Source organism: Artemia sp. Qi Xiang Cuo, chromosome 3 (genome assembly GCF_049724085.1).
Source record: "Artemia sp. Qi Xiang Cuo chromosome 3, ASM4972408v1, whole genome shotgun sequence".
Classification (NCBI taxonomy): Eukaryota; Metazoa; Arthropoda; class Branchiopoda; order Anostraca; family Artemiidae; genus Artemia; species Artemia sp. Qi Xiang Cuo.
In genome coordinates, this window is record NC_142796.1 from 81,114,725 (window position 1) to 81,186,813 (window position 72,089).

Below are 72,089 nucleotides of genomic sequence, written 5' to 3' on the forward strand. Positions count from 1 at the left end.
ATGTTAGAGTTTGACTTTTCATTACCAATTAAATTAAAAAATAAGCATTTTCAACAAGAAATAAGGAGCATCGTTAAAAACTAAGATGAATGGAAATTATCTTCGATTCTGAGCATTTTTGTTTCCCCGCCAAAATTGACCCCCCCCCTCCCCTGACCTCAGAAATTGGGGAAGGAGGGGCCTCTGAGCCATCACATGCAGCCAAATCCCATTTATTTTCGACTCTGAGTATTTTTGGTTTTCCATCCAAAATTGACCCCCCCCCCTCCCCTGCCGTCAAAAATGGGGGAACGAAGGGCCTCTGAGCCTTCCCCTTGAGGCAGATCCCATTTATCTTCGATTCTGATTATTTTTGGTTTTCCCTCCAAAATTCGAATAAACTATTCTCTTTGAATTCAATTCTCTTACTAATATGAATTGTAATGAAAATCATTCCTTTTATTCAAATCCCAACCACAAATCAAGTTATCGTATATGGAGTAATTTCCGCTCTCTGATTGGCTGCCTAAAAAACAGGTGTCAGCTCGAAAAAAAACCACTCTGGTTGAAAAACTTAGAGTTGAAACAAATTTGTGCGGGGAATCCCCCCGTTCATACTGTTATCTTTTTTGCAATGTTTAGGAACAGGCGGGGAATCCCCACTCGTTTGCAATGGTACCAACGGGACATAAGCAAATAGCACATAGTTTCATAACGTGTTTAATCACGTGTAGAGGTCCCATTGAATAACAATGGAAGGGACATAGCGCTTAAAATAGCATGGGAGGGAATTCTTATAGGGGCATGCAAATAACATGGAGATTGCTATTGGGGCATCAGAAGTATAACATTGATTACTACTTCTATACTCTCTGGAGAAAGGGCTGCACACTGTATCGGTATCGGACGTAATTATATCACGCGTATCGGCGTAAGCGTATTGGTATCGCATGTGTCTAGACAGATGTTTAATAGCTCAATAAAATATATTGCTCATATCTACGTGAGTGGCGTAATTTCGTCAAAATCCTGAGGTGGGGAAGAGGAAGTTGGATCCAATCTTTCCAAATCAAGTGAAAATGATAGTGAAAATTGAAAAATGAGCCATACATTACCATAGAGGCAAAGATATACTAAAGAAAACTGAACTGTTTCTCTGAATGCCTGAATTATGAAGCCTTATCTTAGTTTTGACAAGATTTTTTTTTTTGCAGAAACGAAATTTCAGCCGGGGGGCAAAAGGAGGTCTGGTGCCGCAAACTTGGGTCTGAAGGAAGCAGTTGCCTCCCCCCTGCCCCAAATCAATTACGCCCTTTCTACGCCCTTCCTATAAATTCCACCATCAACGATTAACTTAAAAACACACAGAAAATTGGTAGCATTAGTCTACGCCCTCTTGAAAGAAAAGTTACTGGTACTTATGTATTATACAAACACACTCAAGAAGGGCTGTTAGGTTAATCATAATGAAAGATGCCATAACATGTTTAAAATCTAATACTTTTGTTTATGTTATAATATAATTTGGGCTAAACGTTTGCAACTTAAGGTGGGGGGGGGGGTAAATGAACTCTCATAAAAGGTTTAAAAGCGAAAGTCAACCGAGCCTTGCCCCCACCTCCTAACGTGACAATATGCAGCTTAAATTACACAAGCCAAATGCATTCTGTCGCTCCTCATTTATATTTGTGGCTCTGAAATCGGTTTGATGAGATCATACATTAAATAAACTTTTCAACTGTTTGGTATCGTGGTTGCAGCGCTAGCTACAACCTAGCGAAGAGCAAGCCACAGCCCATAGTAACTAAAAGTTAAAAAAAGAGTTTTGAAAAAAATTGCCATCTGACACTAATTAACGAACGGTAATGGGGTTAATGTTCATGAACAGGGTTAATGTCCAAGAGGATGTTCGTGTTCGATGTGGAGTACGCCAAGGAGGCGGGTTATCCCCTAATGTTTTTAAACTTTGTACTGCTATAGTGCTCTCTAAGATAGCTGATACTTGCTTTCTTTGTTTATCTGATGTATCGTATATTGCTCACGCGGATGACTTCCTAATTATTAGTAGGAGCAAATTTTCTTTGTCTAAAATGGTGGATAATGTGAGAAAAGGTTTTTTAGATATTGGACTTAATTTAAATTTTGAAAAGTGCGAGTATCTTTGTTTCAAAGGTAATGCTACGAAATGTCCTTTGAATTGAAATTATGCTTCTATACGTTTAGTTGATAGCCTACGTTGGCTTGGTATTACTCTGTGTAATAATATGTTTTGTTTTCGCCAGTCAAGTGTTAGGGACGCATGTACCAAGATTAAATGTGGCTATTCCAAGATTGTTGCCAATCGGTCGAAATACAATCGCAAAGCTTTAGTGTCGCTGTATTCGGCTTTCTGTGACCATGCTATTTCAGGTATTTACATTTTGTTTAGGAAGAATGACCTATCTAAACTAAGGAAAGGCAATTATTGGTATTGCAAATTTTTGACGTACCTTCTGTTGTAATTTCGTAATCGCCGTATTATCAAAAAGTATAACACACCTGATATAAATGAAAAACTTCGTGATTTACATGTAAAACTGTCTACAAATGCCTATGAAAAACTGTCCTCTCACCATGGTCTCATTTGTTTGTTTCGCTGAATTATATTTTTATTTCTTTATGTTACTTTAAGTGCTGTGTGTGTTTATTTTTCTTTCCTTTTTCTCTTTATTCCACTATTTTTCACATTGTTTGGGCAGTGGGTTATAAATAAATTATTATTATTATTATTAACTATTATTTCGGTTTGTCTTAAAAGTAAAAATTCATAGCAAAAAGAAATTTATGGTGATTCCGAAAAAAGCCGGAAACCCCTCAAAAATAGCGTCAGATTAAAACGAAAAGTGTAACATTGGAATCAGCAAGGTTGAAAACCTTATACAGGTAAATTACAGCCCCCCTCCTTGAACAACAAGGAAAATCACTTTTTTGCATCGGTAGCACTGATCTGTCTGTCTCTCTTTTTTCTGGTTTTGTTTTTTCTCCATGCCTAGCGGGTCACCAGAACATCATAGAGAAATGCTTAATAGCTCATTCAAAAGCTATTTGTTATATCTACGTGCTTTTTATAAACTCCGCCATCTGCAAGTGCCACATGTCACTAGAAGGAAACTTTCTGCCATTTCGCAAGTGGTGGCGCTAGCAGGCTACCAGAACATCGTAGATAGATTTTTTATAATTCATATAAAAGATATTGCTCATGTCTACGTTCTTTCTATAGGCCCGAATTCCACCATCTAAAATTTCCAAATGGCACTAAAAACAGCACTTTTTGTGCTGTCTCAAGTAGAAAAGCTGAGGCTATTGGGCTAGCTAAGCCTATAAGAGCTATGTTTCATGGCTCATTTGAAAGCTATTACTCACATAAACGTGCTTTTTTTTTTTATCAATTCTACTATTAGTAAGTGCGATATAGCAATGAAAACAATACTTTTGGTGCCACTATAAGTGGAAAAGCTCCGAAGCACAAAACAGGTACTATTGTGATAGTTATTTTCCAGAACCCTTAACTGGAGGTTTACAAGAACCCTTCCCGCACCCTCCCTCTACCGGCCCCCTTAGTAAGTTTTATAGATCGTTGGCTCACCAGTAAGCTACTGAAACATTAGCAGGCTCCCACAACATCGTAGATAGATGTTTAATGGCTCAATTATAAGCTATTGCTTATATTCACTAGGTTTTTACAAATTCTACTATCTATTAGATTTCACAGATTTCAATATGAATTAGTTTCTCCGGAGAACTCGCAATGAACTCTTTGTCATCGTTGGCTCACCAGTAAGCTACTGAAACATTAGCAGGCTCCCACAACATCGTAGATAGATGTTTAATGGCTCAATTATAAGCTATTGCTTATATTTACTAGCTTTTTACAAATTCTTCTATCTATTAGATTTCACAGATATCAATATTAATTAGTCTCTCCGGAGATCTTGCAATGAACTCTTCGTCATGGTTGGAGCATTAGCTGCAACCTAGTAAAGAGCGAACCACAGCCCATAGTGACTAAAGGTTAAAAAACTTTAAAACGGTCTTTTTTTTTTCCAGGCCTAGCGGGTTACTAGAACATCATAGAGAGATGCTGAAGAGCTCATTCAAAAGCTATTTCTCATATGTACGTGGTTTATATAAATTCCACGATGTGCAAGTGCCGTATGGCACAAAAAAGGGCACTTTATGCCATTTCTCAAGGGGTGGGGCTAGCGGGCAACCAGAACATCGGAGATAGATTTTTGATAGCTTATATATAAATTATTGCTCATATTTACGTTCTTCCTATAAATTCCGCCATTTGCAAGTCTCAAATGGTACTAAAAACGGCAATTTTTGTGCCATGTCTGAAGTGGAAATGCTGGGGCTAATGGCTACCAGAACTTCTTAGAGTGGTGTTCACTGGCTCATTTGAAAACTTTTGCTCATATCTAAGGGCGTTTATCAATTCTACAACTCATGAGTGAGATATAGCACTTAAAATAACACTTTTGGTGCCACTTCTCAAGTGGAAAATCTTGAAAGTATAAAACGGTATAATTGTAATAATTATGATCCAAAACCCTTAACTTGAGGTTGACAAGAACACCTTCCGTAGGTTCCTCCTCCAGGCCCCCTTAATAAGTTACACAATTAGAGTCATACAAACACCAATATATTAAATTAGATTATTAGAGGCGTGGTTCTCTTAGTATAGCGCTAGACTTCAAATTAGATTATCATGCGTTTGATTCCTCCTTGGATTTTTTTTTTCAATCATGGTTTGTACATTCTTATCATTACTTTTTAGATAATCCACTATTTTGCCAAATGTGATGCACTCATTTTCCCAAGCATATCCCGGGAAGACTCATTTTAGAGCTATTACTCATATCTACGTGATTTTAATCAATTTTACCATCCATAGGTGCCATATAGTACGAAAAACGGCACTTTTGGTGCCACTTCTTAATTGGAAGAGTTTGGAAGCATAAGACGGTACCATTGCAACAATTATAGTCCAAAGCCCTTAACTGGATGTTTATAAGAGCCCCTCACATATACTCCCCCTTCCAAACCCCCTGTGTATGTTTCATAAATCTTCTACTCATCTTAAAAGTAAAAGATTATTGCGAAAACAAATTAACTAAAACTAAAAACTTTTCAACTAAAAATCTACCGAACATTGAGCTTGAATTACCAACACTTTTGAATTAAACCTTCAAACTTAACTCTGTGATGAAGCATGTGTGCTAGTTCTAATGGCGGTAATTGAGGGGAAGGGATGTCCTTGTCGCATTGGTTTTTGCTCCTACCTAGGTTCTTTTTTTGGTTATTCTATTGAAAAAGGCACTTTTTTCATTTGAAAAAAAAAATGGGTGGAAAAACACAAAGTACACTTTATGGGAATGTGCTATCAAGTCAAATTTGTAAAAAGTGATAAGGCATAAATATAAGCTTCTAAATGCGCCTTTGAACAGCTTCATAAGTTTTCAAATGGAACTAGGGAATGACATTAAAACTTAAAACGAACAGAAATTATTCCGTATAAATAAAAAAGATCATGGCAGGGTTGTTTCTACCTTAAATTTGAACACAAAACGAGCAAATATTTATCTAAAAAAACAAAGTTTTTCCAAGGGAAGTAAAGAGCGAAGTTTAAACTTAAAACGAACAAAAATTATTGCTTCACAGCCTATCTAATATATATCAATCAAACTAGTACAAATAAACGAACTAATTATGTTTCCCTGTGTTTCTAGGATTATAGAAAACTAGCGCTTTATTGAAAACACAAAATAATGTAGGAGTTTTGGTACAGTAAAAGCCAACCAATTAAGGACACTTTTTACAAAATAAAACTATTATCAATCCCTTTTAGGATCAATCCCTTTTAAGATAAATAACAAGTCATTTTAGGATTGTTGCTTTATTTTTTTTTTCTCGTTTAATTTGGTATCACTTCTGCACGGTGGCTCATTTCAATGCCTGGCTGTCGTTTTGGTTTTAAAAAGGACATGTCATGATTAATTTGTATACAAGTACGAAGTAAAGCCCTCTTGATAGCATTAGGATTAGGACTATAGACTAGCTTTAGAATTTGTATCATATCTTGAAATTCACAATTGTATAGAGACAAATAACCATATTTCCAGACTTCATATTATGTCTTATTTGATCTTCATTTCAAGTAATACTAAAGCATCTTTCTTACATTTGAAGATTGTTTATTACTCACTATTGATATTATAGCTTATAGCACTATTGAATATTATTCCAAATTGCTACCAGATAAATCAATCCAATAATCTGTATGCTGTTCAATGACTTTGCGGATATTAAAAAAAATATTTAATTCTACGCTTATGTTTTTAAGATAATTTTAATTGTATATGTAAAGTTACTGATGTCACAACTGATGTAAGACTATGAAAAGCTTTATAGATTAGTTTATTGTTGTCAGGCTTCATACTCACGTTTCACTCCCAAACCAATATTCCTGTTTTTAATACTTGATTTTTGTGTTTTCAGTAAAACGCTAGTTTTTTATAATCCTAGAGACACAGGTAAACATAATTAGTTGGTTTATTTGTACTAGTTGATTGATATATATTAGATAGGCTATGAAGCAATAATTTTTGTCTGTTTTAAGTTTCAACTTCGCTCTTTACTTCCCTTGGAAAAAACTTTGTTTTTTTTAGATTAATTTAACAGACAAGTACGGAAATATATTCTTCGGCAAGCAAAGAACAATTTCTTATCAATCATTGACTTTAGACTGTTTTGTCTAAAAAGCAGTAACAAACGCTTGGAAAAGAGCAAGGCATGTGTCAATTTATAACTGATGAGATAGTTGGGGTTGTATCACTATTTATTTTAAATCCGTACTGAGGTAAAACAACATCTTTTAGCTTTTACGGGGGTCCCTTCACAAAAAAAGGTATAAGTTATTTAATGTCCGTACTGTCCGTAGCTCATAATCAGTGGCATAGCTAAGATATTTTAAGGGTCGCTTATTTAGGTAGGAATTGATTCAGCTATTACGAAGACTTTTGTACAAGAACACTACAATTAAAATTGTAATTTTTAGTTTATCAGAATGGAAGGGGATGTCCTTTGACAACTCAGACAATATTTAGTTTCCCAAACGTATTCATTTTGAAGGAATAGCAAAAACGGGACTCAACTAAAGAGGGTTACATTACTAAATACGATCACTCCACTAAAATTATTAAAAAGAAAAACACAAAAGGAAAAGATTAAAAAGGTTTAGAAGTGATGCTTAAAAAAAATGGTATACACAATCTCTGCAGAATTTTTTTAGGAGTCCGATTAAATATTGGGTACTTGTATGATACAGCCCCAACTACTCAAGTTGTTCATCCTATGACGCATTGAAGAGCCGATTTTTTTATTAGTTTCTTTCAGCCTCTTATAAGACAAGACAAAGAGAAGTGACTTAATAGATAGGAAATATATAATTTGCGCTGTATGTTTGCACATTAGGGGGGAGGGGTGTTGGCAAAGTATTTGGACAGTTTGAAGGTAGAAAACATTTCTTATTTCATAATATAAATATTAATTTTACATAAAACTTTAGGCATTCAGACCTGCTATACCTTACCCCCCCTCCCTAATGTGCAAATATATAGCCCAAATTTGTTAAAAAAGTATTATATTTTTATCATACTTAGGTATATTTCCTTAGGATTGAGCGTCAGAGAAACAGGCTCTACGTAGATGAAGAATATTAGATTGGGTCTATATCATACAAAAAACAAATATTGTTTTCATTTGACATCATTGTTCGAAGGTACCAAGCAAATATACCCCAATTAAGCAACACCACCAGAACATACTACCAGTAACCACCACTACCAGTATATACCACCAACAAGAACGTAAAGACAATATCCATTATGACAACTCAATTGTTAAAATTTAACTCCCTTGATTATTATAGAAAACGTTGGATTGTAAAGCCATGCCTAGTTACAATGCAAGATGAGAACCAATGATAAATAAGTTCATCACAGCAATTCTCGTTTGTCATGCGCATGGGCATGATCAGAGAACAGGTTGTGAGAGGCCGGGGTGAAGTCCAAATTTCGCTTCTTTGAAGGGAAAACACACTTATTAGGTGTTATTTTTAATATTTGGATTCATAAATAAATGTTTATAAAGAGCCGGGCCGGATAAAGGGCGATTGGGCTCAATCAGACCCCACGTTTGAAAGGGCCCCGCGCTACCATTAAAATGAACACAATTTGTTTTCGGAATTGCGAAATATTCTTAACAGTTCTTATGAGCGTAGCTCCTGGAGAGGATCATTTTCCAGGCCAAAACTAACAAAAACTATATGATATCATCAATGACTCAGGAATAGATTTAGCTCAATGATTATGTCGATTGAAAGAGAAGACGCATGAAAATTACATTTCCAGGCAGTTTTAGAAGAATTTACAAGACAAAAACTTAGAAATATGTGAATTCTTGTATTCATATTTGGTGATGTGAATCTCTATCAGAGGCAACGCTATAGCGTTGCCTATAGTAAAGGCCATACGGCTCCAATGTTTTATTTTATTTTATTTTTTTCCTAGAGCTACTTCATATGGAAGGGGTCGTCGTAGAAACTTCAAAGGGGGCCCATTCGATTGGAAATCGAGAGTTCTAGTGCCCTTTTTAAGGGTCAAAAGTGATTGGAAGGCAACTAGCACCTCTTCTACACCTGCCATTTCCCCAAACACATCCAATCAAAATTTTGTGATAGCCATTTTGTTCTACGAAGTTGATTTTCACATAAAAATTATGTTTTTGAGGAGGACACTCCCCCACAGCCCTCAGTGCAAGGGTTTTAAGTTATGCCCTGGGGGCATATAAGCTTTTATATAGAAGTCTTTATCGTAGAAACTTCAAAAAGGGCTCATTTGATTGGAAATTCAAAGGGCTAGTGGCCTTTTTAATACTCGAAAGTGATTGGAGGGCAACTAACCCCCCTCTCACATGCACCTTTTCCCCAAACACATCCAATCAAAATTTTGAGATAGCCATTTTGTTTAACGTAGTTGAAAATTCATGAAATTAGGTCTTTGAGAATGACAACCCCCCCGCAGCTCTCATGGCAAGGGTTGTAAGTTATGCCTTGGGGACATATAAGTTTTTTATAGAAAGTGTTGTCGTAGAAACTTCAAAAAGGGCTCATTCGATTGTAAATTTAAATGGCTAGTGCCCTTTTTAGTGGTCGAAAGTGATTGGAAGGCAACTAACACCCCTTCCACGCCCAGCATTTCCCCGAACACATCCAATCAAAATTTTGAGAGTCATTTTGTTCAACGTAATTGAAAACTCTGGAAATTATATCCTTCAGCATGACTTTCCCTCCCAAGGTCTTCAGGGCAAGGGTTATTAGTCATGCCCTGGAGGCATATATGGTTCTTATGGAAGGAATGCTCGTATAAGCTTCAGAGAGTGCTCCTTTGATCGGAAATTAAAAGTTTTATTTCAGTTCTTAAGCATCAAACTATATTGGATTGTAGCCAGCCCCCCTCCATGCCCTTTTTTGCCATATACATACGATAAAAATGTTAAGATAGCTGTCTTGTTAAAACTAGCTTGGAGATAATATAAAAGATAACGCTGGTGTTAACACAAACCCCCAGGGTCCGGGGGCAAGCGTTGTAAGTTTTACCCTGGGGGCATATATGGTTTTTATGGAAGGGATGCTTGTATAAACTTCAAAGAGAGCTCATTCAACTGCATATTGAACGTTCTAGTTCTCTTTTTAAGTAAAAAGAGATTGGAGGGCACCTATCCCCCCACCCCTCCACACCCAGTGTTCTCAAACCCATCTGAAAAGAACTTGCCATTTTTTTTTAAAAAGTTCAAAGACCATATAAAGAAAACTCCGGGGTCGACACAACCCCCCAGGGCCCAAGGGCAGGCGTTGTAAGTTATGCCCTGGGGGAATATATGGTTTTGATGGAAGAGGTGCACGTAAAAACTTAAGAGAGTGCTCATTTGATTGGACATTGAAAGTTCTAGTTCAGTTTATGAGAGTCAAAAGAGATTGGAGGGCAACTAGCCTCCCCCCCGCCCCATTTTTCCCGAATGCATCTGATAACAATTTTGAGATAGCCACTAAGTTAAAAATTGTTCAAAAGTCATATAACAAAAACTCAGGTGTCGACACAGTCCCCGAGGGCCCGGGGGCAAGCTTTGTACGCTATGTCTTTGGGATGTATGGTTCTAGTGGAAGGGATGCTCGTAAAAAATTCAGAGAAGATTCATTTGATTGGAAGTTGAAGGTTCAAGCTTATTTTTTAATAGTGAAATGAGATCAAAGGGCAACTACCCCCCCCCCACCTTCTTTCTCCAAACCCTTCTGATGAAAATTTTGAGATAGAAATTTTGATAAAAATAAAATAGTTCAGAGGTCAGATAAGAAAACCTCCGGTGTCAATACAACCCCCCCGGGCCCGGGAGAAGGCGTTCTAAGTTATGCTCTAAGGGCATATATGGTTCTTATGAAAGTGATGCTCGTATTAACTTCATAGAGATCTCATTTGATTTGAAATTTAAAGTTCTAGTTCACTTTTTAAGAATCAAGCGATTTAAGGGCAACTAGCCTCCCCCCCTCCAATGCCCTTTTTTCCACAAACCCATCCGCTACAGATTTTGAGATAGGCAGTTTTTTTTTAAATTGTTAAAAAAAAATAGATAACAAAAAAATCCGGTGTCAACACAACCCCCCAGGATCCAGAGGGTATACGTTGTAAGTGTTGTCCTGGGGGCGTGAATGGTTCTCATGAAATGGACGCTCCTATAGGCTTCAGAAAGGACTCCTTTGATTGAGAGCTGCAAACTGTAGCTCATTATTTAAGAGTCAAAAGATATCCGAGGGTAACTAGCCTCCCCCTACACTCCATTTTTTTCCCAGATGCACTTCCTATAGTTCAGAAAAAAAACTCCGGTGTCGACACAGCCCCCCAGGGCCCTGGGGTAGGTGTTGTAAGTTATGCCCTGGGGACATATATTGTTGTTATGGAAGGGATGCTCGTATAAACATCATAGAGGGCTCATTTGATTGGAAATTGAAAGTTGTAATTCACTTTTTAAGAGTTAAAAGTGATCGGAGGGCAGCTAGCCTCTCCCCACATTCCTTTTATTTTTTCTCAGACGCGCTTCATATAGAAGGGATCGTCGTATAAACTTCAAAGGGTCTCATTTCAAAGGTGGCAAACATGCTTCACTTTGATATTGTTACTTTAATACCAGTTTTGATACTTTAATGAAGATTTGATTTTTTTTTTCATAAGTTTTTATCTTGAAATAAGGAATTTTTAAAAATTTTAAACTTTTTGCGATCAAAAACGAACAGAAATTAATTAAGAAAAAAACTTTCCGAAAAATAATTTTTTCAAAAAAAATTAAATGCCATTTTAAAATTAAGCTCAGAAGATACAAATATCTGTTAAAATTCAAAGTAAAAACGACCATAAATTATTATTAAAGAATAAATGAAACCCAAAACGAACAGAAAATAAATGAACAATCATAGCAAAAAACATACAACAATCAAGAGTTTGGGTATCGCCTCCTTCTTTCACTGTAAAAGTCTAAAACCTACTGTGTCATTGGCACTTTACTGAAAACTATATGCGTCTTGAACAGTCTTGTAAAGTATAAACAACACCAAATTGAATATTTGATATATAATGATATTAATTGTTGAAAGATTCATCAGTACAAGAATTTATTTCACTCTAATTTTATTTTTATTTTCAATACTGTAAGATCTGGAAAAGGAAATATTTGTAATATAATTCGTATTCAGTGAAGTGCCAATGACGTAGTAGGATTTTGGTTTTTATTTACAGTTAAGGAAGGGGGCAGTATCCAAACTCTTGTTTGTAATGGAACCATATTCGTCTTGAGCAATTTTAAAAAGAGCTTATATAATAAACTGAATATTTGATGTATAATGATATTAATTGCTGAAAGCTCATCAGTTCAAAATTTTACTATGATTTTAATGTTTATTTTCAATATTAAGTTCAAAAGAAAGTATTCGTAATAAAATTGGTTTTCAGTAAAGCGCCAATGACGCAGTAGGTTTTAGGCTTTTAGAGTGAGAGAAGGAGGCGATTTGCAAACTCTTTTTTGTAGTGATTTTTGTTTGTTTCAAGCTTGATTTGCATATTCAATTTAAGTTTCACACGTTTTAAGATTTATTTATTCATTTACATTAATATCTATTGTATGTTTGTTTGCATTGATTGTTTATTTAATTTCTGTTCGTTTTGAGTTTCATTTATACTTCAATAACAAAAGACTTTTTTTTTTCGTTTTAAGCTTGATTTTCATATTCAATCTAAGCATCACTCACTTTAAGATCTATTTATTCATTTATATTATTACTTGTTGTATGTTTTTTCCTATGATAGTTTATTTAATTTCTGTTCGTTTTGGGTTTCATTTATTCCTTAATAGTAATTTCTGGTCGGTTTGAGTTTGAATTTTAACAGGTATTTTTATCTGCTGAGCTTAAGTTTAAAATGGCCTTTACTTTTCGTTTAAAAACATTTTTTTCGGATTTTTTTTTAAATTAATTCAATAAAAGTTTTTACGTTTTGTAAACGAGTAATAATTGAATGTTTATTTATTTATTTATCCATTTATGTATAATTTTTTTTTCCCGAAAACTACTCTGTATTTTGTTTTTTGAAAATTTACACCCAAAGATTTTCTGGTTTGGAAAAACGATGTAGATAGGTCAGAAGTGAGAGAAAAAACGTAAAGAGCCTTAATTTCGGAAAAGATTCATATGTTCTCATTCAGCATCCGCCAGTGAAGGTCACATATATTTTGTAAAGGATTAAATCTTACGCAATCACCTGAAGGCATTCAAATATCGGAGATTGGATTTTTTTGACTGGATTGGATTTGGCATTTGAAGAAAGATTTTGAACACTTGTACTGTTGGAAACCGGGGGGCCGTACTTGTTTACGAAATAGCCCCCCTTGCGAGTAAGTTTTCGTTTTACGTCTTTTGATAGTTATGATGAGAGATCAGGACATTGCCCAGACTTTAGGGGAAATAAAAAAGCAGTTTCAAATATTCCACATCTGACGAAAAGCATTCAAAATGCACAATCAATTTTGGCAGGGATAGAATCTAAGTTGCAGGACTTTGCCATAAATCAAGTAAAGAAATCGCAGAAATTAAGAGTGAATTAAAGGAGTCACGTAAGAGAAATTTTAGATTGGAAAAGGACCTAAAACAAACCAATCTTACGTTTTATGGTATGCCGCATCCAAATAATCTGAACTATAAACTAAGCGAGGACATAATAGTATGTATTAACAATTCTGTGACCAACCTTTCACTATCAAAAAATGAAATGCGAGATGCTCTTCGACTGAGAGGACCCTCGAACCCCCGCCCTATCCTTGATAAATTCATGTCCAAAATGACTCATGATGCTGTCCTGCGCAATGCTAAACTGTTTAAAGGAAATGGGATTTCAGTCACCCCAGACTATACACCAGAGGAAAGGGAGGCCCGAAAAGCCTTAAGACCCCTGATAATCCAAGCTATAAGTGAAAACAGAGCATTGAAATTGCGAGGTACAAAAATTTACATAGACAACCAGATTTTTTCTTACGATTTTGATAAAAAAAAAGGTCGTGGAGGCTGCAAAATCGGCAAATGGTCAGCAACCGACCGGAGTTGATAGTTCAAAAAGGGATTCTATTCCTCGTCGGGCCTACATACGATCCCCTTCAAGTGATAGAGACTCTTGTTCGGACATAGAAAGTAGTAACGCTAGCGATAGTGATGCAACTGTCTACGAAAAGCCAATGACTACTGCGGATCCTGCCATGCCAAGCGGAAGCCGGCTAAACGAAGGGTCAGTAAAAGGGAAAAGAACTTTAGATCCTATTATAAGCCCCAATGATGACCACAGACAAGGGAAAAGAAGTGTAAGAACGAACAGTGGCTCAAAAATGGACAAAAAACCGAAAAACCGATGGTCACAGATGCCTCACGAAAAGCCACCATTCGTGTTTACTGAATAGGATACAAGCCACATACAAAAACTGTCCTTCAGTCACATAGAATATACAAGGTTTAAGAAACAAGAGAGAGTTGTGTTTAAATAATTCATTTTTGACAGCAATGGTGACGTGTTTTGTAGAGACATGGTTGTTGCCAGAGGAAGATGTTATAGTGCGTGGATAGGAAGTTTTTGGAGTGGAGAGGGTGGACATCACCAAACTATAGAAACTATGGAATAGGAATAGTTGTAATAGTTGGAAAGAGTGACATGTTCAAAAATTTGCGTCGTCTGTCAAGTAAATCTGAAAACTTGATTTGGTTGCGCGGAAAATCTGGGAAAAGGATTTATTTTTGGATTTGTATATGTTTCCCCAGAAAATAAGTCATACTATATTGAGGATACATGGTATATATTAGAGGATGAGTTGAATTCAGTTAAATCTCATTACCCAAGTGATTTAGTTTTTCTGGCAGGTGATTTTAACGCATATACTTCCGTACAACAAGAATTAACTGTAGATTTTGTTTCAGATGAAGATGACCCTTTATATGAGATGATACCTAAACTTTACCTTAGGTATGAATGTTGATTAAGAGGATAGTGATTTTAGTATGTCTTCATTTTATTTATCCTTTTTCTTTTCTTTTTTGTTTTTGTATATGGCTGTAAAAAGCTTTAATAATACATTATTATTATTATTATGAGTAATGTCATATTTTTTGAACAAATTTCAAAGTACAAATACGTCATTTCCGCCTCAACAGTGGTTCTATCGCTTTAAGTATCTATGACACAAGTAGTGTCACTATAACGGGTCCCTTGGAAACCTCATTAGCATAACCGGTCACTATTCCTGTAACAGGAACGACGAAACATGTAGGCCAATATTCAAACAGGAATATAATTTTTATATTCAGGTCATAGTACTTAATAGCAACGAGCGCAATGAATTTTGAAAACTCGTATTTTGACACGATTTTTTCGTATAAAAGAAGGATTGAAAATGGGACATTTCTATCAGTATTTAAGCAGAACTTCAATGATGAATCGACAAACTCAAGATAAGGCTTCTTATGTAAGTAATTTCAAATTCAAAATCGATTAGAAATATATAATGCATTACCTTTTAATATATCCTTTAAGGAAATCCAATTTTTTTTTCATTGTATAAAATCTCTAAATCCATTTTCATAGTTGACTGTTTAACAAAGTATAAACACATACAAAGTACTGAAAAAACTCTCCAAAAGTGACCCCGCGTTCCTCAGCGCCTCCAGACGCAAAATGCTGTACTACTTAATGGCTCCAAGCCAAGAAATTATGCTAGAGCGTGATTCATGCGTCGAGTGACCGGGTAATTGTCGAATATTAGCAGGTTGAAATTAAAGAATAAATCGTGCGATATGGATATAAAGAAAAAGTATTGTGCTTAAAAAACTGATTATTATTAAGCGTTGCCGGCTAGCAACCAGAATGGGCGTTCGATGCTTTTTCGAAGGGTGCGATATTAATCGAAAAACTGCAAAAGAAAAAGGAGTCAAATTACTTGCTGTGCCAAATAACAGGTAGGCTATGAAATGCTTTTTTTTTTCAAACTTCAGAAAATTTCTATTCTAGTACCATAATGAGATAGCTAAGAAATGAACATACCATGATCTACTTAGAATTCAATGTTGTAGGCTATCAAAATATAAATTTAGAAAATTCCAGAATGGCGGGATTTCTTTCATCCCCTAGATTCTATAAAACAAACTTTTCGAGGAGACGGAGAGATTCGGGATAGGGCCCCAGGGCAAAGACCCGAACCCCGAGTGAGCCCAAAACTAGCAAATGCTGACCTAGTCTAGGCTGTAGGTTATAGGCTAATGAGGAATCTGGAAATGAGCCATAGTTATGTACGTTTTATTGGGTTAATTCAAGGTTGTAGCATACTCAGTGAGAAATAGTGAGCAAACAAAAAATATTAAGGGAAAGATTTTACAATTTACACTCATTATAAAGACGATAAATGACCGGAAAATCGCAGCTGTATTATAGCTCAATTTCAAATACTTTGGCTAATTACCCCCAAACTTATGGTCAATATATCGGAAGGTGCACCTTTTAATGGTAAACTCCAATATTTCCAAGTTTCAAAGCACAAAAAAAAGTTATGCAGAAAAGACTAGCACGTTTTAAGCCTCTCGAAATCCAAGTTTCGTCTTAGACACTATATTTTTTTCTTTATTGTTTCAATTTATTGTTTCTTTATTGTTTCAATTTTTACGTGAGTAAAGGTTTGTTACATCCGAAGGCCGCAGGAAGAGCAAAGGTTGTAAATTTCTTTGATAAGCTGTTCGACTGCGTTAATTCTCTTGGATTTTTAGAAAAAAATGTATAGACGCCCAATTTGTAGGGAAAACGCATCATTCCAATTTTTGAGGTCGGCCAGTTCATTTTTAGGCGATTTAAAATTTGTTAATAGTGTGGGGAAAGATGTTGGGAAAACAATCTATTGCAGAGGGATGGCAGCTGACTATTTCTGCCATCCTCGGTCTATCAGAAGATTTGATGAAGCATGGGTTTAAATATGTTTGTATGAAGAGACTTAACCAGGATAGTCTATAGCATTTCTACGGCTTACTACGACGCTCTGGGGGTTTAAACGATAAACCTACTACGTCGCAATTCTCCTGCCCTTTACAAGCAAGCACCGTTTAGAAGCTTTTCGGTTTCTTCAAATTCGGCTGGGAATTGTGAAGCACTTTCTTTCCATCAATCTCTTTTATCCGAGGTTTTTTCATCAGTTACCCCTCATGCAAAAAGAATTGTGCAAGCCGGACGTGATAGCAGCGACATTCATGAGCCTCACGAGTTTGATTTTGATGAGAATGTTGAGGTTTTCACCTTAACAGAGGAATCAAATTTTGCATACGCAGTGGGGTATTCTGCAAAAAAGATTCTGGAAAAGCATTCGTGTGATAAGTGTAGAACTGGGTTATTTGAATCAGGTATTTCTCTTTTTGATTCAGTGTTTGATTTCATGCGGATGAAAGCTTATGAAGAAGCCAATTCAGACTTCTCAAACCTTTTTGTTCCTGCAATCTTCTTGATTGAGTATTGCAAAAAACTAGAGTACATCATCCAGACTGAAATGAAGCACTGCTAGAACGAGAGAATCGTACGGCGAGCATGGGAAAGAGCGTCCCAACTGTTAATCCCAATTTCGTGTGACCTATTTCCTCGCGAGTGTTTTGTACAGTACTTTTTTCGAATGCGTATCTTTTACATCACTAAATTTGAAAACCAGAAGATGGAAAGAAGTGCTCTATGCGGATAAAATAAAATCAGCTAAGTAAAAAGCATTTACTTTTAAATATTTTTTTTATTCCGTGGCTAACCATATTTATTTGTTCTTATATTGTTTGAATTTGCTTAAAACGTTTTTGGATAATTCTGAAATGAATTTTTCTAAAGCAATGGTACTTCTAGCGATTCTCGATTCTCTTAAAACTATTTTACAGAAATGAAAAATATTTTATGGAATGATTGCCAATTATGATTTTGGAATGGAAAATTATTCAGCGAATTAATATGCTGGGATTATTTATTTTCTTGTTTCTTTTATTCTGTTGCAATTAAAAAAAAAGAAAAAATTGGAAGAACTATTAATACAGCGGTCATGTACAATTAAACCACATCTGCAAACCCACTTCTGATCAAGATTATCATTATCCTAACTGTTCTTGAAACTCATTCCAACGTTTTGGGGTAGTATTTTTCACAAGAAACTAATATGTTTGTTTTTATCAATCAATAGTAATTCCTCTTCGTTTTTTTTTTGCTTTTTATCTTTTTATTTGATACACAAGTATCGATGATGTTCCACGAGAAAATCCGTTAACGCCTTGAAGGAGAAGTGAAAGAACTCTAGGGAATAGCATACTGATTTTCAAACGAAATTGTTTTACAACAAACTACATCTTTTTCATTTTTCTTTCCATTATATAATAAAGCACACTTTTATTCTTCTGTTTCGTATTACTCGTATATAAGACTAATCTGGTTTCAAATAAGCTCTGAAAAAGCGAGCTAAATTTGTGCGAAACGCAAAAAAAAAGTCTGAATCAGTTGACGACTGCTCCATACACTCAGTGCTCCATACTATCATTAATTTTGCAGCATACAACAATAAAAATACATGTAAAAGCTGCTCATTAAACAAAGCATCCCAGATGTGTGTGCTTTTTTTTGCTTTCTTTCCGAAGAATGTAGTGGGCCTATATCAGCAAATCCCGGCCTCCAATCAAGGAGCTTAGGGGACAAACAAGAAGTAAATTTCGTACGGTTCTGAACTAAATTAAATAAAAGTAGATTCTATCAAATACTATCAATACAATTTACGCGGCTAATTTCTTTAATTCAGTTAACATGCAATGACAGGAAAAATAAATACTTTCGAAATAAATTATCATATTTTCAAGTTTTGACGTCAATAACATTAAGAAAAAGGGATAGATAAGAGGAGGATGAAAACAATTATAATAATCAAAGCAATTTTTCATTCGATATACAAGTATTTACGCGTAGCACTCTCAAATCGTAAATATAGGCGTTATAAATGGGTGTCGGTAAACATCACATAAAATCTAATAGGGTAGGGTGAAACTATTTCAAAATAGAAGGCAATAATTTAAATATGCTCCGCAATAAAGCACCTTAATTTTTTCATTGTCCTAATTCTAATCACAAGCTTTATATCAAGATCCTTCTATTTAAGTCAGAACACATCTAATCGAAGAATAGTCACCTCCGGAACCGGGTCTGTAGGTGACTCTCAACTTATGGAACAAGTATAACGCCCTCCGCACCAGGAAAAATTTAGTCCCCCGGTTCGCATCGTCTCCGGAGACGCGGACAAAGGGTCACTTTTTTTGTGTGGAGAGGATAGGTTTTGTCAGCACTTGTTGTATGTGTTTATACTTTGCTGTTGAAACAGCAATATTCAACTGTCCGTGCTAAGCTGTAGCTATTATCAAAACAACCCGTTAGTGAGATTAAAATCCCTAGATTTACTTTGACTGGCTAACACAGGGGGTGCAAACTCTCTGCTAAAAGGATGCTATGATTTCGCCATATGACTGTTTGAAGTTAATGTATATACTTTTAAAAGTATTATTACAACCTCGATTGGAAGTTCTTAAGAGAATTCTTAGTCTCATTGAAATCGGAGCCTCCTTTGCGAATTTTTTAAGATTTTTCATGACTATATGTTTTTGGATTTGCTCTCGCGAGTCGTAAGAGACGGTTTGCCTTCTACGCTGCGAAGCTACCAGACTTTGAACATTTTAGATTAGTCCAGATTTTATACCCCTCCCCCCGTCATTTCGGAGTAAACCCTGTTTATACGCTTAACTGGGTTTAGGCCAAATAGAATTTTGTAGATATCCTAGAAGAATCATTTTTATATTATATTTTAAGTGTCATCGTTTATGAATATGTAAAGTGAGTTCCTGTGAAGCAGGCACGTACCCATGTGCAAAACAGCTTTTTACAGGTGAAAGCCACACCAACCTGACACAAATACTGCTATGCACACTCCTCCGTCTCCCCCTATTCAGAACTTCACATGCTGGGATGCCAAATGGACATTTTTAGTGCCTTTTGGACAGTTTTTCATTCTGAAGGACACCGGGACACTACTGGATAAAAAAAGGCAGCTTTTTGAAATAAAGGACACTTTTTGGACATCTTTCCAAATTAAATGTCTTTATTTTCTTCTTTTTTTTACTTTTTTTAATTTTACTTTTAAGCTTTGGTAACGGCTTTGGAATTTTTCTTAAATATCTTTTTGCCCTGCGCAAGCACCATTTATCAACCGAATAGGACCTAAAGTCTTAAATAATTTCTTAGACCACACTGCTTTTCCCTTTACAAAAAAATTAAACAAGAAAAACGGGTTTTAATTTCTATAAAGCAGTGAATACTTAAAATTCTATAAAGCAGTGTCTATAAAGCATGTATTCATTGCTTTATAGAAATTAAAACCCGTTTTTCTTGTTTAATTTTTTGTAGACCTAAAGTCTTAACCAATGTGGTATGCTAGAACTATCAAATCCATCTGTTTCTTCTATCCTACGGTTGTCGTTTGTCATCAAGTCGGTCAGCTTCAAGGATCTACCTAATGCTGGTGGCAAAGTCACCAAGGCCGCTGAGAAGGCTGGAAAGAATAAGTGAATGGCCATTCACTGCTGGCAGGTTCTGCGTAAATCCCTGGGGCGTGTAGCCGTGTGCATATGGCTGATATTATAAGCCTTCTGAAGCCCATTACTGAGTCTAAGTGGGAGCAAAGGGGTAGCTAAGCCTGGAAATTTCCACAGCGATGGTGGGCATTGACTCTTCGTTCCAAGGCTACATAGGAAGTCTGCTAGCGCACCTCAAAGTGGTGAAGGGATGTAAACATCACCGAGCTCCACGCCGAGCAAGGTGATGGCCAACGCGCTTTGGGTGACCACAAGACTGGGGACCTTGTGATGTCGGCTGCTGGAACCTGTGCTCGATTAAATGTTTATTGACACTATCTTTTGTAGCTGATGAATATTATCTTTATAACTTTGATAATCTGTGTGTTTCTGACACGAGACTAAATGGACATAACATCTTGACCCTTGAATTTTGGCTGGGAAGGCGGTCTCTTTTTTAACTCGGGACCATTAGATGGATCTGGCCGGGCAGTAGTAGGTATCCTGTTGTCCCCCAAAGCAATCATTGGGCTCATCGAATATGAGCCTATGTCTGAGAGAATCGTACGGGCAAGAATTAAAGGTCACACGAACAATCTGACTATCCTTAGCGTTTATGCCCCGATATGAAATGCCACTGAACAGCAAAAAGATCAGTTTTTCAGTGACCTGCACACAGTCATTGATAAGATTCCCGGGAAAGATATCCTCCTACTTGGAGGTGACTTCAATGCCAGAATCGGCAGAAATCTGAATAACTTGGAACGGGCGATTGGCAAGCACGGCCTCGGAGACTGGTGCAGAAATGGAAACAGGCTTCTGCTGTTCGCAATGCAGAACAATCTCGCTGTGGCTAACACCTCGTTTAGGCACAAGTCGTGTCTTACCTATGCATGGAAATTTCGTGATGGAAGAGTAAAGGCCCAAATAGATTATCTCCTTGTATCCCGATGGTGGAAATCCATGGCGTTGGACTCGAGAGTGCGCAGAGGTGCTGACACGGAATAAAAAAATGGATCTGACCCCTTCTTGCTGAAGAGTACAGACTTAGCTCAAGGAATACTACTATGCCGAACCAGAAAATAGACGTGCTGAAACTGAAAGTAAATAAGTACCGAGGAGCATTTGTCCTTTAACTCACAAATCGATTCGTTGTCCTTCAAGATGACACCGAGGAGGCAACCCCGACTGATCAGTGCCCCAACTGCCCTAAGATAAAGATTGAGAAGAAATGGAGCAAACTCAAGGACCACATCAATGAAGCTGCCTCGAACATACTTGGGTTTGTCAAGCATAAAACCAAGAAATGAATCTCAGAAAAGACACTCAAACTCTGCCAAGTAAAAATAAATTACCAAGAAGAAATCCCCCACATACAAAGTGCTACGGCAAGAATGTCACAAATGGGGAAGAGCTGACAAAAAAGCCTACTCGTCTAATGTTCTCAGTGACATGGAAAGAGCCGCATAACGGAACGATACACGAAAACTCAATGAGATACTTTGAGAATGCACTGGGAAGAAGAAGCAAACTACCATCCTCTCGCTTAAGGTGAAGGATGGGAAAATACTCACAAGTAGTGAGGAGCATATCGAAAGATGGTGTGCTCACTTCCAACAGCTATCGAGACCAGAAGACAATAGTAATCGAAAGCAACCACTTACTGCACCCCAGAACGCCCCACACAACCATGCTTATGAAATGTATGCACGGTCCCACCCTCCAGGGGTGAAGTAATTAAGGCGATCCAAGTTTTGAAAAACTATAAAAGCCCAGGAATAGCTGGGATTCTTGCCGAGCTACTGAAAGCTCTCCCTGAGGTGGTGATGGATAAACTTCATAGCATGATAACTGAAGGCTGGGACAATGAATACATCCCAGATGACTGGAACACCTCAATAATTGTCCCTATCTTCTAAAAAGGAGACCTAATGGACTGCAAAAACTACCATGGTATATCCCCTATCCCCATTGCTGCCAAGCTGTTTGCAGTGATACCTTTAAATAGATTCAGAGACACCCGAAACAAACGAACGGGACTCAGGAGGATTCAGGCCGGGCATGGGTTGCTGTGACCAGATTCTTAGCCTGTGACAACTCCTTGACCACCGGTTTAAACACCAGCAGGAAACAATTCAAATCTTCATATACTTCATTACCGCGTTTGATTCGCTCCATTGTGAGGCAATATGGGAAGCAATGAGAGAGGACGGTGTGCCTGAGAAGATCATCAATCTGCTCAAGGCATACTATGCTAAAACAAAGGCCCGGGCAAGAATCGATGGCAATCTTTCATATCCGGTCCTGATCGAGGAAGGTGTACGATAAGGCTGTGTCCTTTCACCATCTTTGTTCAACTTCGTCATCGATTGGATCCTCAGGGTCCTGGACAAGTATAAAGGCGTTGCAGGCGTTGCGTTCCTTCTCCGTCACAGATCTTGACTATGCTGACGATGTGAACATGCTTGCTGAATCTGTTGCAGAAGCCCAGGCTACGATAAATGACATGGCAGTCAAGGAACTTTCGACTGGTCTCCAAATAAGCCTACCAAAAAAAAATCCATGCGAACCGATGGGATGGATGAAACCCCTGTTGCCCTAAATGGTAATCAGATAGAGGACGTCCAGTCGTTCAAATACCTCGGATTGATGGCAGTCCTTGCCGGCAAATCTTCAGAAGGAATCCAGAGCCGCATATCGTCAGACTGGAGTGTCTTCCTTCAACTACGGAAGCATGGAAGCAGATCGAAATATCGCCACGCACAAAGTTCCGAGTGTATGAAGCTTTGGTTCGTTGTGTCCTCCTCTATGAATGTGAAAAATGGTCACTTAAAGTAGCCGAAGCGTTGAACTTGAATATATTCAACCAAAAATGCCTGCGTTATGTCCTGGGTATCCGCCTCTCAGATAGAATCTCGAATGAAGAATGAAGGAAAAGATGTGGGGATCGCCCACTTGTCTCTGACATTGTTAAGCACAGGAGACTGAGATGGTTTGGCCACACAATGCGCAGACCAGATGACAATATAAGCAAAAAATATGTCTCAAATGTCTACCACTAACGGCATGGAAGAAGAGGGCAGGAGACTTAAAGAAGACGTGGCTAGTAATAGTTAAGTCTGATCTGGAGCCAATCGGAGGATTCCGAAAATACGGCCGTCGCTGGGATCGCCAGTGGCATGAAATGGTGGGGCCTGCCACTCTCGACCGGAACCTATGGAAGGAGACATGTCGTCATCTGCTGGGCACCACGATGAGTCTGGATACGGCTTGAACGTGCAAAAAGTACAAGTAAGCACAAGATTCTTATTATACTGCTGTGATAGAAAGAAAGGAGTTTCGCAGAAAAGCTGTGTTGCGGCTCAATTTTATTTATAGCCGCTAGCGAATGTTTATGTTTTAAATTCTATACTTCCAGCTGTGATTTTTTGTCTAACGCTTGTCACCAGTTTCTATCGAGTATAACTCAAGCGAATTTATTTCAATCAGCCTTGTCTTCTCACCTTTTTAGTTCTCGAAAACGTCATTTTTTTTCTCCCGGCTACTTCTAAATGTTCAGAAAACGACAAGATAGAGGAATTGTTAAATGATTTCAACCCCTTGACCAACCAGTTGACTGAGTGGGTAAGGAGATTGACGTATTTTGTTGAACTTTAAAACCATGTAGGTCAAAAGTGGGAACGCCCACTTGTCTCTGACATTGTTAAGCACAGGAGACTGAGATGGTTTGGCCACACAATGCGCAGACCAGATGACCATATAAGCAAAAATATGTCTCAAATGTCTACCACTACCGGCATGGAAGAAGAGGGCAGGAGGCCTAAAGAACAGGTGGCTAGCAACAGTCAAGTCTGATCCGGAGCCAATTAGAGAATTCCGAAAATACGGCTGTAACTCGGATCGCCAGTGGCTTGAAATGGTGAAGCCTGCCCCTCTCGAGCGAAACCTATGGAAGGAAACATGTCGTCATCTTGTGGGCGCCACGATGAGTCTGGATACAGCTTGAACGTGCAACAAGTACAAGTAAGCACAAGATTCTTATTATACTGCTGTCATAGAAAGAAAGGAGTTTCGCAGAAAAGCTGTGTTGCGGCTCAATTTTATTTATAGCCGCTAGCGAATGTTTCTGTTTTAAATTCTATACTTCCAGCTGTGATTTTTTGTCTAACGCTTGTCGCCAGTTTCTATCGAGTATAACTCAAGCGAATTTATTTAAATCAGCCTTGTCTTCTCGCTTTTTTAGTTCTCGAAAACGTCACTTTTTTCTCCAGGCTACTTCTAAATGTTCAGAAAACGACAAGATAGAGGAATTGTTAAATGATTTTAACCCCTTGACCAACCAGTTGACTGAGTGGTTAAGGAGATTGACGTATTTTGTTGAACTTTAAAACCATGTAGGTAAAAATAGACATTTCGTTGCTACAGCCGTTTGGACCTTGTCGCACCGAAATATCTTTAATAGCTACCGAACATAAACGACTCGCATCTTTTTCGCATAACTTATGAAAATGCCGAAGTGAAAATTAATCTCTATGATTGTTCTTTTACTTTTCGAATAAGATAGGTACTGGCGTTGATAATCGATATAAAATTTCGCTCTGTTGACATTCTAATGACGATTTTTTATGCCGTATCTTCAAATTGAACTAGTATAATTAGTAGCGTTAATGACAAAGATGGAAATAATTGCAGAACTCATGTAGGTAACACACCGCGGGGTAGCGGAACAAAGAAGGACGAATTTCACAGATTTTTGGCACTTTTTTCACAGGCTTTCAAAATTCATAGTGGCTAGTTTTCTAGAGGGACACTAAAAGTGTCCATTTTTGGCTGATTTGGACACTTTTGTCCTTAAAAGTTTTGGTAACCCTGTTCACATGTAGCTCCTATTGTCTTCAAATGTTTTTCTATCACATCTTCTTGACCCATTTGAGGATGGCCTTTCTGTTTGTTTTTAGTCCTGGGTGGATTGCCAAATAAATAAGTTCGGAAACCTTTCCGGTTTTACATCGTGTATGTCGCATATCCTTTTTTTCTCTTACCTAGAAAATTACCCATTAGCCTTTGTTACTTCTTAGAAGAGACTGCTGAATGAACAACTTACTTAGCGAAACATGTGGTCTGTCCTGGCCAAATCGTTAGTATGCCGAACTCAAAAGCGAATGATAACTGGTTTGAGTCTCGCTGCTGCTCCCTGGTGCCTATTAATATCTTTAGGGTGAGGCTCTGTGGTATTTTTCTGTAAGCCAATCCAAACTTCCATTTAATTTCAAATGGGTAGGGTATCTAGGGGAAAATTTAGCAAGTGGTGGAAGATTTTATAGGCTTAGATCGAGAGAAATTATAAAAGTCCAAATGATTTTTATCGGGTTCAAATGATCTCAACTGGATTATCTTGAATTGTGAAGTAATCAGTTTCCTAATTTAGTTTGCTTGAGATAGATTTTTTAAACTGAACTAAGCAATTTATGATTATTCTTAATCGTTTTAACTTAATTTTGTTATCCTCATTCTAGGAGGCCTCTGGTAGAGAAACATGAGCACCACCATCAGCAAAGAAATTTAGAACAACTGGTGATGTGGAGATACCACAATCAATGGATGCTCTTCAAATGAATTTAGAGTGTGCATTAGATGAGGGGGCTAGTCCCGCACAATTGGAAGCACAAGAAGTAAGCTTGTTTAAATTCTCATTGATATGCTTTCCATATTTGGAAATTCTTTGTATTCTTTTACTTTTTTTCTGTCTTTAATAAATTTGTAATTTTTCTGTCTTTGACAAATTATTACGGTTTTTAAACAATTTCAATTAAAAAAGCCTGGAATATACAATACCAAAAAGTGGGATGAGGATTGCTCACACTCCTCTTTCAATCTTATAGATACGACAAAAAATTCACATCCCATTTCAAATAAAGCAGTTTACCAAAATGTTAAGTTCACCAAATACTGACTGTCAATATAAATTTAACATATGTGTATATATTATTTTGAAATCAATTGATTTGGTGCATAGATACCACTGCAATATGGTTCCTCCGTTGTTTAGATGCAGTCACCTTCATACCTACGTCCATGCATGCGATTTCATTTCTACCTACATTGATAGAAATGGTAGCTCTCATACCTACGTTGGTAGAAGGGTTTCACAGCAAACCTACGTTATCCCCAGAGGATCATTCCTATACCTACATTGGTAGAAGGGTGGCAGAGCATACCTACGTCGTTCTGAGGGGGTCTTAATATGGTTAGATGTAACCGTCCAGAAAATAAAACAGTTCAAATGTGTGTATGTTTTAATAATTTCTTTTAATTGTTAAGCACGTGTTTTAAATTATGTGGAAATATAGCTCGTTAATATTCCTTTTTTCAGCCTAATAAAATCAAATCAATTTTAAAAAGAAAATAAGTTCTTTTTTTTATTCTAGGTTAACCTAGCTGAATTGTCACCACCAACTCAGGGGTCGTACAGCCTATTTGAGATTATAGAAATACCTGTATTGTCGCCGCCAGTAAAATATCAAGACAATCATCTTATAGAATCCCCCCCCAATATTAATGAGCTAGAATTGTATGACAAAACTAATGAAAGATTGATTTTGAGAGGTGAGTGCTGATTATGTATATCGTAATAATCACCATATCAGCTTACCCTCTGACAATAAAGACGATCTAGATTGAAATGATAAAATTTTGAAACAATGCTTTGGAGAGGTAAATTTGACTCCTCCTGTGTTTCAATTAACATTAACCAAGCTAAACCAAGTGCCTTCAAACAGCAAATTGTACCAAACTAATGATTTCGCTGGGCTTGACCAGCTCATTCCTAATTCTCATAAACTATTGAAAGATGTATATGGAGAGGTAAATGTAACTCCCCCTAATATTTCAACGGAGGGTTTGGATGTTAGTTCTGCTCAACCAAGTGCCCTTAAGGAGTACGGTATATCGGAGGAGGATTTTGGTTGGATTGACCAGCTCAGTCCTAATACATATTAAATTTTGGAGGATTGCCTTAGAGAGGCGATTGTAACTCCCCCCAATATTTCAATGAACATTAACCCAGCACTGCCAAGTGTCTTTGAATAGTAATTTGTATCAGGGAATGATTTTTCTTGGGATAATCTCAGTCCTAATACACTTGAAGAAATACTGAGTGAGTTTGGTGATTTCACTCCAGGCTCCGGCCCGTTTATGCACACTGACGTTGAAGTAGGTCAGAGTAGTAGTTGTGGTGTAAAAGAAAAAATACCTGCAATGCCCACTGTATTGCCAGAATTTTATTTGTTGGACTCTGCCTTTCGCAATTTATATTTTTATAGGGCAGCGTTTGGGGATCTATTTAATACTTTGATAGCGGGGGATATTATCAAAGATCCAATTGACTTAATACACTCCTATTTAAGCAAGATTCTAGCCCTTCTTGATCCATAGATTTGTGAGCGGGGAAGAGGACTAGAGTTTTAAAGTATAATTCAGATTTAGAGGTTGTAAAGGTGTACAACAAATTTATTTCGTATCACGGCTTCAGTGTTTCAAGTATGAAGTTCTAGGAGCTTCAACTTAATACAATTAGCTGTTGCTATCCCATTGCCGATATATCCTTTCGATAACCTATATGTTCATGTAGCTGCTTAATTTTCATCTTAATATTTTGAGCTTACAAGTGGTTGCAATAGAAGTAGCATTCGAACTAGTAGTAGTAGTAGTTGTTGTAGTAGCAGTAGTAGTAAATGTAATTAAAATAGTAATAGCAGTAGCATGCACAGGGCCAGATTTAAAACTTTGACGCTTAAGAACCCAGCGTTTTTGCAAGATTTTCGGGGTTATTCCCAAAAATTCGGGGCTAATGCAAGCAATTAACAGAAAACAACTGATGAGCGAAAAGGGCTAATGGAAGCATTTAACAGAACACAACTGACGAGCGAAAAGTGATGAAAGAGATGGGTAATACGAACTCACAGTTTTTTCAGTCTGTTGTTTTCAAGTCACTTTTCTGTGAATACGCAGCATGGCGGCACAGTGCATCTGGCGATGATAAATCACATCAGTCCAGTTTTTGTAAGGAAAAAATTACTCAGTGATAATTTATTACTCCCCCTGGCATTATGTGCCGCTAGGTCCGGGCCTAGGAACCTAGTGGTAAATCCAGGCATGATCGTGCACATATTTCCTTTTGGTGAATTGACTTTCCCCTTAAGCACTCTCTGAAAGTTCCTACTTAATACACAAATCCCTTTTTGAGATACGCTATTTTGAAAATCTGCATGCACATAGTGTCTTTTGATTTAGTTCAAGTTCCCCTCAAATACCCAATTCTGTCGAATTTTCAACTTGATATGCATAGCCTTATTAGTGCTAGTTTAACAGTGTAGAGGTCGTAGTAGAAGCAGTAGTAGTAATAATAGTGTTGAATTAGTAGTAGTAGCAACGGTAGTAGCAGCAGTATTAATAGCACTAGTAGCAGGCAGATGCCCCAGAAGTTTTATCTTTGATACGCTAAGCCGTTCCAAAAAAAATTTGCTGATACACTAGTATCAGCAATCTGTATGTTATTGCAAGTTACCAATTGTTAAAATTTAAGGTTTTTATAGAAGGGATGGTCGTAAAAACTTCAAAGGAGTCGCATTCGATTAGAAATTGAAAGTTCAAGTTTAATTTTGAATGATCAAGGGTAATCAGAGGAAAATCAGCATTTCCCTCTTAAACGACATTCCCCCCCCACCCCCCACATACAACCCATCAAAATAAAAATTTTGTTCAAAATATTCTAAAGGTCAAATAAACATGCCACTGGGGTTAACAACCCCACCAGCAGCATCTGGGGCAAGGGTGTTAAGTTAAGCTAGTTCCTCATTGCTAACACATAAGGTTTTTGTAGAAAAATGTGTTTATAAAATTGGGGGGGGGGGGGCTCATTCGATGGGAAATCAAAATTTTATAAATAAAAAAAAACCAGTATTTAGCAAAAATCCCAGTTTTTAGCAAAAAATCCAGGTTTTCTTACAAGAAATCCAGGACAAAAAAAAAGTCCCGGACTGCAAAAAAATCCTGTAAAACCAAGATTAATCCAGGACGGTGGCAACCCTGAGTCTAGCTTGAAGCAGGCAAATACTCCAATCAAACCTGTTTACACCCTTTTACCACCCACATAATTCCGTCTCCTGACGATAAACGGAAAACCTGCTCTTACACGCCCTCTGAAATACTGTGTTTTATCTGTTTTTTCAGGAAGTTTATACTGCTTTTATAAGACAAATTTGAGAAATTTTGTAATTTTGACCTCATAGTTACTAGACCAGGATGTGGTTAAAATATTTGTATAGATATTGTTTTATTTTGATTCAGAATAAAGATATACACGACTCTTAATTAGAACACACTTTTCAAAAACATTTTTAGTGTTTTTGAAAAATTAAAAAGAAAGAAAAAAAAAGAAGAAAAATCAAGGTACTCAAGAGTATACTTTTTTCTACTGAATGGTGTCTATCTTAATTTTGTGCTCAAGTAAAAGGAAATACAGGCGTAAAGAAATTTTACATGGCAAATTGATGCAGGGTAGATATACCTTAAGGCAAGGACGACAGCATAGCTAAACCTTGTCCAATAAAGAAAAAGAAATATAGAGTTAGAAATTTCTCAGTACACAGAAGTGCAAGTAAAACGGTTAAGGGGCATAAGGGGCGTAGCTAAGAAACGGGAGGTTTAGAGGATTCAACTCATTGGGATAAGAAAGACAGGATAGTTGGAACCTATCCAACGGTGAAAAATGAACATTCTAGGGAAGGAAGGATTAGAAATTGATATCCGAATCTCTTTAATCCCTGGGACTATTTTTCGTCTACGCCTTTATTATTAATGCAGAGGGGGTAATAGTGCTCCTCGTATTGCGAATATGTGTTTATATATATAATAAAATATTACAATTACCCGTCTACCAGCAGAGATAGAATAGGCAAGTCCATACTGACCCGAACCCGTACCGATCTTAGGGGGGGGGGAATAGGCCAACGATTTGTATGGTAAGCGTTTGTGAAGGGTATTTATTCTTTAGGGAGGTGGAGATTGAGTGATCATAGCAGGATAAGATGAAGGTTAAAGAAATTTATTTTCTTGCTAATTTGAAATGAAGAGTTATGATCAGATATATTTTCTTGATTTTGACTTGGAGTTTAACTCCATGTTATTCAAATTAAATAAAGAAAACGAAAAAAAGCTCCTTAAAGGCACTAAAGATCTGACTTGGGATAGAGTCCTGTCAATTTAAAAATTTGATTAGTTCTGACTTAATGTTATAAAAAAAAAACCTTAAAGGCACTTTAAATGTGAAAATCTTCTGATGTATGCCTAGTGGACGCGTTCTGGGTTGCAAGGAGAGGACTAGTATCATGTGCTATAGTTGTCGGCAGGGTCATCATGTATTGGGGAAGGGGGTGCCCCCCCCCCCAACCAATGACCAACCAGTCTATAAAATTCATTACCCCCTCTCAGAATAATTTTAATACCTGACTATGTTATAAATTTTTTTCCTGTACCTGTCAAATCTCAAAGTCAATCTATTTATCCACTCGGTTCTGTGTGGAGACTTTAAGACCTTTAATACCCGGAAGACCTATCTCTAGATGGTCCTGTTGCACTCAACATACTAAGTCAGAAATTCATTGCCCCCTCCCAGAATATTTTGGCTAGTCACGCCTCTGGTTGGTACTAGACCAAGTTTACAGGAAGTAATTACTTGTATTTCTCACTCCCAGCCAGTTATCTCTGTGCACTTACATCATAACCCAACCCCCAACCTTCCTGCATTTTCGTAAAATTGGCATCACTAGAAAAGTTTCATGACATCACTCTTAATGTAAGAGTCTTGACATATATTTCATATATGTCATGATGACCGTAAATTTCATATAGGATTGTTAAGAGTGATGTCATTGCTCGAGGCAAAACACCTAAACAATATTTATTATTTTATATAGGAATACAGTATGTTTACTCATATTTTATATTTTAATTTCTAGCCTTTATATATATAAAAAAAAATTTTATTGTTTTTTATTCAATTTTTCTTGACAATACTTGGCTCCTCATCCATTTTTGCTTCAAGGAAATCTAAAAAAATTTAAAAAAAAAGAACTCGAAAATCCCTTTTAATTGTTGTTCAATTTTACTTGGCAACACTTAGCTCCTGATTAATTTTTGCTTAAAAGAAATCTAAAAAAAATCTAAAAAAAAAAATCTTTTTTTTTGTTCCATATTTCTTGGCAATACTTAGCTAGTGATCGATTTTTGCTTCAAGGAAATCTAAAAATGGAATACCATTTTTGTTTTTTGTTTCTTGGCAATACTTAGCTCCTGATCGATTTTTGCTTCAAGAAAATCTAAAGAAAAAACAAAACAAAAAAACTGAGAGCGAAATACCTCTTTTGTTTTCTGTTCTGTTTTTCTTGGCAGTACTTAGCTCCTGTTCGATTTTTGTTTCAAGAATATCTTGCTTTTTCGTGAGCATAAGCTCGGTTTCTCTTAACTTTTGTATCGCTTCAACGGCCGAGGGACTCTTGTCTTTGCCACCACCATAGATTTTCGAAATTAAACTCATTGTTCCAGAAAAATAATAAAAAATTAAGAAAACTACCAAAACTGACTGTCTACAACTACACAAACATCAACCAAAAAATGTTCTCCTATATTCTTTTTGGCATGGGATATTGGTAAATTTTTGAGAATCTGTTAAACCATGATAAAAGTTATAGGAAATGACAAAGAGAATGGATTTTTTTTGACGATCTATATGTGAAATAAGATTTATTTTGCAAAAAGGAGCTAAAGATAGTACTTGAAGAGTTAAAATATACAGGGCCTCAGGCAAGGGCAATGTGGTAAATAACTTTTTGATTTATATTGGCTGTGAAGTTAAAGATAAATTGCTGAAGATTATGAAAAATTGCTGAAAATTGTTAAAGATAAATTGCTGAAGATTATATAAGAAGGAAGTACCTAGTGATTTACAAAAAATCAAATATACTTCTTTATAAGAAAGGTGGTAAGTATGAGTGTGGTAATTATAGGGGGATCCGTACAATTCCTGTAGGCCGCAATATACCTAAGAAGATGATACTTTCTAGAATAAGATAGGCTGTAGATAAAGTTTCAAGAGAAGAATAACGTGGCTTTAAGGGGGGGGGGAGAGGATGCAGTTACCAAATGATTATTATTATAGTAAAAATTAATAAGTGTCAACATCCTCAGACCTCTTTAGTCCTCAAATTTAAAGATTATGAACAAGCTTTTGATTCAGCTGACAGGGAAAACTTTGGTGATGGTTGTATCCTTTCATAATACCAGACGAAGTATATTTAAGTGATCGGTTCAATGTACAAGAACAAAGTTGCTGCAGTCAATGTATGAAGTGAGGTCAGAAGCTGTTTTTTTGTTGGATAAGAAGTTTAAGCAGGGTTGTGTCCTATCCTTGTTTATACAAATTATTTTGATGGAACTTGTCCTATGAAATACAGCAAAAGCCAAGAGAGAGCATGGAATCATATGGGAAGGTAAAAAAACTCTTTGTACTTGTGGCGGGAATCAGACAGTTTCCACCTTGCCTGGCATCAAGGATCTTCAAGACTTGTTTTAGCCATGTAGTGCGGTCTGCTGCCAGCTGCTCTGCATGAGGGAGTTATTGGGTTTTCCATCTGTGTCCAAACTTTCTTAACCTCCCATAGTTTTAATTTCTAATTTAGCCAGGTTCCACCAGTTTTTCAGCTGTCGTCCTTGGCGTCTCTTCCACGAGCTGAGGGGCTCAACTAGAAGGATTTGGCAAGGCAGGGGCTCTGATGGCTTCTGTAACACATGGCCCAACCATTTGAGTTGGCACTCTTTGATCATAAGGGCAAAGTTTCTCTTGATGCTGCATATTTGTCGTGTATCCACGTTTGAAATGCAGTCATGAAGGTTTATCCTGAGGATACTTTGCAGACAGGTGTTCTTCAACATCTTCAGTGCATTTTCATGCAGTTGCTTCACCAACCAAGTTTCACATCCATAAAAAAGGATGTTTGAACCAAAGCCAAGTAGATTCGGAGTTTCGTGCATACACAAACTTCACACTGATTCCACAATGATTTTTTGAGGGAGGCAAAGACCATCTGTGCTTTCTCCAATCGCTGTTTGATAGCAGCATCTGAGGATCCATCAGTACACAGCTGGGAGCCAAGGTATGTGAAACTGTAGAACTGATCCAACTGTACTTGGTTTACGGTTAGTGAAAAAGGAACATCCTGGTTTATTGCAGTAAATTTTGTCTTCCCTGTACTGACTTTTAGGCCTATGCGATCTGCCCATGTCACCACATCATTGAGCATAATTTGGGCTTTCTTTGGGTATCAGAGGATTCCAACACCATCAGCACAGTCAAGGTGTTCAAGAGAAAGGTTCTATCGAATCCGAATTCCTGATTGAGAAGATAGGGCGTTCTCAAGCCCCCAATCAATACAGCTGTTGAACAGAGTTAGACACAGGACACAGCCCTGTTTCACTTCAAACTCAACTGTAATCAATTTTTTGTATCTTCTGTATATACTTAAACTCAGCTCACTGACACCTAATAGCATGCCTTGAGGAGTTCAACAAATTTCAGAGGCATTCCATCATTTTCTAGAATCTTCCAAAGATTGTGGATGTTGATCAAGTCAAATGTAGCAATAAAGTCCAAAAATACCAGAATCAGGGGCAAGTTATACCTTTCAAACTACTGGATAATGAGGCAAAGTGCAAAAATATTGTCAGTGCAATCTCTACCTGGATGGAAGCCAGCTTGATTTTCAAAGGTTCATTTCTCCCTTGCCCCTTGAAGCAATTAAGGAGAATAATCGCAAATGCTTTTGCTACATTGTCAATTAGACTTATTCCCTGGTAATTTTTGTTACAGCTTTCTTACAGAATGAGAGAATAACTGATGCATTCCAATCCTATAGTAAAGTGTTGGTCCTCCATATTTCTTCAAGGATACCATGGAGCGGTTCTACAGTTATCTTGGGGCACCATTTGCATAGTTCTGGGGGGAGACCATCTTGGCTTGGGGCTTTGAAGTTCTTCAAGGCATTAATCACTTTGATCTTTGATTAACATGCGAAAGATCTTTGATTAACATGCGAAACACTTTTAAGTTTTAAGTTTAACCGTGTTTTGTGTACTAATTTAGCCGTGTTTTATAATTAATACAAACCAAAGAATCTACCTATTTTCAAAAAATTTTCATGCTAGACCTTAAGATGTTTACATCTTAAGGACTTAACATAGTAATGAACTTAAGATGTTGCATTGAAATCTAAGTGATGATATAAAAAAATTCACTTCATTTGAATATATTTAGATCTATTGTGAAACGCTGCGCTGTCAGTGGCACTAGTCAAGGATTAACTAGCACCAGACCCATTCATTATAAGATTTAACTACAACTCCAGAGCTACACCTAAACTCCAAATCCAGATAATAATATATAAAATATACACTTCATTTGAATATATTTAGATCTACTGCGATACTCTGAGCTGTCAGTGGCACTATTCAAGGATTAACTAGCACCAGACACATACATAATAAGATTTAACTAAACTCCAGAGCTACAAATAAACACCACATCAATAAAATAATATATAAAAAATACACCACATTTGAATATATTTAGATCTACTGTGAAACGCTGCGCTGTCAGTGGCACTAGTCAAGAATTAACTAGCACCAGACCCATTCATAATCAGATATAACTAAACTCCAGAGCTAGCTACAGCCAATTTTGCAATTCAACTTATTTGACGAAAGGCCAGCCAATAAGAGAGATTCATTATTATATCTCAACTAGCCAGAGCTAACCCAATCAGATAAATAGAATTATGGAGGGCGCCAGCGTTAGTTAAATCACATTAACCAGGCCATGTAATAATGATAATAATAAAGTGAGTAATGGTAAAGTCTGGAGGGTAAGCGATGAATTTTACCTGTTTTTTGAGGCAAAGAAGGCGCACTAGTATCTTCCACAGGAGTCAAAATCTCTATCTTAGTAACATTTGCCGCATTTCGTGCCTCCGATATTGGTAAATTTCCAGGTGTTGGCGTGGCTGCTGTCGTCGTCGATCCTAATAATGCCTTCGTTGATGCTAATACAAAAAAAACACAAAACTTATTCAGAGTAAATTATATTGTTTAAAAATAAGGACATCTTTTGAAACCAGTGAACTTGGAAGTATATCATTAGCATCCACAGCGCTTTGTGTTAGGGAACTGCTCTAAGACAAAAGCTATTGGTATGGTTTCACTCAGCCGAGGAGTTATTTCCATAGTTTTTTGTTGTACGCTGACTGTTCGAACAGCCTTTTAGCTGCTCCTCTACGCTATATTTTGCCATGAAAGGATATTTTACACGGCCGTGGAGGTATTTTGTATGGTTTTTTTTTTGCACCATGATTTGCCCACTCTTCTTTTTCAATAAGCGAGCCATACGGGACGCTTTGCTTCCGTCTATAAATTAAATAAAAAAACAAGTTTTTTAACTGAAAGTAAGGAGCGGCATTAAAACTTAAAACGAACAGAAAATATATGAAAGGAGCTGTCCCCACCTCAACGCCTCGCTCTTTACACCAAATTTTTTTATTGTTTAAAAAAATAAAGTAGTGAGACAGAGTCAAACTTTAGCGTAAAGAGCGAGGCGTTGAGGAGGGGACAGCTCCTTTCATATACGGACCAATTTCTGTTCGTTTTAAGTTTTAATGTCGCTCTTTACTTACAGTTAAAAAAAACTTTTTTAAATTTAATCTATGAAAGTTTTTTAATTAATGCAGGTTTTGATTTTGGCTCACCGTACATGAATAATTAAAACAAAATTTGCATATTAATTTTATTTAAATTAATTATATTAAATTTCTGCTCTTGTTGGGGTGGTCAGCAAAAAATTATAAGTTTTTTTTTGAAAACTAGTTGAGAAGCCACCAGGAGCTGATGATGGGAATGGACTCATAAATGATTTGAGTGTTCTAAATAAATATGTTATCAAAATGAATGACTTTTTGAAGGTCTTGAGAGCTCAAGGAGCAAGAATAGATTGGGAAATTAATGTTATCAAGACTAATTTGCTTAAACTAGGAACAAATGAAGGTAAAGAGGTGATGCTCGGTAACAAGAAGATCAATCAGATGGATGCAGTGATGATGTAAAGAACAGAATACTAGTGAAGGTCTATGTTTTGTTTCAAAGCTTAAAGAAGTTTGAAAGAACAGAAAGACAAGTCTGTGAACCTATATTAGGATAGGCCTATAGGAAGCTACAGTAGTGACTGTGGCCAAGTGCAGTTCTGAAACATTGGAAAGCAGAGTAAGAGTTGTTAAATACTTCCAATAAGAATTGTTCAAGGATAGTTTTAGGTATAATGCCTGTTTGACTGACCATATGTTAAACAAAGAGTTGTATAAAAAATGAGGTATAATCCAACTTTCTAGAATTAAGACAATTTCACAAACCTCATTGGCCTACCATCACAAAGAATAAAACGAAAGAAAAACGAGAATGGGGTTTTTTAATTCCCCAAAAAATACTAATTAAGTTAATCACACTCTGGGAGGACAACTGCTTCTCTTCTTCAGGATTATGAGAGAAAGTTGACATTTTCTAAGCAAAATCGCAAATGATATCTTAAATTGCAGCTAGGAGCAATCTAAGGATCTCTCCTTGTAGAGCTCCGGAATAATGACTAGTTGTATGCAAGAATCACTGGTGACCAGGTGCTGCTCCATCTTTGATAGCATCCCAATTGAGTTTACACTCTCTAGAGAACCACTGATCATCCTGCTTTTGTTTAAAAACATCAACAGATTCAGCAGTAGCAGTTTCAATAGATAACTTATTGCATTTGTTGACAATATGTGTTGAGAAGAATTGAGTACGGACTCTAGATGTTGTAGACTGCTTGACAAGTTTCAGTTGATGACCTCTAGATCTTGAATTGGTATTAACAGTAGGGAATATTGCTGGGAGAATGTTAGCCCTGAATAGCTTAAAGGCTAAAATGGCATCCCCTCTATTTCCCCTGTATACAAGTGAAGGGCGATTCAACTTTGATAATCTTACAGGATAGGAGAAGCTCTTGCATGCCAGATATCACCTTAGTGGTACGTCTCTGCACATCTTCAAGAGCTTTTATATCTTTTTTAAAATATGGAGAGGCAAGTGACATTCCAACTTCAAGCCTAGGACGCACAAGTCCCTTATAAAGAAGACTGATGACTTTAGAAGAACGAGTGGAAATTGTACGCTTAATCAAACCAAAGGTTGAACTAGCCCCAGTAGCAGACGTCCTAGCATGTGTGCTGAATTTTAATTTATTGTCAATAGTGACACCAAGATCTTGCTCATTATTTACAGAGGAGAGTGGGTGGCCTAAGAAAAAATAAGAGCAGCATGGATTCTGTTTGTCAAAGTGAATGATATGGCACTTGGCAACATTGAATTCAAGAAGCCAGGCCTCAGCCCATTGACCCAGCAGTTGAAGATTATTTTATAGCAGGGCATGATCTTCATAGGGCAAAGCTGGTCCAAGAAGCTTCAGGTCATCTGCATAAAGAGTTGAATTACTGCTGATAATGGAAGGAGCATCAATGATGAAAATATTAAATAATGTAGAACCCAAGACACTTCCCTGAGGAACTCCACTCAGAACACACATTGAGGAAGAAAGAATACGATCTCCAGAGTCATCAAACAACTGAACACATTGGGTTAACGAGTAAAGAAAATCAAGGATCCAGAGCAGGGATTTCTCATCCAGCTTAACTGCGCGCAATTTAATTGAAAGTCGATTGTGACACACTTTGTCAAAAGCTTTAGAAAAGTCAAGCAGAATCATGTCAGCAGGAACCCCAATATCAAGCAAATTGGTAATGTGATCATATGATTCAAGGAGATTGGTGTCAACAGATCTTCTAGAACGAAAGCCATATTGTGAACTGTGTAAAACATTATTTGCTTCAAGGTGTTTAACAACTGCAGAATTGACTATTCTTTCAAGAACCTTAACAACTGCTGATGTCATGCTGATGGGTCGATAATTTTCAGCAAGGTCCTTTCTACCCTATTTAAAAATAGAAATAATATGTGCAGTTTTCCAATCCTGAGGTAGTCTAGAAAGATTTAATGATAATTTGAACAGCAGGGAAAGAGGTTGACACAAAACTGTACAACATTTGTGTAGGATACGTGGGTGAATGCCGTCTGCGCCAGCAGATTTATTCAGTTTCAGGGATGTCAGTTCCTTTAGAACCAAAGTATCTGTAATCAGAATTGGTTCCATATTATGTGATACATCATATAAGGGAGATGTAGGATATATAATACTGGGGTTGGACAAAAAAACAAGAGAAAGATTGCTTGAAAACTTCAACTTTCAGTTCAGGATCAGCAACTGATTTACTATCATGCAGGATATCTGGGATTGTGTATCTGCTGCAAAATTTACGAGTGGCATAACGCCAGAAAGATTCAAGGTTAACCTTAACTTCCTCTGCCAGTTTTTCCTCAAACCTTCTCATCAACACCTTTATTTGGTTTGTTGTTTGATTATGAAATGATTTGAAGACTAGATCATTTTCTGTGGTCTTATTTTTTCTATAACGGTTCCATGCTCTGTGTTTTCTATTGATTAGCTTACTAATTTTAGCAGTCAAAAAAGGTAAACTTTTTGCCTGTTTTACCTGAAAAATTCTGGTGCATGACTTCAACATTTAGAATTTCCGTTTTTACATTTGACCAACTCTCCTTGATATCATCAGTAATAAGCTTTTTCCAGTTGACTTTGGCAAGTTTTTCAGAGACTATTTTGTAGTTTACATACTTTTGTTGCTTAGAGGAAGGCTGAATGGTAGGTAGACATAACTCTGAAATAATTACAACATGATCACTGTTACCAACAGGTGTGGTTATAATATTTTTAATAAGAAGGTCAGGGTTACTGAGTACAACCAGATCAAGAATGTTGGAGACTTGCCCTTCCTGAAACAAGTTGGTTGTGAAATTGACAGAGGGAATTATGAGAGAGGGCAGACAAAAAAGGAGAACCTCAATCACAATAACCAGATCCATCAATCAATTGGATTTCAGGAAGACTAAAGGTCCCCATAAGGACAAGATCATAGCTGGCAAAATTGGTCATCATGTGAGACAACGTGGCAGCCAAATTAGATTCAGAGCCCATAACACACGGAGCACTGGAGCTTCTATAAATAAGACCAACTACAATTAAAGTTCTTTGATTGTGTAACTTAATCCACACAGACTCAATTCCATCAGTATTCAGAGAATTTAATTGGTTGAAACTAATATTTAGTCCATCTCTTATATAAAGGCACACTCCTTGGTGGCAGAGTGGCAGGTGGCAGAGGTGGCAGAATTCAGATTAGAAAATAGTTGGTAATCATCAATTTTGATTTCATCAGGAGTTAAAACTGACAATGTATTTTTGGTGAAACTTCTGTAATTGTAGCAAAATCCACTCCTTCAGATTTCATACGAAAGGAAAGTTCAGAAAGCTTATTAGGGAGGCTACCAACATTGGAGCTAAGGAATCTCCTTCCCTGAGATGTAGGAATCAGAGAGGACACAGAAACTAAAGGACTGGTAAGGTTGTTGGATACAGCACTATGAAAAAACAAAGAAGAAACATCAGTTAAAAAAGTTGTTGTTGAAGAAACAAGAGAAGCGTCAGCATCAGAAAGGAAACTATTATTATTGTGTTCACTGCTACACCATTGACAGACAGAATTAGGTGATGAAATCCATAAACATTTAAACAATTATTAAAGGTAAAAGAAGGCACATACATTAGTGGGACATTGGAGCAGTTGGGGGGATTACTCCAACTGGCATGTTTTTTTTAATGATGGCACCATTGAAAATTATCAAATCAGCTTCTCCCTTAGCTTTTCTGCATTTCAGCTCCTCAATTACAGCTTTGTACTTTATGCAATCTCCCTTAGGACTATATCCATAAAAACTGATAGATCCTTTTGTTTCAATAGATTTCCGTATAATTTACTTTCTAAATTCAGTTGATGGTACAGAGAAGAGACGAGGAGGGGGGCGGCTACCAGATGGTTGATGGCTGTTAGAAAATATTTTTTCTTGGGCTGGGGGACATCAATGTCAACTCCATAATTGCGTAAGGGATAATTGTACAGGAAAACTGCATCATCAGTCTGGGGGGGGGGATACCATAAGCAACAATATTAAGACGTCTTTCAAAACGCTGGTACTCTGAATGTGCTATCCAATAAACATCAGATTCAGATAATTGGGCCGATAGAAGTTGAGACAACTTAGAGGACACTGTAGATACCACTGGGTCATAAGCTGTTGAGGTAGAGCAAACTCATTGTAATGAATTTTCAATATGTGATACCCTATTTGTATTATTACTAACTTGGGCAGAAATGTCATTTTTTATGTCAGTTCTCAGCTGGAAAAGAGTGCGTCAGCTGACTAGGGGTGACAAACTCCTGCTTAAGATCTTCTCAGAAATATTTTGAGGAATTATCAGTAACTGATGCTAGCTTATTTATCATAGATTGGTCACTAGAGGGGGGAGGGGGTTAACTGTGCAGGCTGGACATGACCAGGAACAGGTAAGGGATTGCAGCATCTTAGTTAATAGTTTATCTTCTCCAGGGGGCAGGTCCAGACATTCCCCACAGATCCACTTCTCACAAATATCATACTCAACAGCAAAGGACCATTCATCCACTTCTGAAGAACAGGCAGCACATTTTTCACTGCCTTTAATTAGGCTAATATGTTTTCTTTTAGCTTTGGTGGACATTATATATCAATTTAATCAGGGAATGAACCAAACAGGTTCAGACTATATGCTAGGCTACTACCTTCTAAATTTATCAGCTGCAAACTTTTATCACTAGATCCTCAGTTCAGTTTGGTCTAGTCTTCTTTGAACCAATACCAATGTTCAAAATTTCTCACCTAACAATCTGGATAAAAGCTAGATAAAAATAAAAAGAAAAAAAAACTAGCATCATGGAGATCAAATTGAAAGAAGCCCCTACACTGAAAGAATTAAAAACAAACTAACAACACAGAAAGAAAAGAACAACAGCAGATAAAATCAAAATAGAATGAAAAAGATCAAAAGCCAAAAACTCAACAAATTTTTGTTAGTTGTTAGTTGAAGGGGACAAACTATGCGTAATAGCCATCAATCCAGGGCAAAAAACATATCATCCCAGAATGGGCCAGGAAGAAGTGATAGAGAAATATTTAAATCCTTTGATTTTTGAATTAAAATCAAGTTGCCATTAATCCATGGTTGATTTGAGAAAAAGACAAGACAGATAGTCTGAGTGAGAGACGCAGCTGGCATAAGGCTTTTTCAGGATAAGTGACCTATACGACTTCATGGGAGGGGTAAAGAGTAAAGCTTTGAATATATTGGGGTATAAGAGTTTAGGTAGCTGTGTTGGCATCAAATGGCTTGGTACTGTAGAAAATGTAAATGATAGTTGCAACAACTAGTTGTTCAATATTGTCCCATAGATAATGATTCCAATCGTGGCAACTGGGTCCCAGCCCTCCCTCTAAAAGCGCCAGAACTAGTCCTGGGTAACAAAAAGTCATTCCTAATTTTCTTTGTTGGCTTTGTTCTTTGGCATATAAGCCTATTTCTTATCAAAATTTTGGTAACAGTGCAGAGTTATGACTTTTCTGAAGAACACATTTTAACAGATACAAGTAGTTTAATTTATTTATTTAATATCAATTGTTGACAAAAAACTTAACATAAACATATCCCCTTCAAATGTCACAGCATGATATGGATAAGTAATAACCAAACAAATCCAGAAAAAGAAGAGAAAAAATGTAACATAAGCCTCAAAAGGGGTTTAAAAACAAAACACAACTACAAAATCATGTACCCTGCTACCACTTGCTTAACACTCCACACTTAACTCCTTTTTTAACACACCTCAATCAAAATAAAACATTACCTTTAATGATTTAACACCAATTTAATCTATCAACTATGCATCCTATTACATTAATCCTTAAAACCATATTTAGGAAACAATTCATTCTTCAACAGCCTTTTAAATTGACTTAAATTACTATTTTTAATATTATCGTTTAACAAATTCCATAGCTTATCCCCTCTAAGAACAAGAGAAAATCCTGACCTAGACGTAACCAAATTATTGATATAAATTTTGTTCATTGACCTTGTGCCATGGGAATGAACTTCATTAACTTGCATGAACACGCTTAGAAAAGAAGCAGACTTAGCTCTTACGCAATTATACATAAAAACCAAAGAATAAAAGTCACAGAGAGCATCTGCTTTGAGTATTTTCAACCTAACATAAGCCTCACAACACAATTCAGAAGGGCTTAAACTAGCAAGTATTCTAATGACGATTTTTTTCAAAACTCTGACTGGGCAAAGAATTAAGGAGAAAGTTCCCAACCAAATTAAACTACAATCCAAAATATAGGGGCGGACTAAACTAAAATATAACATAGCCTACAGATTATTTCCTTCAGAAAACAGTGTTTAAGTTTACAAATTATACCAACATTTTTGCTAATATATTTGAAACTTTCTCAATAAGGTCTTTAAATGAGAGTGATTCATCAACAATAATACCAAGGTATTGAACACTAGAAGTCCTCCATACTGCAAGGCCCCCAGCTTCAACTGAAGATATCCATGGATAACTTTTACCAGAGCATCTAAAAACTTATTGTAATAAATAGCAATCTTATTGTACCTCGTCATATTGATATGTTCTGAATAATGTTAGACAATGCAGTACCATTAGATTCCATATTTTAAGCTCATTTTTAATATAATACCATTTACCTGACAATGCCCCTCCCCCCTCTCTGAGGTTCCCATACACAGTCCTAATAAAATATTTCTCTAATCACTGAAGGTGGCCCTATGACATACGTTTTTGTTAAAATGGGTTTTTCTGTAGTCTTAACTCAATCTATTTTGTGACTGAGTAAAGTATTTGCCAAAATTGTATTTGAAAGAATTTTGAAAAGTGGATAGCAATGGCAGGAAACATAATAATCTAATCAACAGAAAAATGCTGTATGCTATAAAGTAAGAGCTTCATTGTTTTCCTTTAAGCCTTTATATATTCCTAGGGCTATACCTGGGAACATAGGCATTTTTATTTTTATTGTTTTTTGTTTTTTTTTGGGGGGGGGGGACTTGCCCCCTCCCAACAATAATTCAGGAAAAGACTATAATTTCTAAAGTAACTTTAAAACTGTTGCTTGTTAAACGTTTCAACTTTACTCTTTAATTCCAGCAAATGTTTTTTTAATTAATCCATTCTCATTTTTTATATTAAAAAAAATGCAACAAAACAGGGGTCCATTAAACTTCCTAATGTGTTCTACTACTACTACTAACAACTCACCACAGCACCAAGCCGCCTGAGGCCAACACAGCAATGGACACTCCTCTTCCGTCCAAATTTATTCAAAACCTCCCTTTTTATGCCCTCCAACAGAGTTCCCATTTCCTTTAAATCTTTCTTTTTGACGTCCTCCCACCCTAGACGAGGACAACCTGCTTTCCGTTTAGCCCTAGACGGTTGGCCGAAAAGAACAATCCTCGGCAATCTGTCATCCTTCACCTGCACAACATGCCCTAGCCATCTCAACCTTTCTTTCATTATAGCCCTAGAGAGCGGTATTGAACCACATTTTTCGTACAGCCTATTGTTTAAAATACAGTCAGTCAGATGGGTACCCAGAACAATCCTTAAGCTATTTCTCTGGAAAACATCGAGCAAATCTTCATCCGCTTTTCGAAGCGCCCATGTTTCAGAGCCATATTTGACTACTCTCATCACTGTAGCTTCTAATATTCTAATCTTGGTTTGCAGACTTATCTTCCTATTCTTCCAAACTTTTTTTAATTGTGAAAAACACCCTGAGCCTTGGCTATTCTACTTTTAACATTTTCCGACTGCTCCCGCCGTCTCTGCCAACAATGCTACCAAGATGAGGAAAGTTATCCATTTGATTAATCTGTTCATTACCTAAAATCAGATATTTGTCTACACTTATACGTACCTAGCCTTAGTGACTTAGTCTTCTTAACATTAATTTTCAAACGTATCCTAGCACCCTGAACCCACAAAACCTCTAAAAGTTCATTCATTTTGCTCACACTTTCCACTAGGATGCTTGAATCATCAGTGTAATCTAAGTCCAGGAGGCTTTTTCCTCCCTATTTGATTCGGTGGTCTATCACCTCTCCTGTGCTCCTTAATACTAAGTCCATCAAAATAATCCATATAAAAGGGGGATAGAACACAACCCTGCTTAACTACTGATTTAATACAAAACCAGCTGCTAACCTCATTTCCTACCTTAACCGCAGCAGTGTTATTCTTGTACGTAGCACTAATCACTTTAATGTATTTGTCACCATACAAGGAGAAAACCTTTGCTAAAGCTCTTCTATCAACAGAATCAAACGCTTCCTCATAATCTATAAAACTAAGGACCAAAGGTGTTTGACAACTCAGGCACTTCTCAATTATTAACCTAAGAGTGAAAATTTGATCAACACATCCTCTACCTTTTTCTTCTCTTAAAACTTTGTCTATGGCATATCTCAGTCTAAAAAGTATCATATTACTAAGTAATTTGCTACCTACAGAGACCAGACTAATGTCTCGATAATTACCACACTCACTTTTATCAACTTTCTTATAAAGTGGCTTAATTAAGATTTCCCTAAAATCATTTGGTACTAAATTATTTCTAACCTCAGAGCCACCATATTTAAGAAACTCATTTACTACCCTATTAGCACCTGGAGCCTATATATTTTTTAATCCTTTTAGTACCGTTGTTAATTCTTCCTCACAAAACAAATCTTCCTTCACATCCAAGGTATCACAAACTTTTTCATTTTCCTCTATATCTTTTCCTGCAACTCTACCTCGGTTTAGTAAATTCTCAAAATATTTTGCCCATCTCTCTTTAATTCTTTCCTTATCGCTAATTGTGGCCCCATGCCTATCTTTAACTGGGCCAAGTCCGGATTGACTTCTCCCTCTCAATTTATTGACATTCCAGTACAATATTTTACTATTATGCCATCTAGCTGCATCTTCCAGATCCGTGACAATTTTATCCATGGCCTCCTTACACCTCCTTAGTTCATATTTTAATGCTTTCTCCACTTTCTTTACATCGATTTTGTTTTCATATGATCTATCACTCTGATAATTCTTGTACAAGTCCTTTCTCCTTTCTATTAAACATAAAGCTCTTTCACTAATATTCTTAGCTGCAGTCCTAGCTTTCTTCCCTATGAAACCTTCAGCAACTTCACAAATTATTTTTTTAAATTATTCCAACCATCTTCCACATTATCAAATTTTAAACTCTTAAGTTTAGTATTCAACTGTTCCTGGAAAGTTTCTTTCAAATTCTCATCCTGGAGTCTACCAACATCATAACTTCCCAGGAGGTAGTTACCCTTCCGAAATTTGAGCTTTAATTTAACCCTTGACACAACCAGATGGGGATCTTTACTTTTTACATCAATAACAGCACTCATATATAGCCTAATATCCCGTATTGATCCTGCCAGTTTTCCGTTTATTTTAACAAAATCAATAAGGTCTGCTGTCTTATCATCACGTGAATACCATGATAACGTATGAGCCAATTTTGACTGAACCTCATATTGGTTATAATTACATTGTTATACCTACAAAATTGTAAAAGTCTGTGTCCATTAGTTTTCTTTTCCTATCCCAAATTTACCTAGGCTAGGATACCATCTATCCCTATTTCTACTGACCTGGGCATTAAAATCTCATGGTAAAAACATCATATTTCAGCCTGGGACCCTGTCAATTTGCTCCTGTAACTGTAAGTTCGTCTGAGTCACTAGTACCTCTATCAGCCGGTTCTACAGGGGCATATACTACTATAACTGATACCCTGAACTTTGACATTTATGCATATATACCGCTTTTGAAACTTTTGATTCTGCACCATAGACCCAACCTTATCACTAAGAAAATAGGTGAGCCTAATTTATGGCAAAATTACAAAAACGTTCTATACTTCCTGTTTTGAAATGTTTCATTGGGTCAATTTTTTTTCCTGATTTCGAGGTTTCTTTTACTCCCTAAAATCTATCAGTTCAAGATTAGATTTTCTTGTTTTAAAACTTGTTTTTCTTGTTTTGAATATGAATACACCCTCTACATCTGAAAATAGAACAGAAATGGAATCATTGAAAAAGAAAACAAGACTTGGTACTTTATATAATAACAGTTTTACTATAGCTAGATAGGTCAAATCAGTTGTAGTTTGATCATGGATGTTGGTAGTAAGTAGGGGGGGTTGGGGGTCTGCTCCAAGAATGATTTATTGCTTTTATTTTTACTTCCAATATCTAATTGAAACTCCAATAATGCTCCAAATTCGCAATTTTTACATGCAGTGCTAGGACACTGGGCTTGGCTTAGCAAAGGGAATTTTAGACATAAAAACAATATTCAGTGTATCCCCCCATCTAGAAATGTATACTCCTCATACCCTGATTCAAACAAGAAAATACTTTTGCATATTTTTTTTTCATTTAGTTTTTTAAACAAAGATACAAAGGGGAAGGAAATTCTGAAACAATAGGAGTCAGTTTTTCCCCTCTGACTGGTCTTCCTGGCAAGTTTTAAAAAATCCAAAGTTTCTCCCACAATACTGCTAAGAATTATTTAGATTTTCTCTATATTCTTTATCAAACAATTCTCAATGTGTAAGTTAATAATTCTAATTTTGTTTTTCAAATACTTTTAAATTAAAATATGATTGCTATTTTAAATGCAGGAAAAATTTCCAGGGAGGGAATTTTTCATAGAGGAGGATAGGTTTCCATAGGTTTCATTGAGTTTTTTTTTCATTTGAAAAGACCCTTTTTAGTTATTTCCAGTTAAAAATGGAAATACAACCCAAAGTGCATCTGTTAGGCACCATACTGCACTTTATGATTGTCTTATAAGTTGAATTTATAAAAAATAGTAAGATAGAACAATTAGCTTTCCAATGAGTCCTAAAACAGGTCCATGATGTTCCAGTGCCCCAATAGTGATGAAGAAAAAAAGCAGAAGAAAAAGAAGAGGACAAATCAGTGCTGTCCTGAAGAGGAAAAAAGGGATTTTCTTCTAGTTCAAGGAGAGGGTTGTAATTTTCATATATAAGGTTTTGACAACAGTGATTCAGGGTATACTTTTTGGTGTGCTATGGTGTCATTTTGAAGTTGCATACAACTGAATGACACAATGCACAGGGCTGTTTTAGTTCCACTGTAATATTTTGTCGCCTGGCCTGGGTATGGGAGTTGAGGAAAATGGACAAGGGATATGCACTTTAATATTAGCAGTGAAGCTGGTACAAATAGCCAAGATTGTATGAAATTCACTATCTCAAATTAACTGCCGCATTGGTAGACCAGGGTTACTGTGACTCCAGCCTGTATATCTTGCATTCAGCAGAACCCGTTTCTATGGAAATCGGCATCAACATTGTCTTTGGCTTTGACTCAGACGTCTTCACAAAGCTGAATTCATTTATCCAGAAGAAAGGGTTCCACTTTTTTGTTGTCTCGTCAGCATCGCAATCATTATGTTAAAAATGGCACCTAAACCCAAAACTGACCTCAAGACCATAACCACCACCATCGCCATGTTCTGTGTGTCAACAGAAGGAATTTTGTTTAACATTTTTCAGAGGTAGTTGATATTTTTTTTCCTCTCTCCTCCTCTCCACTCGGTGATATTTTAATACAAAAACATATAAATCTTACAGCTTTATACATTATCATATCACCTAAACTTCAAAAAAAAAAATTATTATATACCAGTCAATGTATTAGTGGACATGAAGGCACACTACCATTTAACTTTTTTCTTGCCAAATATCTATCGCTCCCCCCGTTCCTGGGTATCCTTCCCCCTCTAAGAGACGCTTTTCCGGTGACATTTTTACTTCAATTTCTTAAACTTCATGTTCTTCAATTTTTACCAACCCGAATTTAAATTTTATAGGTGGTTTTCCAATAGGCTTTGTCTTACAAGCTTAAAATTTACAGCTCAGTAGAAGACCTAGTAGTAGAAGACTTAGTGTTTATGTTTGTGCTAATCAAGCTTAGTTTGATTTACTGAAGTTCATTTGTCCAGTTTCTTAGGGTTGTCATTTGAGCTGTGATTATCGAGATAATTACTGAAACGTACCAATAAATATCTGAGAAACTAGTTATTTTTTTTAGTTAGTTGCTTTACTTAGCACTTTTTACTAATAACTCGGTAGTAACAGTTTTTCTGACTGTTGCTTTACAGTTTTCTTTTCAAATACCCAAAGGCCTGGATTTAATACCAAGAAAGTTGGATTCTAAGTACATTCGGGAAAAAGGGATATGTGTTTCTTCCGGATTCTTTCGTGTCAAAGCAGCAGATTCCTTTTTTTTTTTAGTACAATTAAGAATCCGAGATCTAAGGGTGCGCCTTGGCACAGCCCCTAAACAGAAAAGCAGGTATGATAAAAGGGAAAGGGACGTGTGAAGACGTGATAAAAGGCAACTTTTACCGCTGGCAAAGCCATATTCAATAGGGCTGCGAAGCGTGACGTCAATTCTTGGGCGGGAAATTCAAATAACGATGAAACGTGGATACATCGACATGTTTTTTCGGAACTTTGGTGACTTGCTTTGACCTAAAATATTTGACGTAGATCCTACTAATCAACCGGATCATTTTCACGTCGGAATAATACTAGGAATATTGACAATCAAATGTTAGTTACGACTAGAAACCACGTTTCACGGTACTTTGAATTTCGCACCTTGCTTTTTACGTCATCACCGCGCAGCCCTAGGTTGTATAAATTAAAAACCGTGTTCCGGGATTTTTTTTTGAAATTTCGGGATTTTTTTTTTGAAGAAAATCGGAATTTTGTTTTTGAGCTGGTGGCAACGCTGCATGTGTAATAGGAAAGTGACACCATCAGTGCCATCATAGGGTTACCTAGTTTTTGCATGGATATCAACAACTTGCAGTCCTCCGTTCTTCTTCTTTAGGTACGTATCAGTTGTTTTCAGTCTTGGGGGTTCTTTTCCTTGCCAAATAAACCCGTAAATGATTTTTTCCAAGTTTTAAAAGATCGCTTTTGAAGGTGCTGAAATATTCGACAGATACCGAATAACAGGCAAGCTGTATATATTTACATATTGCGCCCTTTGGAATCTTTTACAAGTTTCCTTCCCTGTCCATTTTTAACCGTTACTAAAACTCTTCTTGTTACCTCATTCCAGTTGTTTTTTCTGTCTTCTTCCATGTATTTCTAAATTTCACTCTCATGATCTTAATTTCACTCCTTATCGGTATCCCTTTGAACATTCCCGTCCCTTTACTGTCATTCAATTCCAAAATTACACACTTCTGTTGATTGAGTTCAAGCTTGACAAGTTAGCAGTATTGCTTGGTTCATCCCATAGCCTCGCCTATAGCATTCCTTAGGTCTTCATCATTTGATGTTACTGTAGTTATATCATCAACAAATCCCCTTATTTCAGTGTCTCATTCACCAGTCGAACTCCTTTTAGTTGTGTCTCCAGATATTTCAGCAATAAGTCAAAATAAATCTCAAAAAGTAAAAGGCTTAGTGGACATCCCTGTCTTATTCCCATGTCAGCTTCACAAGACTACCGCGTTACCAAGGATAATTACTAGAGTAAAGAATTTTAATCCAATCAACAAATGACTCATTGAAACCATATGTCCTCATTATTACAAAAAGAAAGCTTCTTCTTACTCTGTCAAAGGCCTTCCTAATATCCAATCCTGTTATTCGTATTTTTGACCCATTCTTCTTCCTGGTCATACCATTGTGAATCAATGAATTCTTACACGGCTGGGCACATTTGCTGTATTTCTCTTTTCAATTCCTTCGTGTTAGATTTCGCTTTCTTTCTTGACTCTCATTGATAGTACTTTTGACAGTAGTCTTTATTTGCATGAGTTGAGGGTAACCTGTCTCCAGTTATTCAAATCTTCTAAACTACCTTTTTTGGGACCTTGAGGTAGTTGTGTTATAAAAAAGTATATACCAAGTTTTGTTTTTTAAAGCTGATTGTAGGGAAAAGTAAAACCTACCGGATGGGAAGTTTATCACAGTATATCGGTTCTAGGGTGCTCACAGTTCATGGTTCTCTCTGTGGTAATACGTGGTAACAAATACATGCCAAACTTGATCCCCAAATATCAAGTTTTGGTGTTTAGGTGAATCTTTTGAATCCGTCTCAAACGATAGCTCCGTGCCTCCGGTTGTGCCTCCGTGCCTCCGGCGTGTTTCCGTGCCTCATGCCTCCAGGTGTCCCTCAAAATACCCAGTTGTTAACCCCTCGAGTGTGGTCTCCGAAATTATATAATAAATATTATCTAATATGTTATGATATACAAATATTTATATTTAAAAAATATATTGTATATTACACATCTAAAAATACTTTATATTATCATATTATTATAAAATATGTTATAAGATAAGATAACGTGTATTTCAAGCCAAAATATGGCCATGTACGCAAACAACATATAAGATTAACGAATTACAACACTCGTCCTAATAATAAATTATTTGAAAAAAACTACGTTTTCTAAAGAGTTAAAGAGGCTGAGTTACAAGGTCGAACCTTAAAACGTACAGGGATTAGGAGGCACAGTTGGGGGGCTGCCGTTCCCCAAACCCCCCGCTTTCGCAGCCTTTAAATAAAAAAAAGTTTTTTAAACTAAAAGTAAGGAGCGACATTAAATCTTAAAACGAACAGAAATTATTCCGTATATGAAAGAGGCTGTGCCCTCCTCAACGCCTCGCTCTTTACGCTAAAGCTTGACTCTGTCTCACAACTTTATTTTTTAAAACAATAAGAAACTTTAGCGTAAAGAGCCAGGCGTTGAGGAGGGCACAGCCTCTTTCATATACGGAATAATTTCTGTTCGTTTTAAGATTTAATGTCGCTCCTTACTTTCAGTTTAAAAAACGTTTGTTTTTTTTATTTAAAGGCTGCGAAATGGGGGGGTTTGGGGGGCAACAGCCCCCAACTGTGCCTCCTAATCCCTGTACGTTTTAAGGTTCGACCTTGTAACTCAGCCTCTTTAACTCTTTAGAAAACGTAGTTTTTTTCAAATAATTTATGCACGTTTTTTTACAGTTTATTACTTATTATTGCTTGACTAACTGTTAGCTGATCGTGTCAGGAGTTAAAGTTGGGGGCTGCCGCCCCCCAAACCCCCCGCTCTTGAACATTCTTGTGTTAAGGCTTTTAATTCCTGAATACTCAAATCACGTCGTACAGGGTGCCTCCTAATCCCTGTACGTTTTAAGGTTCGAACTTGTGACTCAGCCTCTTTAACAACCCCCCAACTGTGGCTCCTAATCCCTGTACGTTTTAAGGGTCGACCTTGTAACTAAGCCTCTTTAACTCTTTAGAAAACGTAATTTTTTTCAAATAATTTAAAAAAGAAACTGAGTTTCTTTTTTAAAGTTTAAACTCAGTATATAAAAAATTTGCTCTGACGGTGAATCGAACCCGGATTTTCCGCCTGGCAGTCTGAAGTATCAACCGCTGGACTAATGAGACACAATTGTAATTGTTTTTTAGTAAATGGAATCTATTTTCGCAAAGCAAATTCCCACAAAACTTGATATTTGGTTTTTGGAAAACAGGGAAGGAGTGATCAGATTGAGCTGAAAATTCGACGATAAGCTCCCTGGCCCCAGGAAAACCTAAATTATAAATTTCAGCCCGATCTGACAACGTTAACGGGGGGGTGTGGGGGGAGGGTCCAAACTTCCGGCCCAGTTTACACCATGAAGATAAAGTTGGAGGAGGATGAAATTTTGCAAATTTCTTAGTTTGAGCTTGGGCTACAAAATGCAATTACCGCCGTCTCTCTGCGACCTCTAGGACCTGAAATCACTTAACATTGTGGTGGGTCGCCTCTTTATAGAGGCACAAGTGTGCCTCCTTGATAAAGAAGAAATAAAAACTACTATCTTCATTTTGAAAAAAAAAACTGATCAAGATATCTTCCCACTAGATAAATAAACTGTGGCAACGTACTCTTCAAGGCACCAGGAAGCAGCAATCCTTCATTACCAAATAAATTTTCCCTTGCCCCTAAAAGACCTCGACACCAACTCAGACAATGCTCCAAATTTTCCTCCTCTTCTTGGCGAAGAGGGCAAGCAAACATACCGTCCGGGACACTTTTCCTTCTTTCAAAAACCTTCAATCTCGAACGAATCGGAAGGCAATTAGATCTTAGCTGCATCCAACAAGTGAGGTATCTAACCGTACATTTATCTTAAAATAGAAGTCCTTCCCAAATACTATCTTAACCTATTTATAATGTATTAAGGTTCCCGAATTTTTAACCTCCTCGTCCCAATTTTGTATTACCTGGTCCTCCAGCATCCATTTGATTTCCTTGTCCAACTATAATTGTTGACTAGTTGGTCAAAGGCCATTATTTCAAGCGAAAGAAAAACCTGTTTTATCCAGTGCCTCCTTGACTTGAAGGCCAAGATCTTTTCTCTCGTAACTGAAGTGACTCATCACGTGCAGCCTTAAGTAGCCTATAACTGGGTAGCTGTACAAACTTTAGCCAAAATTGTATCATTATATTAAAAATATGTTATATTATTTATTGTAAAATATATCTTATGTAAAAGAATAATATTACCATGGGCTCAAAAATTCAATAGTGTAGAATTAAAGTCGTTCAACCCCCACTAAAAGGCGTTAAACCATCCAAATGTTTCAAAAATGACGTATTTGTTGAATTACCAAAATTATGTTCAATTCCTAGAAAATACCAACAAAATTCTAGATATGTTCCCAAAGTTTTAGACGACAATTTGAAATTTTGTCTGCTGTGTCATGGATGAAAAAGATTAATTAAAAGTCTGTCCTGTTAAGAAGAAATACCCATTCAAAATTTTGATTTCGGCTAAAAATATGTTTTCCAGACAACTTAGACATGGGTAAGGCCGAAGAATAGTAAAAAACAGAAGGTGTATGTGATGATCAAGGGATAAAGGGTTTGAACCCCCCTGAAATGTTTGTCTGACTCGTAAAAACGCAATAAAAATGCATAAAAACACATTTCTTATGCTTTTTTCGAATTTTGTTGTAAGCCCCCTCCCCCACCACAAAAAACCCCTGACAAATATAATGGCGAAACATAATTAGAGGATTCTTAAGGTTATACTGTGTTTTTATGACGACATACTTACCATCCTATCATATAACAAAGTCGGTTAGGGTTGGTTCGAGGGACATATTCCCTCGCTACCCACACAAATTGAAAATTTGTGGGATAAAACAGTTTTTTTCGTTCCAGCCTACACAAATCCTCTGACACTCCCAGTTCATTAAGACTCGGACATGGTGTACTGATGACTAACGTGTGTTAACAAAGAAACTTGTTTTTTTTTTTTAATATATAAACAAAAAGGTTGATATAAACTAACAATAGACAGCAAAGAAAAAAAACAAAAAAACAATAGAGGTTTTTCTGCACGCCAAACGAGCCTCTTGCTAAGGCTGGAAGGCCTTTTGTGCGGGGGATGATCCTTAGAGCCACCTCAACATGTCCAAATTTTTGCAATTACCTGCACATCTTTGTCGAATTCACCTTATTTCGGGGAGATTTAACACACTTTAAACCCCTCCCCAACGCCCCATCCATCAAAATATATTCCTACACACATGTAAAGCGGGTAACACTATTTTCATTTGCTATTCTGTAACACAAATTCAATTTGTGTCATTGCCTCCTCCATTATGAGGGGGATGTTCCAAGCAATGTTTTTTGCACATAAAGTACAGTAACTCTTGGCTCACAGGCCTACGGCTTTCAACTGATGAGGGAACCCTTTCCCATGACAAAATGTCTAACTCTTTTCACCTAAATACCCATCCTAGAAAGCTAAAAGCTGCTCATCCACCCAGTGTCTAGTAAGCCATCCTTTTCCATTATAACAATAAAGGGTAAATAATTGGTAATTTACAAATTTACACCAATTACAGCCTCCGCTCCTCGGGTTTCAACATTACACGGGGTTGCACCAATTACAGCCTCCGTTTCCGCATAAGTTTACTGAACTTTTCAATCATTTTGAACAGAACTGCTATCTTAACTGAGGCTTCTCCTAACTTTTTATAACCATCCTTCTATGGGATGTGGCCGAGAAAAAGGTCTCTGGACCTCTGTCGGCCTGTTTTGAGGCCTATTATGGGAATTCTTTTATTTGGTTAGTAAGCCTTTTTTGTTGGAAGCTTAGTAATAACCTTACATACAAATGCTCATGAAAAAGGAGCCTGTGAAATTAATAGAAAGTTTTTAAACCTCCAATACATTTTAGCTGAAACCTCCCCCACCAAAAAATCCTACACATGCTTATATAGTGCATCCTGCTTTCCTATGCACAGGCATATCAAACACCCTGTACAATTTAGACAAATAGACAAGAATATTAAAGAAAATAAATAGTAAATAGACAAAGAGATAAGGGGTAATTAAGACGGTACTTGTATCATATAAGCCCTACCTAATGTTCTTCTAACATGTTTCTCTGACACTCAGTCCTAATAAAATATACCAAACCAAGATAAAAATATAATACTTTAGAAACAAATTTCGGCTATATATTTGCACATTCAGGGTTGGGGGTGGGGGTAAAGTATAGCGGAACTTGTTAATTATTTTGAACAGAACTGCTATCTTAACTGAGCCTTCTCCCAAGTTTTTATAACGATCGTTCTATGGGAAGTGGCCGAAAAAAGTTCTCTGGCCCTCTATCGGCCTGTTTTGAGGCCTAATATAGGAATTCTTTTATTTGGTTAATCAGGCTTTTTTCTTGGAAGCTTAGTAATAACTTTACATACAAATGCTCATGAAAAAGGAGACTGAGAAATTAATAGCAAGTTTTTGAACCTCCAATACATTTTAGCTGAAACCTCCCCGCCAACCAAAATCCTGCACACGCTTATCGAGTGCATCCTGCTTTCCTGTGCACAGGCGTATCAAACACCCTATACAATTTAGATGAATAGACAAGAATATTAAAGAAAATAAATAGTAAATAGACAAAGAGACATGGGGTAATTAAGACGGTATATCATATACGCCCTACCTAATGTTCTTCTAATATGTTTCTCTGACTCTCAATCCTAATAAAATATACCAAACTAAGATAAAAATATAATACTTTAGAAACAAATTTGGGCTATATATTTGCACACTCAGGGTTGGGGGTGGGGGTAAAGTCGAGCGGGTCTGCATGCCTCCTGTGCTAGGTACAATTATTCTGCATATTATGTAATATTTTTCTAAGTTCACACTGTCTAATACTTTACCACCCACACCCCCCCATAATTTGAAAAAAAAATCCCCAAATATAAAATTCACAAATATTTTTTAACTCCTATTTTTATCGCATAACGCTAAGCTGAAAGAAACTAACAAAAACAAAAACGGTTTCTATAATGTGTCAATGAATGAACAACTTGAGCGGTAGGACGTTTATCATACAAGTACCATAAGACAAAAATTGGTGAAAAACTTACGCCTCCCAACAACTTCATCCTCCGCTTGATCCTCTTCCTCTTTTTTATCTGTTGTTTCTCCCAATTTTTCTTCTGGAACCACCTGTAGAATTTAACAGAGGGTTAAGTGAGTCAATCTATTTTCCCCGTCATTCCCACATCAAAGATAGAACTGAAAATATTCCTCAGGGAGGAATATATATATATATATATATATATATATATATATATATATATATATATATATATATATATATATATATATATATATATATATATATATATATATATATATATATATATATATATATATATATATATATATATATATATATATATATATATATATATATATATACTTTGTCCTTTTAAAATTGATACTTGGTTAAATACGGATATTAGAATAGCCCAGTTGGTACCTGGGTACCAACTGGTATCTATAAATGGGTGAATATTGAGGGGTATGTGGAACTAAATCAAAAGGCACAGTGTACATCCAGTTTGTTAAAAGACGTATCTGTAATATCTCAACAATGGTTAAGGGTATCAAGTTGAAACTTTTAGGAAAAACTGAACTGAACCAAACAGACAAAATGTACATCCAGGTTGTCAAAAGAAGTACCTCCAATGTCCCAGCAAGGTCCAATGGTGTTTAGTTGAAACTTTCAGAGAATGTTGAGGGGGAAATTTAACTAAATAAAAAGACACAATGTACATCCAGGTTGTCAAAACATGTATCCGCAATATCTAAGGAACGGCTAAGGATTATCAACTTGATCTATGTAAAGTATGTTTGAACTCAACGAAAAGAAATTGTACGCATTAGGGTGTTTAACATAGTATCTTCTATGTCTAAGAAATGGCTAGGGGTAGTACATTAAAACTTTCAGGCCATGTCGACGGAGATGTAGATGTAAATCAAAAGAAACTATGATTATATTGTCAAAAGGGTGCATCTGCAGTATTTGAGGATCGGCTAGAGGTATTAAGTTGAAACTTTCAGGGGATGTTGAACTATATCAAATGAAACTATGTATATTCAGTTTATCAAAAGGGGGTATGTGTAATATACCAGTAAAAGCTGTGGGTATTTGGTTAAAACTAAAGGAATGCTGAGGGATGTCAAACTAAACCAAAAGACATTTGCATCCAGGATGTCAAAAGGGAGCATCTGCAATATCTCAGGAGATGCCAAGGGTATTAAGTTGAAACAATCAGTAGATGTTGGACTATATCAAAAGAAACAATGTATATTCAGTTTATCAAAAGGGGGTATCTGTAATACCTCAGTAAAAGCTGTGGGTATTTGGTTAAAACTAAAAGAATGCTGAGGGATGTCAAACTAAATCAACAGACATTATGTGCATCTAGGATGTCAAAAGGGAGCATCTGCAATATCTCAGGAACGGTTAAGGGTATTAAGTCAAACCTTTCAGTGAATGCTGAACTAAATCGAGAAACTATGTGCATCCAGGTTGTCAAAAGGGCAAATCTACAATATCTCAGAAATGGTTGGGGATTTCAGGGGATTCTGAACTGCATCAATGGGCACTAAGCATATCCAGTTAGTCAAAAGTGAGTATTTCTGATATCCCATTAGCAGTTGAGGGCATTTAGTTGAAACTTTCAGGTATGTTGAATATATGTTGAAAAAAATTATGATTATCCAGCAAAAGTGCGTATTTGTAATATCTCAGGAACAGCTTAGCGCATAAGTTGGAACTTCCGGAGAATGTTATTTGTGGGGGATGTTTAACAGAATCAAAGGACACTATATGCATCAAGGTCGTCAAAAGAAAGTATATTCTATAACACAGGAACAAAAACCTTTGCAAAGGGGCTCACTGGCCAAAAAAAGACAATGATCAGCCTTTCAAAGTTGATTGGAGAGACGAAAAATAATTTTTTTGATAGCCTGGATACTTATGGTTTCTCTTATTCTACATCGCTACTTCACCAATGATTACAATGATTTACCCCACCCTCCTGATGTGCAAATATATAGCCGAAATTTGTTTCTAAACTATTATATACTTATTACTATTACATAAACTTATAAATTTTTTTACATAACGAAAATCTGTCAGAACCACTAACCGTCATACCATCGACAAGTCATAACATCTAAATTTTTTGTAGATCTTATGACGTGTCGATGTTATGACTGTCGTCGTTCTGACGGGTAGCGATTGCGACTATCGATGAACTGACTGTCGACGTTCTGACGGGTAGGGATTGTGACTGTCGATGTCCTGACGTATCGATGTTCTGACAGATTTTCCTTGAAGACGAAATGATGTTTACTACTTGTGACGGTTAGATGAAATGGTAGCCCCCCCCCCAAATGCACTTCCAAGGAAATGCAAATATGCTATTATTTTTATATATATTATTTACAATATTTTTTATATACAATAACCTGAAAACACATATTGTCTCTAGATATACCTCTGCTTCTCCCCTAAGCTAAAATTTGAAATCACTCGACCCAGAGTAGTTTATGCATTAATGCATAAAAACATCACAGGCCCATTAGTTTGTTTCTAGAGCTTTCAATACCCATATGTGATGTAGAAAGATTGTTTTATTGATGAGTTACAGACCCTCGATTAGAAATTTAGACATTTTAGAGAAAACTAGAGTGAACGTCGCCTTTTGAGTACTACAGGGACATCTTTTGGCGCCGTTCCGAGACTTTCTAAAGAAAAAGACGACTTACATAGTGCATTCACCTGCAATAATTGAATAAAAAAAATCGGAAATGCATGATTGGAAATATTTATGATGAAAAAAAAAATAATTGGAAAAAATAAAAAAAAATGATTGCAAATAAAATATTGGCATAAATTGGAAATTGGAATAAAAAGTACAATATAAAAAAGTGTAATTGTTCATGACCCAGGATCGAAAAGTCTTATGAATGTTAAGAAAAACCAATGGTTAATAACTCGAAATCCGGTACCAATAAACATTATCTTACGACTCTCTAAGACAATCGAATAAATAAATTAACGGATTCCGGTTAAAAATCTGGTAATTGTTGATTTGGCTAACCCCAAGATCAAAAGGTGTTATGTATTAGCAAAATTAGTACAGTATGTAATATCTCAAAGTATGTAAAGAGGGTTATGTGCTAATAAAAGGGAATATTTAATATCTTGACTAAAAAATAATAAGATTCCAGGTGCTGATAGGGTATTAAATGAGTTTCTTAAATATGCTGGCTCTGAGGTTAGAAATAAGTTACTGAAGATTATGAATATGATTTTTGAAAAAGGGGAAGTACCTAACGATTTTAGAAAAAACCCTAATTAAGCCACTTTAAAAGAAAGGTGATAAAAGTGACTGTGGTAATTATCGAGGGATTAGTCTGGTCCCTGTAGGTAGTAAATTACTTAGTAATAAGATGCTTTTTAGACTGAGATATGCCGTAGACAAAGTTTTAAGAGAAGAACAGTGCGGTTTTAGAAAAGACAGAGGATGTGTCGACCAAATTTTCAATTTTAGGCTAATAATTGAGAAGTGCCTGAGTTTTCAAACACCTTTGTTCCTCAGTTTTATAGATTATGAGCAAGCGTTCGATTCTGTTGATAGAAGAGCTTTAGTAAAGGTTTTATCCTTGTATGGTATACAGGACCAATACATTAAAATGATTAGTGCTAAGTGCGAGAATAACACTGCTGCGGTTAAGGTAGGAAATGAGGTTAACAGCTGGTTTTTTATTAAATCAGGAGTTAAGCAGGATTGTGTTCTATTCCCTTTATATGGATTATTTTGAAGGACTTTGTCTTAAGGAGCACAGAAAAGGCAATGGGAGACAACGGAATCAAATGGGAAGGAAAAAGTCTCCTTGACTTAGATTATGCTGATGATTTAAGCATCCTAGATGAAAGTGTGAGCAAAATGAAGGAACTATTAGAGGTTTTTCAATTTCAGGGTACTAGAATATGTTTAAAAATTAATATTAAGAAGACTAAGTCAGAAAGTCTAGGAGAATATGTGAAGATTAAAAGGTGAACTTGGGTAATGAAAAGATTGATCAGGTGGGCAGCTTCACTTACCTTGGTAGTATTAATAGTAAAGATGGTTGGAGCTGTGAAGATGTCAAAAGTAGAATAGTCAAGGCTCAGGGTGTTTTTTCACAGTTAAAAAAAGTTTGGAAGAATAAGAAGATAAGTCTGCAAACCAAGTGTTGGAGTTCCACCCCTGTTTCTTTTCTTTTCAGATAAATGACCTGGTTTTGTTCCGTAATTACATTTGCTTAGATTTGCCTATACTATAATTTTCAATGATAATTTAAAAGTACCGTTGCTAAGCTATAGTGGTTTTGCAATCAGTAAACTTTGAACTAAATTCTATTTTGTACTTCCTGGTTTGAAGTCATTGAAAGATAAAGCTAAGAAAGTAGAATGGGTTTGAATGGGAATTGAGAGGATTGGCTGGGCCAAGCAAAGGTCCACCCCTATGCAAAGTTTGTGTACAGAGTATAGTTTTGAGATAGTCTGCATTTAGACCCCGTTCAGGGAAACATATTTTTTTGTTATTATAAGTGACCGTTGGAAGAATACAAGTAAGGTAATTTCTACAAACTGTCTACTAATTTTCCTGGAACCCAGGCAAGGTAGGAATAGTTACGAGGTACCGTCATTATTATTTTGACAAGGGGGTTTGTTACCTCCAAGGAGAGAGTTAGAGATTTTTTAGTGGTAACCCAAGGCGGGTACAGTTGGCTTTAGAAAGTGGCCATTTGACCACTCGATCGCGTTATCATACCCTGGGACAGGGTATACTGTAAATAGGGTAGTACCAAACCCGATATTTGCAGAACTGGTGTGGTAGACGCGGGCATCACATTACAATCCGGGGTTTTCCCCTCCGATAAGTGGTGACACCCGTATATTACCACGCCGGTGGCATCGTGGCCTACCGGTATAACACTGGTGGCTTACACTCCCAATAAGTGGTGGCAGCAAGAAAAGGTCCTATCAGTAAACCTGATAGTAAAAGAATTCCACGTTTTCGAAGAAACAAGTTGAGCTAGCCTACATAGTACCCTATTGCGGTTTTATATAAAAAAAATGCAGGCTGAGAAAGATGAAATTAGAAAGAATAGAAAAGAGGACGAAAGGGCTAGAGTAGCCTATAAAGAAAGAGACAATACGGATAGAGAACGAACAGATTTAGAAAATGAATTAAGAATAAATAATGACAGACGGAATCAAAGTAGTCCAAGTAGGAGGAGCAGTGTTGAATCGAGATCCAGCAGGAGCTCGCGAAAAAGCACTTGAATAGATATATGACACAACAACTATTAAATTTCATGGAGAATGACAGGTTAGCCAGAGAATGAAAAGAGGAGGAAGATAGAAAAGAAAAAAAGAAAGATAGAAAAGAAAGAGAGAAAGAGAGAATAGCTAGAGAACGAAAGGAATAGGCAGATAGGGAGGATAGAAGAGAACTAATGCAAATAATTGGGGGGAAAAATTTTCAAACGTATAAGGGAACCGCATGGGTTAGAAGCCCGGAAAAATATACAACTTCGTTGACTACGGGGGAGGTGGACCAGTCCATAAAACAAATTGGGAGGCTGTGCCACTCTGTCGGAAAAGCGAAATACTTGATATGCGTGTTCGAAATATTGATAATCCACAGAAATGGGATGCAGAAGTAAACAGACAACATAATATTGAAAATAAGACGCGCGAAAATGATTTTTCAGGAAAATTTGCAGATATTAGAAAACTTGAGAACACTTTTAATGAATATGAGACGCTAACAAGTGCAGGCCAGAATGAAACACTGATTGTGCCAAAGAAAAATGAGACGAAATTTATTGTACGCGCTTTTCCTCGCAAAGTTCGGGATATTTTAGTACAACATGAAAACCCAAATGTCGGAATTCAGTTCCCATTTGATAACAAAATATTTGTTTCTGCAGTAAAAGTGAAGAGAACTAAAAGAGAGAAAAGAGATATTAAAATGAGCTACAAGGAAGTAATGCAGTCAAAGATGGTGGACACTGGAGTCCAAATCAGATTTAACGATGATTTATTATTTTGCACCAAGGACAAAATTGAGAAAAGTGAAAAAGAGCAAATAAATGCAAAACAGAGCCTAAATTTGGAGATTCAGCCTGAAATGGCGAAAAATAAAAAAATGTTGGATGGGCTGTGCCTTGATAACATAAATAATAAGGAGAAAAATTAAATGTTGGATGGGCTGTGCCTTGATAACATAAATAATAGGGGAGAAAAAGAGGTCAAAGACCCATGGGGAATAAAACAAGATGGTTACAAAATAGAGATGAATAACTTACAACGGGTTGGGGGAAAGTTGGGAGATATTAAATGTCGAGTCGGAATAGAAAAACTTGGAAAGGAATCTGAGATTAGTATTATAAACTCAAAAGATATATCGCTCCTTTATGAGGGGGGGAATCCCTTGGGGAAGATCCCCTGCGGGAAGTCGCGAAAGATAGCCCTTTTCCTCAATGCACAACTGGCGGACAAGTTGTGATCCCTTTACCGAGATTTTGCCTCTCTGATTTGGAATCCTTGGGGGATACTCTCTCCCAGTCACTTCATACTTCACCCAAACCTTTGTCCAGTAACCCTTTTCATAGCTGTTATTCTTCATGGGACTCGACAATTATTTCCGGAAAACTATATTCAGTATCTAAGTTTCATCTTCAATTAGCATCAACGCATATTCTTCATTTAATTATCCCAGGGGAGGGAACCCAGAAAAAAGGCAATTCATGGTTCGCTCAAAATTTTACTTCATTCCCAGTACCCTGATCGTTTTCACAGGCCTTTGCATTTTCGGCCTTAGACTATTTGAAATTATGCCAAGAGGCAATTTACTTTTTTTATTGAGATGTGGGGTTTTTTCTACAGATGGAAATTAAGAGGCTAGTGCAGCCAATTTTTCATGATGGCTGGCATCATCATATGTGCCAGAAACTGATTCTCTGCTCCTCTCAAATTCGAATTCGTGAGAGCGAGAAAATTTTTGCTTTTGATTGTGCTGTGCACAATCATTGTCTACGAATCTTGGGAACTTCAACTTTCAAAACCTAATGCGGATGTTATACGATTTAGACATGGTGGTCTTACAGTAGAGACGTGTTGATGACGACCGATCCTGAGCCAAGCGGTGGAAGTAGTAGCAAAGACACTGGTGGAAGAGAGAAGGCAAATGGATTTTGTGAAGTTGAAGCTATGTGTATAGGTTTGTAAGGGCGGACCAAGGAAGTGCATGGGCGGTTTATCTTACGGGGAGATTTGTTGGGGTTCCACCCCTGTTTTTGTCTTCTCAGATAAATGAACTGGTTTCGTTCCAATTACATTTTCTTCGATTTGCCTATAGTATAGTTTTCAATAATAATTTAAAAGTCTCGTTGCTAAGCTATAGTGGTTTTGCAATAAGTAAGCTTTGAACTAAATTCTATTTTGTACTTCCTGGTTTGGAGTTATTGAAAGATAAAGCTGAGAAATTAAAATGGGTTTTGAATGGGGATTGAGAGGATTGGCTGGGCTAAGCGAAGGTCCACCCCTATGCAAAGTTTGTGTACAGAATATTGTTTTTGGGTTAGTCTGCATTTAGACCCCGTTCGGGGAAAAATATTTTTTTGTTATTATAAGTGACCGGTGGAAGAATAAAATTAAGGTAATTTCTACAAACTGTCTACTAATTGTCTTAGAACGCAGTCAAGGTAGGACTAGTTACGAGGTACCGTCATTATTATTTTGACACGGAGGTTCGTTACCTTCAAGAAGAGAGTTAAAGATTTTTTAGTCGTAACCCAAGACGGGTACAATTGGCTTTAGAAAGTGGCCATATGGCCACTCGATCGCGCTATCAGACACTGGGAAAGGGTATACTGTGAATAGCACAGTACCAAACCAGGTATTTGTAGAACCGGTGTGGTCGACGCGGGCATCACATTATAATATGAGGCCGGGGCTTTCCCCTCAACTAACTGATGACACCCGTACTTACCACACCAGTGGCGTTGTAGCTTACCACTATAACACTGGTTGCTATCAACCCCAATACCAAGATTAGAATATTAGAAGCTACAGTGATGACAGTGGTCAAATATGGCTCTGAAGCATGGGCGCTCCGAAAAGCGGATAAAGATTTGTAAGATGTTTTCCAGAGAAATTGCTTAAGGATTGTTCTGGGAACCAGTCCGACTGACCGTATTTTAAACAGTAGGCTATACGAAAAATGTGGTTCAATACCGCTCTCTAGGGCTATAATGAAAGAAAGGTTGAGGTGGCTAGGGCACTTTGTGCGGATGAAGGATGACAGATTGCCAAAGATTGTTCTTTTCGGCCAACCGTCTAGGGCTAAACGGAAAGCAGGTCGTCCTCGTCTGGGGTGGGAGGACGTCATAAAGGAAGATTTAAAGGAAATGGGAACTTCATTGGCGGTTGTAAAAAGGGAGGCTTTGAATAGATTGGGACTGAGGAGGAGCGTGCGTAGCTGTGTTGGCCTCAGGCGGCTTGGTGCTGCGGTGAGTTGTTAGTAGTAGTAGTAGCATTTAATGTCTTGAAATCTATTATGAATAAACATTATCTTAAGACGTAATAAGACCTTCCTATTAACAAATTAAAGACTTCGAGTTAAAAATATAGCCCACAAATTCGTATTACCCCCGATCAAAAAGTTTTATGAACTAGGAAAATCAGTATTTAATATCTCAAAAACTGTTCAATAAATATTGCCTTCTAATGTAATAAGAAGCTTATATCAAGAAATCAACAACTTACGACAACTTAGGAATGGGGTATCCGTTGCCAAAAAGAATACCTCTGATTAAATTTATTTCTGCTTTTATGTATGAATCGGAGCAAATGTTCAGGACACGGTCAATGAGAGAAGTTACAACTGCTCTTTTAACTTGTGGGGGGTGATTTGAATTAAAATGAAGATATTTATTGTTTTGTGTTGGTTTTCTATAGATAGTGAAGTCCAAATTATTAGCATTAAGGATAATTAGCATATCTTAAAATGGTAGTTTATTTTCAAATTCAATTTCTAGGGTAAACTGCAAATTTCTATCATAAGTATTAAAATGATCTAGGAAACCCCGAAAGTTCAATTTCCCCATAATTACAAAAGTGAAATTACGTCATCCATGTAACGACCCCAATATTCATGTTTTGATAAATACGAATTTAATTCCCAATTTTCAAGGTTCTCGACATAAATATTAGCCAGTAGGCTGGATAGAGCTGCTCCCATTGGTAACCCATTTATTTTTTGATAAAAAGAATCACGAAACTGTAAATACATAGAAAACTTATTACAAATTTTAACAAGATTAAAAGAAAATTCACCATCGATCCCTGTCACAGAGTCTTCGATTTAGTGATAATTTTTTTCTACTTTGTTTTTTAATAATTGCTCGGAAGTAGCAACATCTATATTCGCATACATAGAATCTATATAAAAACTACCAAATATTTTTATTTCTGAAATACTTGTGTTATTAAGTGTTTTAACCAAATCTGCCGAATCACTAATGTAGGAATTTTGTGAATACAGTAGAGGTTTGAAAGCTGTGGAAAGCCATTTTCCAATATTGGAAGCAGGGGCTTTAGTACATGCTACGATAGGTCTTAGGGGAATACCTTGTTTATGCAGTTTTAGTAAGCCGTAAAATTTTTGGACAGAAACTACCAGTGGGGTAAAAATTTGTTGTATAATTGTGGTGTGATTTTACAATTCTGTTTTAGCTGCTTTAATTCATATATAATATTATCAATAAATTGATCAATAGGATCATGAGTGATCGACTTAGGTGTACCTCTGTCTTTTAAAAGTGAAAAGATTTTGTTGTCATAGTCTGTCGTATCCATGACAACAAGTGAGTTGCTTTTGTCTGCTTTGGTTCTTATAATAATAATATTAGGACCCTTTCAAAGCAACAATGGAACAATGAATATTATTATCCTGCACTGAGGACGGTTAAGCAGAGGTCTAAACCGAAATATTTGCATAATTTTTATTCTGTTTTCCACTGGCTGTTATTGCCCTCGTTTCTCCCTTCTTTGGAATTTTTAGTTCTGTCATCCTCACTAACCAATATCTGAAAGTACAGATGACCAAGAGACAGGTAGCGGTCTACAGTAGCTAGTGTAGACTGCTAACCATCTCCTAGTATTCCGACCCAGTGTTTCAGAAAACGCCGAATGCTGATGCAATCTTAGCTGAATTTTTTTGGAGTAACGGGTTTAATACTCGTTTAGTTTTATTTTCATCTTTCAACGCAGTTATTGGAGTGAGCGTTTTTTCTAATCATTTTTTAGAAGCCTTTTTTTGCTCAGAATTAATTATATAACTGAAAGTAATTGTATATGTTGGTCAACTAATCACTGTTTTGGTTTATAATAAGCCCATATTTCTTGGAATGTTTTTTTCTCCTGTAGTTTGTAAATATATTAGCAATATACCCAGATGTCCACAAGGTTTAGAAAAATATGTGGGAATGGGGTATTGGAGAAATTTTTGGGTACTGGCTGGTTCAAAATAAAAGAAAATACATTATAAGATTTCCAATTCTCGCTTATCCTGGGGGGTGCCTTAAGCTTTTTTCCCTGTAAATTATAAATATACTAGCAATATACCCAGAGGTCCACACAGTTTGGGAAAATAGGTGGGGACGAGGGATCAGAGAAATTTTCAAGCAAGGGCTGGTTCAAAATAAAAAGAAAAACATTATCACATTTCAAATTTTCGATTATGATGGGGGATGCTTTAAACTTTTTTCTCTGTAATTTGTAAATAGCCTATATTAGCCATAGACCTAGAAGTCCACAAAAACCTAGAAAAACAGGTGGGGATGAAAGATCAGAGGAATTTTCAAGCAAGGTTTGGTTCAAAAAAAGAGGTACATTATCAAACGATAATTCTCGTTCTTTTTTTGGGGGATGCTTTTCTGGGAGGGCCCCAACCCCTCTACGTACAAATATGTTTGACAAATACACAAATGAACAGATTAAACTTGACTTACATTGACTGGACAGAAACTTGACCGATTAAACTCGACTACAAAATTAGCAGGGAAGTAACCTGTTTTATTCCCAAGGGTTCCTTCCCACCATGCTCCGTTAGGTTTTTTGGCATCTCTAATAACATCTCCTATTTGTATAGTTAAATCAGCGTCATGCTCAGCAACTATGTTATTCAGGACCAAGACTTCCGCTAAAAAAAATTGCGTTTTTCATATACTCACATTTTAAATAAGCTTGTTGTTATTATGATAGGGAAGATTGTGGATTTCTCTTTGGGGATGGGGGAAGGCATCTAAAATCCAACATATACAAAACTTGTTATGTTGCATTTTTCAGTTTGTCCATACGGGGAGGGTGGTCCTTCAGTCTAACTTCAAGGGACATCTTCCTCTACCCCTTGTGCATGGATATGGTCATTATTACTGGAATAATACCAATTTGATAAACACTTTTTAGCACTAATATGGTATAATTTTTTAAACTACTTTTTGCATCTAAAAAAACCCTACAACATACAGCATGCTGTAACCCTACAGCCTTAATAGAGGTTCTTTACAAGTCAGAACCTCTTTACAAGAGATTCTTTACAAAAGGTTCTTTACAAGTCATTAAACAAATGCAGGCAGTATGTCAATTTATATCACAAAATAAGGTAGATTCAGAATATAAATCTGTAAATCCGTCCAGCAAAATAAAAAGATCGCCAGACAGCTAAAAATAACCCAGAGACTGATGGAACAAAGATTGTGAAAAACAGTTGATGACAGAAAAAAGGTATGAAATGGGTTTCACAAATTTGCTTGTCTAGAAACCTTGCCGGTGTTAAGAAATGCTGAATCTGCAGTAATACAATGGCTATCTAACAGAACTCACCTACCCATACAATCTTGCAAATGTCATTAGATTAGATAAAGCTCTACCCAGGCTTGGTTGAATGACACTCCACCCAGGCAATACCATTGGAAATACTCAATCTTGAGGAACCCAATTCATATGATCTGATGGCCTTTAAAGTTTGCAAAAATACCAAAGTGAAAAAATTGCATAAATATTAATAACCTGTGGCAATACGGCTAGGTTCAAGAAAGGTTTGGTTCTGCCTCTGACTTGATGGACTTAAGGATGGGCTTAGTAAAGTAAATACTTCATTAGCACCAATTAATTTTTTTTTTTTTTTTTTTTTTTTTTTTTTTTTTTTTTTGTTTTTAATGAAGAAACCGCAAAATTTTAATTTTTACAATGTTGAGGGGGGGGGGGTAAGAACACAGAGGGGAAGCAAATTTATAAAAATAATATAATCTGGATATATAAAAATGAATACAGACACTCCAAAACTGTATTTTGATTTTTCCACAGATGTAGCATATGTTAGACTATAGAACATGTTTAAGTAACAGCTGAGATGTAGCAACTCCCTTGGGCCAAGGCCATATCTAGGGGGGAGGGGAGGGTGTTTGACAACCCCCCCCCCCCCCGAAATGTTTTTCCGATTCGTACAAACGTAACAAAAATGAATATAAAGAAATTCTTTATGCGTTTTTAGAACTTTCAAAAAATAATTTAAAGAAGTATTCAAACTAAAGTTGTTCGTTTTAACCTTGTTTTTAAACAAGTTTTAAACTTGAGTAAGGAGCAGTAGTAATGCATGTTCGCCGTCCTGCATGCTTTTTATCATTTCCTCTTTTTCGGGATTTTAAGATTGGCAAGTTTCCAGCAAACCACGTTTACTATATGAAATAGAAAAGAAATGCCAGAGAAGCTATTTGAAATGCCAGAGATAGAGATTTTCACTTTTTATGAAACCAAGAGTGAAGAGCGAAGTGCTTCCCATGTATTATTTAGTTGTTTCTTTTTACCCCCACCTTGGAGGAGGGTGATAAATTTTGTATATATTTTGTAATTTGTAATTTTATTGTCAATAATGTAATTTTTTGTGATCTTAACTCTGTTTTCTAATTTTTCCTTTTAGCAACACTGGTTTACTTTCAAGATTTAACCTTTTCCCTTTTTCCAGGATGTAAAAAAATGTTTTTATTTGTAAAAAAAAAAATGTTTTTATTTGATGTAGTCTGTTCACTTATGTTTTAAGCATATTGTGAATCGCTGCTTTGTTCTATTTATTGATATATATTGGCAATTTCATTCAGGTATTCCTCGGTATACTCCTCGCTATGGTCAAATACTCTTCTGTTTTGAGGTAAATAAATAAACAAATATTTCAAACCTGGTTATACCTAACAGTAACCTGCTATGAAAAATATTTTCGCTGGCCAAATTTTTCAAAAACTCAGCCTTTAGTTCAAAATTTATATCCATCAAATTGTATTAAATTTCATTAAATTGTTATTCCATTAAATTATCTATCAAAAAGGCGTTTTTTTCGGGCCAAACTTCTGCAAAATTCGGTGTCTAATTTAAAATTTCAGTGCACCCATTCTATTAAATTAGGACATCACTAAACTAGTTTATAATATAACATTGTAATGTTAATATAACAAGTAGTATCACTAATTCTGGAAATCAGAATTCCGGAAAGTAGAATAAAATTTAATATCCGAAAATTTAATTACTTTGTTTCACTAAATTAGAATATTATTATCGCAGGTGTCACTAATTTCAGAAATGAGTCCATCTAGCATCAATGTAGTAGTTCCATGGGGTAGGTAAACCCGAAGATCTTATGGTACTAGATCCCAAAGAAGAGTGAAATTACGTTAGAAATGCCGAGATAAGTTAAATATTCAAGGAACATAAATTCTTCGGGGGGGGGGGGGGTGCGTAAACATAATCTTTGAATTGATTTTTTTTTTAATGAACCTTCTCGAAAAAAATTTATTGGACACCGGAGCCATTAGGGACCTGACTGTCCCAACCTTCCCCTAAATGTTGTCCCTAACTAATTTAAGATTTCATATTTTCTATTTCTTAAACTTAATTCTCTGTCTTAGATTTCTAATCTGATTTCTTTCTGGGTAACGGAAAGATAGATTTTTTGCCCTCCCCCCCTACTAGATTTAAAAAAAGCTTTCGTGTGGTGTGTTATGCTCCTTTTTTGGTATTCTTATTGGAAAACCAAGCCCGGCCCCAGATTCTTTAAAATATATTTTTTTAAAATACAAATTCTTGAAAATAAAATATAGCTACAAAACCCATTATTACCCACAAAACCCACAAATTATATATTTTCCATCTATTTTGTCACTTCTCTTTGTCTTGCCTCACGCTAAGCTGAAAGAAACTAACGAAAACAAAAACCGGCTTCTATAATGTGTCAATGAATGAACAAATTGAGCGGTAGGACGTTTATCATATAAGTACCATAAGACAAAATTGGTGAAAAACTTACGCCTCGCTACAACTTCAACCTCCGCTTGAGCCTCTTCCTCTTTTTTATCTGTTGTTTCTCCCAATTTTTCTTCTGGAACCACCTGTAGAATTTAACAGAGGGTTAAGTGAGTCAATCTATTTTCCCAGTCATTCCCACATCAAAGATAGAACTGAAAATATTCCTCAGGGAGAGCGAAAACACCTATATATGTATATATATATATATATATATATATATATATATATATATATATATATATATATATATATATATATATATATATATATATATATATATATATATATATATATATATATATATATATATATATATATATATATATATATATATATATATATATATATATATATATATATATATATATATATATATATATATATATATATATATATATATATATATATATATATATATATATATATATATATATATATATATATATATATATATATATATATATATATATATATATGTATATATATATATATATATATATATATATATATATATATATATATATATATATATATATATATATATATATATATATATATATATATATATATATATATATATATATATATATATATATATATATATATATATATATATATATATATATATTTATATATATATATATATATATATATATATATATATATATATATATATATATATATATATATATATATATTTATTTATATATATGTATATATATATTTATTTATATATATGTATATATATATATATATACATATATATATTTATATATATATATTATATATATATATATATATATATATATATATATATATATATATATATATATATATATATATATATATATATATATATATATATATATATATATATATATATATATATATATATATATATATATATATATATATATATATATATATATATATATATATATATATATATATATATATGTATATATATGGTGATTGGATGGGTGAGTAGGGTTAAGGCCTCATTCAAGTGCTCGTCTGTCTTAATTACTAAAGTAGTAAAAAGAACTTTTTTTGCTGAATAATTACTTTTAACACATTATGTATATTACTAACTATACAACTAAGATTGATTAATGTATTTAAACATAAAAACAGAAAGGGAAAGAGGGGGAGAGCGAAATTTCGTCTTTTTAAATTGATACTTGGTTAAATACGGATATTAGAATAGCCCAGTTGGTACCTAGGTACCAACTGGTATCTATAAATGGGTGAATATTGAGGGGTATGTGGAACTAAATCAAAAGGCACAGTGTACATCCAGTTTGTTAAAAGACGTATCTGTAATATCTCAAAAACGGTTAAGGGTATCAAGTTGAAACTTTTAAGAAAAACTGAACTGAATCAAACAGACGAAATGTACATCCAGGTTGTCAAAAGAAATGTGCATCCAGGTTGTCAAAAGGGCAAATCTACAACATCTCAGAAATAGTTGGGGATTTCAGGGGATTCTGAACTGCATCAATGGGCACTAAGCATATCCAGTTAGTCAAAAGTGAGTATTTCTGATATCCGATTAGCAGTTGAGGGCATTTAGTTAAAACTTTCTGATATGTTGAATATATGTTGAAAAAAATTATGATTATCCCGCAAAAGTGCGTATTTGTAATATCTCAGGAACAGCTTAGCGCATAACTTGGAACTTCCGGAGAATGTTATTTGTGGGGGATGTTGAACAGAATCAAAGGACACTATGTGCATCAAGGTTGTCAAAAGG

The 72,089-nt window shown here is 36.1% G+C and overlaps 1 protein-coding gene across 1 annotated transcript in view; it reads left to right on the plus strand.

The window, feature by feature from the left end:
* The first annotated feature begins 71,836 nt into the window (after positions 1 to 71,836).
* The window catches only part of LOC148954611 (uncharacterized), a 22,840-nt gene continuing 22,587 nt past the window's right edge, over positions 71,837 to 72,089 (plus strand). The window contains exon 1 of the mRNA XM_089086431.1: positions 71,837 to 71,867. Within this exon, the coding sequence (XP_088942557.1) occupies positions 71,837 to 71,867 (31 nt within the window). The remainder of the gene's footprint in view (positions 71,868 to 72,089) is intronic.